The sequence below is a fragment of the Loxodonta africana genome, chromosome 2 (assembly GCF_030014295.1).
Source record: "Loxodonta africana isolate mLoxAfr1 chromosome 2, mLoxAfr1.hap2, whole genome shotgun sequence".
NCBI lineage: Eukaryota > Metazoa > Chordata > Mammalia > Proboscidea > Elephantidae > Loxodonta > Loxodonta africana.
The window spans coordinates 191,792,688-191,864,776 of record NC_087343.1 but is presented as its reverse complement, the minus strand read 5'-3'; the positions used below and the strand labels follow the sequence as shown (position 1 = coordinate 191,864,776).

The 72,089-nt window shown below is 45.3% G+C and overlaps 1 protein-coding gene and 1 long non-coding RNA gene across 2 annotated transcripts; one reads left to right on the top strand and one right to left on the bottom strand.

Annotated features, from left to right (window-relative positions):
• Positions 1–14,503: 14,503 nt before the first annotated feature.
• On the bottom strand, positions 14,504–48,555 carry LOC104846114 (uncharacterized). The gene is made up of 3 exons (XR_775788.3): positions 48,500–48,555; positions 16,334–16,396; positions 14,504–14,988 (listed from the first exon to the last, which is right to left on the bottom strand). It is a non-coding gene; the product is annotated as an uncharacterized LOC104846114 (long non-coding RNA).
• Positions 48,556–49,755: 1,200 nt separating this feature from the next.
• STC2 (stanniocalcin 2) lies at positions 49,756–66,745 on the top strand. Its single transcript, XM_003404665.3, has 4 exons — positions 49,756–50,236; positions 52,345–52,487; positions 55,204–55,415; positions 63,092–66,745. The coding sequence occupies exons 1-4, from the start codon at positions 50,086–50,088 to the stop codon at positions 63,492–63,494; spliced, it is 909 nt and encodes a 302-aa protein (XP_003404713.1). The 5' UTR covers positions 49,756–50,085; the 3' UTR covers positions 63,495–66,745.
• The last annotated feature ends 5,344 nt before the right edge of the window (positions 66,746–72,089 follow it).

Genomic DNA, 72,089 nt, shown 5'->3' with positions numbered 1-72,089 from the left:
AACTTTTTTTATATACTTTTTGTGTCTCGTTTAAGAATCCTTCCTTAGCCCAAGAGCAAAAAAGATATTCAGATATATTTTCTACAAAAGAGTTTTAAATTTTGTTGCTAACATTAAAGTCTTCAATCCATTCATATATGCTGTACGGCTGGATGAGATTTCATCTTTTTCCTAATAGTTTGCCATTTTTTCAGCTCCTTTTTTTTTTTACCAGTCCTCTTCTCCTTGCTAATCTGATATACCGCCCCTGTCCGCAGCAAAGTCTGATAATACCAAGAGCTGGAGAGAAAGTGTATCTACGAGATCTCTTAGACGTTGCTAGAGGGAGCAAGAACCGGCGCAACAGTTTGTGAAGGACAGGTGGCACTACCTCCTGAAGTTGAACACTCATATACCCTATGAGCCAGCAATTCCGCTCATGGGTAGAGACCCAAGAGAATTTCATGCATGCATACAACTGAAAATATGTATTCCAAAAAAAATGCTTTTAATCTTCATACAAAGGTATCAATCTCTATATAATCTTTGGAGATATACTTTAACGCTCACAGCAGCAAAAACCCAAAAAATAATCCCAATACTCACCAACAGGAGAATGGATAAACAGCAGGGATTATATTCACACCATGGAATCTTTTAATGTAGTCGGGATGGCTGAACTAGAGCAACATGCAACAATGGGGATGAATTTCGTTAGTATATAAGATTAAGCAGAAAAGTAAGGTATGTATAGCATGACAAACTTTTTTAATTCATAAAGCTAAAAGGAGCTACGATGAAAATGTATTCTTTTTTAGGAATACATAGAGGTGCAATAAAACTACATTGAAAAAAAAAAGGCAATGATGAACATTCAGGATTATAATTACCTCAGGCTCAGGGAGGCGGAGGATAGGATGGAAACACAGAGTTAAACCCAAACCCGTTGCTGTGGTGTGGACTTCAACTCACGGCGACCCCACATGTATCAGAGTAGAACTGTGCTCCACTGGGTTTTCAACAGCTGATGTTTTGGAAGTAGGTTGCAAGGCCTTTCTTCCAAAGCAAGTCTGGGTGGACTTGAACTTCTAACCTTTCAGTTTTCAGCTGAGAGTATTAACTGCTTGGGCCACCCAGGGATTCCAACATAGAGTTCAAATTCGGTTATTAGCAAAGTCCTAGCTTTTTTTGAGTTGTGGCTTCAAAGGTGCTTATTACATTACCAAAGTTATTTACTTATTTTATTTTAAAGCAGCCCTTGAGAGGACCAACAATGAGAGTGTGTCAAAAACAAAGGATTATGCATACCTATTTTTTCTTTATTGCCCAAAGGAAGCCCTTGGTGGTTCAGGGGTAAAATTCTCGCCTTCCATGGGGGAGACCCTGGTTCCTTTCCTGGCCACTAACGTCAGCACAGCCACCACCTGTCTGTCAGTGGAGGTTTGCACATTACTGTGATGCTGAACAGGTTTCAGCAGAGCTTACAGGCTAATGAACTAGGAGGAAAGGCCTGGCAATCTACTTCTGAAAATCAGCCAATGCAAACCCTAAACGGCCAAGCCCCAACTGATCAGCATTTTCTTCTATTGCACATGGGGTTGCCATGAGTTGCTGGCCAACTCTATGGCAGTTAACAACAGCCACAACAGTGTCCAAAGGCGGAAGAAAATACATGATTAAAGTAAATAATAAAAAGAAACTTTCTAAAAAAAAAAAACCTTTTTTATATTTCTGTTCAAAGCACTACTTAAGGCTTTTTGCTTCGTTTATTTGTTTGCATGTTTATTTTAGATTCAATAAGAAACTTTAGCCTCTATTTTAAGTGGCTTACTTTAAGGACTGCTGGGTTGTTTCCCAGTACCAATTATCTTTAGATAAGAAAGAACTTCCGTACTTCAAATCAAGCCTCTTTCCTTTGAGACAGTGCAAAATGCTAATAAATTTTTACTCTGAATTTTTTCTTTCAACATTCCTAATCAGTACCAGGAAATTACCAATATGTTTTCTTGGGGTGGATTAAGTCAGAAATACTTTCCAGGATTAGCATTTTCCTTACATTATATACCAAAAAAACCCTTGCTGTCAAGTCAATTCAGACTCATTCGGACTGTACAGAGTTTGTTGTAAAATCAATGCCTCCTGGCAACGATTTTTAAGAGTTACTTCAACTTCCTTGTTGAGAATTACAAAACATTCTAATTTCATCAGTATCACGCTTAAAAAACATCTACTCGGTACGCCATTTTCTAAGAAGACGTCTACAAGAAGATATTCTAGAAGTTTCCATTGTAGCAAATAAGTTGCTATCTTTATGAAAAATTATATAAGTGCATTGACTTTCATTTGCCATCAGGCACTCAAAAGAATTTTATTTCTCCATCTGGAAGAAAACAAAGTTAGACCTCTAACTCACATCATATAAAAAAATTAATTCCTGATGGAATAAAGATCTAAATGTAGACGTAAAACAAGAGGAAAATACAAGAGAACATTTTCGTAAGATCCACAGGAGACTTTTTTAATAAACAAGGTATGAAAGTCAGAAGCCCCTAAAGAAAGACTGAGCAAATCTAAAAATATAACATCTTTTATTGTTTGAGGGCATGAGCTTCTTTATCAGCCCAATTAAAAGTGATTAAACACTAAGCACATTTACCCACCACAGAGAAAAAAAAAAGAATCAGGCAAGATCCTGGATTGGTTAATTTTGGCTTCATTATGTCATTCAGGACCTTGGCTCTGCCTTTTCACTCTGCCATTCTCAAATGTGGCATTTCGCCTCAGGTTTGTCTCAAGAGGCCATAGCTCCTCCAAGCACTACCTCGTCCCTCAACAATGTTCAGAGGCCAAAAAAAAGGAAAGATCGCACCCCTGAAGTCCCTTTTTAAGAGTCTGAAACCATCCCATAGACCTGCCTTCTTAGAAACCTCTGGCAGACCCCCGTCACATCTTGTTAACCACAATTGTATCACAGATCGATACTTAAACCACAGAACTAGGAGGAGGTGTGGTGTTATCACTGTTGGCTTAAACTAATCAAGATTCAGCCTCTGGGGCTAGGAGAAGCCCATCCCTCATAACCCTAAAGCTCCTGTTAGCAAGGAAGAAAGGGGAATGGGTATTAGGTAAGCAAGGAGTAATATAAAACCTTTCCTTCAAAGAAAATAAAAATATTAATAATTACTGAGTTTAGAGTATGTGGCAAGCCTCACTTTAGGAGCTTACAGTCAATAGTTGACTAACTTTTTCTGTAAAAGTCCAGATAACAAATATTTTAGGTTTTGAAGGTCATTTGGTCTCCAGTACACTTTTCTGCTGTTTGGGTTTTTTGGGTATAGAGTGAAAGCAGCCATAGATAGATATAAACAAACAGCCATGACTGTGCTCCAAAAAAACTTTATTTACAAAAAAGGGTTGGATCCAAATAGGGGGGGAGAAAATTGTAGAACAAAACTCAAAATCTTAAAAAAAGGCCAGACTTACTGGACCAGCAGAGACCTGGGGAACCCCTGAGACTATCACCCTAAAATACTCTTTAAACTTTGACCTGAAACTACTCCCGGAGATCACCTTTCAACTAAATAAAAGATTGGCTCATAAAATGAACAATACCACTTGTGAGTACTATGTTTCTTCTATTAAAAAAAAATCACCTATTGAGACCAAGCAGTCAACATTTACCCTAAAGCAAAGACAAGAAGGTCAGGGGACGTCAGGGAATCAGAAGAAAGAATAATGTAAACGAAACAACCAGAACAAAAATAATGAGAATGTTGACACAATGTAGAAAGCATAACCAATGTCACTGAACAATATATGTAGGAATTGTTAAACGGGAACCGAATTTGCTGTGTAAACTTTCACCAAATCCCAATAAAATATATATATTTTTAAAGTTGGAGTTTGTGGACCCCTAGTCTAGTAGAAAGACAAGATGCGAACCAAGATCTAACACTGGCCTGCAGAAACGTTTTGTCTGGCAGACCCTGGGTTTAATAAAGTCATACATTGCCCGATCAACCACAGTCCCCACCATTCCCTACTGTCTTATTCCATGCCACTTCACATTTACTGCCATGATTTCTTCATAAGAGTAAAGGCTGTTTCACCCAGGGTATCAGGAACCATTCATTTGCTTATTTGTGGCATCTTTGTTGTTATTGTTAGCTCCTGTCGAGTCAGCCCCCAACTCTTGGCAACCCCATGCACAAGAAAATGAAATGCTGCACAGTCCTGCGCCATCCCCATGGTTGCTTGTGGCTCAGATTGTCCATCTTAGTCTGGTAGCTCCAGTGAAACCTATTCAGGGTAATGGCAACAAGCAAGCCTCCACTGACAGACGGGTGGTGGCTGTGCATGAGACGATTGGCTGGGAATTGAACTAGGGTCTCCTGCATGGAAGGCAAGAATTCTACCACTGAACCACCAATGCCTCCATGACATCTTTAGACACAAATATGTTTTGATACATAAATTCCATTAACAAATACCATGTCATGAAACTGTTCCACTGTGCTCCTTGTTATATTTTGGGGAGACACACACACTCACAATTTAACTAAAGGACACTGATTGCCTCTTCATCCAGTCCAGAGGAACCCTGTGCTAATCCCTTCTCAGGAGTGATCAACGGCGCTGAGCGGTCCCATAGCGGAGCTCCGTGGTAACCCAATCTCTGCATTCTGCTGACGAGCCACACTCCCGCGGTTTATGAGCTCAGTGGAATCCCTCAATGGAATTATACCCTTTTATTGAGTCCTGAACCATATATTATCATGAATACTAAACCAATTCAAATGGTCCATCCCCTCTGCCTTACCATTACACAAAGCCTTCAGCAATTACCCTCCTCTTCAAAGAATGTGTTTTCTTTGGCATTCAGCACCACTGAAACCTGACGGGTTTTGGGCAACTGCACTTCACCTCCAGGCTCCAAGTGCAGCTGCAGCTCACATCGGTGTCTGTGGTCCTTTGGACAGGGATCACAAGAGGTTAAATGTCTTCCTATCCATATAGAAAGGATTCAGCTACTAACTGAAAGATTGGCGGTTTGAATTCACCCAGAGGTGCCTCAGAAGAATGTCCTGGTGATCTGCTTCCAAAAGCTCCCAGACCTGAAAGCCCTATGGAGCTATTCTAATCCGACACACATAGGGTTTCCATGAGGTGTTTTTGGTTTTGTTTTTTACCTTACCTTATCTTGCAAGTTCCCGTCAAGTCAATTCTGACTCATGGCAACCCCATGTGTGTCAAAGTAGAACTGTGTTCCACAGGGTTTTCAGTGGCTGATTTTTCAAAATTAGATCACTGGGCCTTTCTTCTAAGGCATCTCTAAGTGGACTTGAACCCCCAACCTTTCAGTTAGCTGGTGAGGGCATTAGCTTTTTGCACCATCTAGGGAGTCCAAAGGATTAGCAAAGAACATTGAAACTGTGGGCTCACTTTCAGTGGGATGGGCAAGCTGTTTACAAAGAGTATCGCCCTTCAAGGGGAGTCAAGCACTTGAGAAGCACGAGCTCCCTGGCCAACAAGCCAAGGACCTACGGTGCTCCAGGAAGGTGATGCTTTACTAAACTGACTCTAAACAAGAAGACACGTGACAGACTTGGCAGTCATTCAACAAATACTTACCCAGCATCAGTTGCATGTCAGACACTGTGCTGGGCACCAAGGGGTGCCTGCCCCGGTGGGGCTGAGGGTGTGACACGGTGTTGAGGGTGGATTGGTTCAGACAACAAACAGGTCCAAAGTCAGTGGATGTAAGTCATTATAAGTGACATGAAGGAAAAAAACAGGATGTTGCACAGGCTAGCTTCCTGTGGCTACTGTAACAAATGGCCACAAATCTCATGGCTTAAAACAAGAGAAATTTATTCTTACAGTTCTGGAAGCCATAAGTTCAAAATCGAGGTGTCAGCAGGGATGCATTTCCTCCAAAGACTCTCTGGGAAAATCCTCTCTTGTCTTTTCCAGCTTCCAGTGGCTCCAGGCATTCTTGGCTTGTGACTACATCACTCCAATCTCTGCCCTTGAATTTACATGGACTTCTCCTGGTATGTCTTTTTATCTGTCTCTTATGAGGATACGTGTCATTGGGTTTAGGGACCAACCCAATAATCCAGGATGATCTCATCTTAAGATCCTTAACTTAATTACATCTGCAAAGACCCTTTTGCCAAATAAGGGCACAGTCACAGATTCCAGGACATGGATATATCTTTGGGGGGGGGAGCCACTAGGCCCACTACACTGTGAGAGATAATAATGGGGTAACTTACGTTAGAACAGGGTATCAGAGAAAACCTGTGAGAAGAAACATATCACGCGGCGTTGAAGAGAACTGACAATACTAAGAAAGAGGATTTCTGGCCAAGAGCACAGTCAATGCCAAGGCCCTGAAAGCAGCTGAGTTTATAGAGTGAAACCTGTGTCTGATGGATTTCAACGGGACTGTCTTGTTTTTCCAGGTCTCACAAATTTTCCACCTTTGACAGGGTGCAGCCTTACCACTTTTTTATCACTCATTTTACTGGTAAATATTTGAGTTTTCCTTTTCTGACAGGTTTCCTCCTTACACAGGTCCCGGCTTTCGCAGGTTTTACTGTAGTATTCTGAAAGCTGAAAGAAGGCCAGTGTAAGAACAGCAGAGTGAGTAAAATGGCCTGAGATGTGCTGGGAGGGGTGGTGGAGGCCTATCCTGCAGGCCTTGGAAGCCACAGGACAAAGCTGGAATTTTACTTGCGACCATTGAAGGGTTTTTTGTTTTTTTATTTTTTTGTTGTTGTTGAGAATATACACAGCAAAACATACACCAATTCAACAGTTTCCACATGTCCAATTCAGTGACACTAACTACATTTTTCAAGTTGTAACCCTTTTCTGAGCTGTTCCTCCCCCATTAACATAAAATCTCTGCCCCCTAAATTTCCTATCTAATCTTTCGAGTTGCTATTGTCAATTGGATCCCGTATAGATAAAACCAAAAACCCAATGCAGTCAAGTCGATTCCGACTCATAGCAACCCTATAGGACAGAGTAGAACTGTCCCACAGTTTCCAAGGAGCGCCTGGTGGATTCAAAATGACAGCCCTTTGGTTAGCAGCCATAGCACTTAACCACTACACCACCAGGGTTTCTGGTTCCCATATAGATAGATCTTAAAAAAGCATACTGATCAAGGCAGACATTTTTTACTAGTTAAGCTAAACCATTGTTTGGTTTTAAGGAGACTTCAGAGGATATTTTTAGTTTAAGGTTTAAAGACCTCAGGGCACCACTGAAGGGTTTAAAACATAAAAATAAGAAGATTACGTTCACATTTTATCTTGAAGATACTTTTAAATAGTGTAGCTGACCCCAGTTTAAACTAGGAGTTATTACTTGTCTTGTAGTTTTAGCAATAAGAAAGTATTACGGATTGTACTGTGTCCTCCCAAAATAATGTGTTAGAATTCTAACCCCTATACCTGTGGAGGTAATCTGGTTTGGAAATAGGGTTTTCTTTGTTATGTTAATGAGGCCAAATCAATGTAGGGTGTGTCCTAAATGTAATCACTTCTGGGTAACAGGAGGAGCAGATGAGATACAGACACATGCACACATGGGGGAAGACAGATGCCATGTGAGGATCTGTCTACATGGCAAGGAACCAAGGAACCAAGGGACACCCAGGACAACCTACAGGGATGGAAATCACACCACCCAGACTCGGATTTGGACTCTGAGCCTCCAGAACTGCGAGAAAATTAATTTCTATTCTTTAAAGCCAGCTACTTGAGGTATTTCTGTTACAGCAGCACTAAGTAACTAAGACACAAAGGTGTACGTTTGATCCTTTACCAAGCCCTGTTATACACATTAACTGATTTAATTTTTTTTTTTAATTACATATAACCCAAATGCAAGCCATGGCAACATGCAGTCCAGTGTTTGCTGTTATCCCATTGTAGGAAGTACTGTCTAGAGACCAAAAATAATTAAAGACAATGCCAATCTTTACCAGCACCTCTTTAGAACATCAAAGCATATCTATCTAATTCATAGCAACGCTTTATCAAGCTCTCTTTCCCCATCGCACTCATTCTTGGCATCTCTTCCAGCCCACAGCTTCCTCAGCAACTTCTTTTCCTCATGCCTCAAGCCTTGACCAACTCCCCATCAAAATTTCTTCCACAACCCTAGCTCAAGGCTCTTGACTCCTTCACCTCCCATATCCCCTTCCTGGATCTGCTCTGTTTTTCTCTCCAGTGATTCTTTATGCCCTGAGATTCTCTACATTGCCCCCTCCCAGTGATGACCCCATCAGCACAGTAGGACCCAAGAACCCAGCCAGCAGACCCAGAGAGAGAAGAGGTATAGTTTGCACACCAAGAGACAAAAGACAGAATCCAATCTCTCTCTCTCTCAGTGGGGAAGGGTGTTGGAGGCAGAAATGGGAACGCAAGTTTATGTTTTGCCTTATTTCCCTTCACATATTAAAAAAAATTTTTTTTTCATCATAACCTCCATGAGGATAGAAACCACATCTTGTACGTTTGTACAATAAATGTACATCAATGTCTCGTACATCTTGTACATTTATTGTAGATGGAGCCCTGGTGGCACAGTAGTTAAAGCGATTGACCGCTAACCGAAAGGTCGGCAGTTCGAAACCACCAGCGGCTCCATGGGAGAAAGATGTGGCAGTCTGCTTCCATAGAGATTTACAGCTTTGAAAACCCTACAGGGTCACTATGAGTCGGAATCTACTCAACTGCAGTGGTGGGTTTTTTTATTGTAGAGTGAAGGCCCAGGTGGTGAAAACAGTTAACGTGCTTGGCTGCTAACTAAAAAGTTGTAGGTTTAAATCCACCCTGAGGTGCCTTGGAAGAAAAGCCTGGTGATATACTTCCCAAAAAATCAGTCATTGAAAACTCTATGGAGCATAGTTCTGCTTTGACACACATGGGGTCACCATGAGTTGGAGTGACTCTACAGCCACCGGTTTCTTTTTTATATCGTACAGCAGACCTCTTCGAACAAAAGTGAGAAAAACTGATAACAGAAATTTGCCTGAGACTGGATCCTGACTCCATGATCAAGCATTTTTCCTACGTCATCTACAAAGCTGAGCCAAAATGGCCTGGTTTTAATTAAGCTTTGGCGACATCTGTCATGCATGATTGGCGACATTTTTCCATCCACTCGTCACTCCTAAAAACAGACTCGTTCCTATTAATATGGAATCACCAGACTAAGGCGGTCTGAAGCACAGGTGAGGGAGGATACCTAAGCCATCCAGGGGTATTGTTATATATATGGGGCAAAAATGACCTCTGCGTCTTGGCTACAAGTTGTTTATTTCTTCATAGCAAATTGAGACCCATTAGTCCCCCATGCCAAACTCAAGTTTGCACACATCCAATTATTCTAAAAATAGCCCAAATAAGCAGAGTTTTAACCACTTAGAGCCAGCCTGCTTTACATACTCCATGAAACTGCACCCAATACCTGCTAGTCCTAGATAAGATAAAATGTGTGGTAATAGAGACCAAAGCTGCCCCCATTCTTTGGAGCTCTCTGACCCAGCGACTGCCCACTTTTCTGCAGGAGGACATCAACTAGGAACATGTATGCCACCCTCCCTTTTCCTCTCCTGGGGACCCCCTTGCCCTCTTCACCTTCTGGTTGCTCCTTGCACCCCTTGCCACTGGAAGATCTCTTGTCGTGGGAGATCACCCCCTGGATTCAGCTGTCAGTGCATCGGCCCCAACAAATAACTTGTGCAGCGCTGCTATCTCATGGTCATATCTTTTCCCTCCATCAGCCCCAAATTCTTGAGCTCACTACAGGTATGCACAAAGCAAAGGGGAAGCAGCTGCCACACTGGGGATCCTGTACCCAGCTATAGCTAGTGTGAACAGCAAAATCCTCTTCTACCAAAAGCATGTTTTATCAGTTAGATATAGACCAAAAGGTGATGAATGAAAGCAGAGAGGGTCTCCAGGAGAAGCCTGGAAAGGCCAAGAGGCTGTGGACTTGACCACGGACTGTATGGTCCTCAGAGGAAGAAACTGTGTTTTATTCAACTGTATTTTTGCCTCGCCTCTGACCCCCTCTTCCAGGCTCCTAGCCTAGGACCTAGAACTCTGCAAACTTGGTTGGCTGGCTGGCCGGCTGGGTGGCTTGCTGGCTGGCTGGCTGGCTGGCTGGCTGGCTGACTGGCTGGCTGGCTGGCTGACTGGCTGGCTGGCTGGCCGGCTGGGTGGCTGGCCGGCTGGCCGGCTGGCTGGCTGGCTGGTTGAATGAACGAGCAATCAAAATGTCTAAGAAGAGTGCAATACTCCCCTCTTAAGTGTTATTCCTCAAGAGGTTGGCAAAGGCCATAAGGTCACATTGCCTCAGCTCCCTTAAGCCAACCCTCAACTTCCCAGTCCAAGAAAGGAGGTTAATGATTTCTTTGAATCCCAGAGTCCCCAGAGGTGGTCACGATGGCACAAGCTGTCAAGAGCACACATTTAAGCCATACATCAGAGATTCTTACTTGTTAAAGCTTTCTAATTGAAAGCCTGTGTAACCACCTTGGTTTTTTCCTTGCTAATGTTTTACAGACTTCACTTAATTGCCTCCTCAAGTACCAACATTTTTAAGTAGCACCTGTAAGTTGCAATAGGGCAGGTAGTCTTCAAACTTTTAAGCTTACATAGCCCCCTAAAATATTTATATATATTCTATGTAGCCCCTTGAGTGCTTTTAAGTTGACATCTAACAATTTTATCATATATTTAAATAGTCAAAGGATGCTATTCCCACTGTATTGTAAATATTGATATTTTGTAAATAACATTGTTACATCACTCTTTTAAATGTTTCCAACTGAATCTAAATACCATAGTAATTTGATACTCACCATCACCTGTTTAAAAAAACAAAAACAAATTCTTCTCTATAAGTCAGAAAACTTAATGTCTTTCTTTTTCCTCCTTGAAATTGTATTTCCATTTTACTTTCCTCCCAGAATTTTATTCTAATCTGATTTTACGCTAGAAAGCCTTTATTAACCACTATCATAATTCTATGCAAGAAAAAATGTATATAAATTGAAATTCTTTTTTTGTTTTGTTTTGTTTTAATTTCCTGTGATCCATTGGGCTCTGACTATTACAAAATTTTCCTCTGAGTTGAGCTATCATTGCAATTTATTATTCACACACATTTGATCAAAGTAAGACATTACAAATTTTGGTGTATAAATAATAAATAAACCAAACCAAACTTGTTGCCAGGGTAGAACTACTCCATAGGGTTTTTCTGGCTGTGACCTTTCAGAAGTAGATCTTCAGGCCTTTCTTCCAAGGTACCTCTGGGTAGATTCGAACCACCAACCTCTTAGTTGTCAAGAGCTTAACCATTTGCACCACCAAGCACTCCTAAATAATAAATATCACATATAATTTATTGGAAATATATGTCTTAATCTGATGGCTGAAGGTGGGATATGCAGGCTTCACAGACTCCAGTTTTTTGAGTGTTACTGTTTGGTACTTCAGAGTGAGACAGGGCTTAGTCTTTCTTTGTGAAAGTGAGAGAAAAGCACCTGGAAAGAGCAGGAAGAAAAGGAGAACCAGGCTCCACAGCAGGCATGTCCTCTGCCAGATGCATTTTAGGAAAGGACACATAAATGGATTCTTTTGAAACTACCTTGGCCCACATAGCCCTTGAAAATTTCTCCAAACCTCCAGGGGTAAGGGTAGTCTGGATTGGTAAATCGAGCCATGGGGAATTCGAATAAGTGCAAGACACAATTTCGGTCTTCCAAGAGTCTGCATCTGGGTAGAGAGATGGGATACAAGCACTTCACCTGAGATTAATAATGACCAAAGGTCTAAAGAAGAGTTCAAAACAATAAATATCGTTAGCAGAATAATGGCCCCCAAAGATGTCCATTTCCTAATTCCTTGAAACTGTAAATAGGTTACCTTACATGACAAAAGGAAATTAAAGTTGTAGATGGAATTAAGGTTGCTCATCAGTGGTCCTTAAGATAGGAAGATCATCCTGTATTGTAATCACAGTCATGCCTCAGTATTCTGTGGGGATTGGCTCCAAGAATACCGCCCCGCATACCAAAATCCGAGGGTGCTCAAATTCCTTATATAAAATGGCACTGTATTCGCCTATAACCTTGGCACAACCACCACAGACTTTAAATCATCTCTAGATTACTTATAATACCTAATACAATGTAAGTGCTACGTAAATACTTGTTCATGCTTACACTTAACACTTAACGGTTTCTCAGTCTTTGCAAGCACTTTATCATGAACCAGAGACCCTTTTTGTTGTTGCAGGGCCAACACTAACACTCCCATGAATTTCAGCTTCTTTCTCCTTTATTGTGCGAATGCTCCATTCCTTCTTACTGACCTTACAGCCCACTTCGCCAAGCAACATGCCACTTTTCAAAAGATCTACGATTTTTACCTTCTTGTCAAGAGATAGCACTATATGCTCCCTCTTAGCCTTCGAGAAATTGTTTTGACCACTTTGCTGCTTTTTAGGAGCCTTTTTTTTCTCAGAAACAAAAGGTGCTATACAAGTAGTGAACAAACGAGACGCAAAGGGAACAATGCTCTAACAAGGAGGGCTGGAGAGAGACTCAGGATCTGTGAAACAGTGGGAGGCTACAGCAGGGTGTGCCTGCACATCACTTCATTCGTGTGGGTTCAGCGTAGTGCTCGGTGCATGGCAAACTCAAGTTTTGCTTTTTGGAACTTTCTTTTTTTTCCAAATATTTTCAATCCATGATTGATTGAATCTGCAGACACAGAACCAGCAAATATGGAGGGCCCGCTGTACAAGGGTCCTTGCAAGTGGAAGGAGATAGAAGAGGAAGTCAGAGTGGTGTGATATAAGAAGGACCAACCCACAATGGCTGGCTTTGAAGATGGAGGATGGGTCTATGAGCCAAGAAATGTGGGCAGCCACTAAAAGCTGGAAAAGGCAAGAAACCAGAGTCTCCTCTAGAACCTCCAGAAGGAATGCAGCCCTGTGGACACCTTGACTTCAGCCAGTGAGGCTGATTTTGGGCTTCTGACCTCCAGAACCATTAGATGATAAATTTGTGTGTTTTTACATAAAGATATGCTCACAATCACTAGCCATCAGAGAAATGCAAATCAAAACTACATTGAGATACCATCTCAACCCAACAAGGTTAGCATTAATCCAAAAAACACAAAATAATAAATGTTGGAGAGGTTGTAGAGAGATTGGAACACTTATACACTGCTGGTGGGGATGTCAAATGGTACAATCCCTTTGTAAATCAATTTGGCACTTCCTTAAAAAGCTAGAAATAGAACTACCATACAATCCAGCAATCCCACTCCTTGGAATAGATCCTAGAGAAATAAAAGCCCTCACACGAATAAATATAATGCACATCCATGTTCACTGGAGCACTGTTCACAATAGCAAAAAGATGGAAATAGCTTAGGTGCCCATCAACAGAAAACTGGATAAATAAATTATGGTGTATTCACACAATGGAATACTACACAATGATAAAGAACAACAATTAATCTGCAAAACATCTCGTAAGATGGATGAATCTGGAAGGCATTACATTGAGTGAAATTAGTCAGTCAAAAAAGGACAAACATTCTATGAGATCACTATTATAAGAACTCAAGAAAAGGTTTAAACACAGAAGAAAACATTTTTTGATGGTTACAAGGGTGGGGAGGGAGGGAGAGGGGTATTCACTAACTAGATAGGAGGAAAAAAACATTTTAGGTGAAGGGAAGGACAACATACAATACAGGGGAAGTCAGCACGACTGAATTAAACCAAAAGCTAACAAGTGGCCTGAACACAACCAAACACTTCAAGGGACAGAACAGCAGGGGTGGAGGTCTGGGGACCATGGTTTCAGGGGACATCTAGCTCAATTGGGATTAAAAAAAAGTTTATTAAGAAAATGTTCTGCATCCCACTTTGATGAGTGACATCTGGGGTCTTAAGAGCTAGCAAGTAGCCATCTAAGATGCATCAATTGGTCCCAACCCACCTGGAGCAAAGAAGAATGAAGAACAACAAAGACACAAGGAAAATATGAGCCCAAGAGACAGAAAGGGCCACATAAACCAGAGATTCCATCAGCCTGAGATGAGAAGAACTAGATGGTGTCCAGCTATCACCGATGACCTCCCAGACAGGGAACACACCAGAGAGTCCCTGCTGGGGCAGGAGAAAAGTGGGGTGCAGAACTGAAATTCTAGTAAAAATACCAGACTTATTGGTCTGACTGATACTGGAGGAACCCCATAAGACATGGCCCTGATTCTCTGTTAACCCAGAACTAAAACCATTCCCGAAGCCAGCTCTTCAGACAAAGATTAGACTGGACCATAAGACATAAAATGATACTCATGAAGAGAGTGCTTCTTAGTTCAAGTAGATACATGAGACTAAATCGGCAGCTCCTATCCAGAGGTAAGATGAGAAGGCAGAAAGGGACAGGAGCAGGTTGAATGGACACAGGAAATACAGGATGGAAAGGAAGAACGTGCTGTCACATTATAGGGAGAACAACTAGGGTTACATAACAATGTGTGTATAAGTTTTTGTATGAGAAACTGACTTGAACTGTAAACTTTCACTTAAAGCACAATAAAAAGAAAAAAAACAATTTGTATGTTTTAAGCCCTAAGTTTATGGCCATTTGTTACAGCAGCAACAGAAAACTAATACAATAGAGAAACCGTTCCCCATGCAAAAACACAGCAGCCCTGTGAGCTCAGAAAAAAGGCATCCACTCCTGCTGGGGGCTTAAGGATGTTGGGGTCAAACACTGGCCAACTAGAGGCAGCTTACACGTAGGTTCAAATCCCCACCCTCCCAGCTCAGCCAGTCTGAGAACACAGGTGTGAGGCCCACTCAGTTACCTGCCACCAGTGTTGCCTTGTCTCCCTGTCTGCTGTGTGGCCCACACCTCTCATGCTGTCTTCATTTCTTCATGTCTTCTTCCTGTCAGGCACAGGGTAGGTCTGAATCAAGGCCTAACACTTTTATATAATACCTCCAATCCCCACAACAACATGGTAAGTTGTTGTTGTTAGGTGCTGTTGAGTCGATTCCAACTCATAGCAACCCTACAGGACAGGTAGAACTAGCCCATAGGGTTTCCAAGGAGCAGATGATGAATTTGAACTGCCAAACTCTCGGTTAGCAACCGAGCTCTTAACTACCATGCCAACATTGCAAGGAGGGTACCCATTTTACAGCTGAGGAAACTGAGGCTCAGAGAGGCAAACTAGCAATGGCTGCCCCAACCACTATAATGGGAGCTCTTCGAAATCTAGATTCCTGGGCCCCATTGCAGACTCACGGAATAAGAATCTCCAGGAATCAACCCAAGAATCTTTCCTTTTTTCTAGGCTCCTCAGGTGGCCCCAGCACTCCAGCAGGTTTAGGGAGCACTGCACAGTGTAGCTGTGGGCTGCCAGGGTAGATCCTCATTTCTCCATAGATAACTCCCAGGTGACTATTACCTGTCTTCAAAGGCTGGGCTAAGGAACTAAGCTCCCCATCTATTATCTAGAAATAGTTCTCGACCTTGGCTGCATATTAGAATCGCCTAGCAGGGTGGGGGGACTTTAAAAAATACTGCTGCCTGTCCCCCCTCCTCCAGAGGTACTGGTTCAGTTGGTCTGGGTTGGGGCCCAGCCACCAGTATCTTTTTAAACTCTCCCAGGTAATTCTAATGTGCAGCCAATGGTTGACAATCACTGCCCTAAAACAATAATAACTGCAATTAAAGCTCACGTAATACTCATTATCATCCAGACACTGTTCCAAGGGTTTTATATGTGCATATTCATGTACTCCACACCTACATTATGAGACTGACACAATTAGAATCTCCATTTTGTAGATGAGGAAACTGAGGCAGAGAGAAAGAATAAGCAACTTGTCTGGCATCACAAAGCTAACAAGCAGCAGTAGTGGGATTTGAACCCAGATCATTTAGCTTCAGTGTCTGTGTGCTTAACTACCACTGGCCTCTCCGACAGGCAGACCTCTCATCCCCTGCCCCATGCCCAGGTCCCAACTAATCCACGTGTCTCTGTAACTGGCCTGGGGTCTGGGAATGCCAGTAGCAGCAGGCTGTCCATCCATCCCTCTGTGCCCAGGCCTAAAGCCATCTCTGGTTACAAGAGAAAAATCAGGTTGGGGAGATGATTTTCCCACCCACATTCCAACTGCATCCTCCCTACTCCCTTCTCCAGCTGGGGCTTGGGCTCCAAGCGCCCACAGGTGTGCCCTTCTGGGCTGCCCCTTCACCCAGGTGCCAGCCAGCCCAGCTCCTTACCATTCATGTCCTCATTGTCTCCACTGGGACGGTATACACCTTGAGCCAGGTGTTGTGTCTTTCCTGGAGAAGCCACATATTACCTGATTAGAAACTTAGATTCTTCTAAAAAATATTTTATCACTTCATGCACAGATAGACATTGTGAAATGGAGAAAAAGCTATTTACAAAATGAACGGGTAGTACAATTCCAATTTTGTATCAAATATACACATATTTGTATTTTAAAAACTGGAAGAATATACCCCAAAATGCTTAGAGAGGGGTGATTTTCTAGTCTTCTTTCTGATCATCTGTGTATTCTATATACTTTACGATAAATCTGTAATACTTTTGAAATGGGGGAGAGATCAAAGTAATTATGTTTTAAAGCTATAGTCTATAATAAATTAAGATATTTGAAATTCTAACCAAAAGTATTTTTGTACCTAATTCTAGATTAATGAGGGTTGCTAAGGAACCATGTGATGCAAATTAGGAATAATCCCAATTATAGCTCAAAAGGGTGAAAACTGAGGCAGAGAGTCAGGTAGATGGAAGCCTTTGGATTACAGAAAGGAGCCATGGGACTGGTGTGTAATCTTGCTGGCTCCCCCTTCTCCAGCGCCACATGGAATAGAAAGATGGTTTCTTCCTCAAGCACGAAGGCCAGTAGTTGAATACAAGAAGATGAAAGCTGAGACAGCTAAAAGATTCTCTCCAGAGAATAGTCAGGGCCAGGGGTGAACTAATAATCATTAGTATTTATCAGGTGGTAAAAAAAAGTGTTGTTTTTTTTTTTTTTTTTTTTTTTTTTTTACTATATACCAGGAACTGGGCTCAGCATTTATTTAGCTCTCACAACACCTTGAAAAGGTGGGGCTATTATTACCTCCATTTTACAGACAAGGAAACAGAAGCACAAAGAGATCGGTGACTTGCCCCAGGCCACGCAGCTGACAAGTGTCAGAGTAGGGCTATGAACCCAGATAGCCTGATTCCAGATGCCACATGTTGACCATTAAACTACACTGCCTCCCAGAGAAGGCAGACTGAGAGAGCCTTCGTTGCCCTCAGACAGCCAGGTGGAAGACTCAACGGGCTATGTTTTCCTCATCAACCTGGCCTAATTGCCAGCAACATTCCTCAGAGAAAATAAACAGCCTCCAGGGCAGGAGCGGCCCTCAAACCCGGGCTCGAAGTGAAGGCGGCTGTCTCCTCCTCTGTCTCCTCGTGCACCCAAAGAGCCCAGCAGACAGAAGGGCTCAGTCCCAAGTGTTGACAAACGGACAGCAAGCAGACCTGTGGCCAGGCCAGTGGCGAAATGGCCAGAAGAGCAGTTAGTGGTCATTCTTGTCTGGTCTGACGACTCGCCTTTCCCACATACCTCAAAGACTTGAAAGGATAAAGAAGCCTGCTTTTTCCCCACTCCCTTTGCAGGTGCTCAGACTGTCCACAACTGCTGTCTAACAGCAGGGGCCGAATGCGAGGTGGGACTGTGGCAGAGCCCCGTCCCCTGGGCACCAAGAGGGAGGCTAGGCCACCTCTCAAACTCTAACTTCAAAGGTGGGCCTCCTCCTTCTGATTGGGTACACAATTTAACCCACACACTTCTGAGCTGGAAACTCTGGTGGCATGGTGGCTAAGTGTTACGGCTGCTAACCAAAGGGTAGGCAATTCAGATTCACCAGGCGCTCCTTGGAAACTCTGTGGGGCAGTTCTACTCTGTCCTATAGGGTCGCTATGAGTCGGAATCGACTCGACTCAACGGCACTGGGTTTGGTTTTTGTTTTCGTTTTTTTTACTCCTGAGCTGGATCTCCCTGCCATGACAATAGCCACACTCTCTCTCAAGTCTGTCCCTCAAGATAGTATCTATCATTCATGACCCGCAAGAGGGAGCCTCTCTTTTTGAGCTTTTCTTAGAACCAGACAAACAGCAGAACAGCCAGACTCCTTGGGAACCTTGCAACACACAGATACCTTCTGTGCCTAATTCTAATGTCGATAGCCATGGAACACATGGCAAGTACTAAAGAAAATAGCTTTTGCAGCCTGACCTCAAAAAAAGGCAACTTGGGCAGCTTGCGGGACTCTCCGCCTCAGTGTAAAAGTGGGAATCACATGGAAAGCAAGTCCAAAGGGAAAGAGCTAGAAAGAGTAGCCTCTCCACAGATCTGGGGGCCAGGGGATGGCTGCATTGGAGTTACGCCCCTCCAGGGAGATCCTGGTCCAATCTTTAAAGCCAGAAAACTCTGGGATCACTTCCAACACAATGGAGCCAAGTGTAAGGAGCAGAGAGCAAATTGCAGGAACAGAGCCTATGTGGCACTTGCGTTTTGTTTTTTTTTTTTTCAAATTGTGGTAAAAATCTGTATAACAAGCCATTTACCAATTCAACCACTTTTACAGGTGCAATTGAGTGACACTGATTATTGTTATCATGTGCAACCATCACCACTATCTTCCAAACTACTCCACCATCATTAACAGAAAGTCAGTGCCCCCCCCCCACCACTCCCAGGCAGTGCCCACCGCTTCCCACTTTGGTCTCTACGCGTTTGCCTACTTCATATAAGTGGGATCATACAATATTTGTTCTTTTATATCTGGCTTATTTCACTCAGCATAATGTTTTCAAGGTTCATCCATGTATCAGAACTTCATCTCTCTTTATGGCTAAGAAATATTCCATTGCATGTATATCATTGTTATTTTTCGGTGCCATGATGTCAATTTTCAACTCACAGCAACCCCATGTGACAGAGTAGAACTGCCCCATAGGATTTTCTTGGATGTAATCTTTATGGAAGTACAAACCTTTTGGTTAGTAGCCAAGAGCAAACCCTTCGCGCCACTCTTTGGTCTCTATACATTTGCCTATTTCATATAAGTGGGATCAGACAATATTTGTCCTTTGGTAACCGACTTAGTTCACTGAGTTGTTTTTTAAAGCATCCAGAAGAAAGGTGTTGATTCCCCCAAAAGAGTTAAATTGCAGAGTAAGAACAGGGCCATGGAGAGCTAACACAAGGCATGATGGGAGATGGTGGGAGGGAATCTCCACCTCTGGGTGGAACACTTTCCTGCAGTTCACAGAGAGCCCAGAGGGGTTTTCTGGGTTGAGCATGGGGGCAAGGGGAAGGCATGGGGATGATTATTAGAACCAGAGGAAAGAAAGCAAGGTTCACAGGTGTATGTCTGTCAAACACGACACTGAGAGCCAGAATCGTCTACTTATTCCACAGACACCTAATTGGCATCTGCTTTGGGCCAGGCAGAGGCCTCTGGAGGGCACAAGAGATTTGTTCTCTGCTACTAAGGGAAAAGTTGGTGGTTGAACCCATGCAGTAGCACTGAGGGAGAAACAGCCAAGAAAACCCTATGGGGCACTTCTACTCTAACACGTAGGGTCACTATGAGTTGGAAGTGACTTGATGGCAATGGGTTAGGTTTTTGGTTTGGGGCTAAGCACTAGACTGCACGTTTTCTGGACTCCAGCAGGTGACAGGAGCTGGTTAGCTCACCAACCAAACGCAGGGAATAAACAGCCCTTTCCGCCTCCTCTCTCTAACAATCTCGTCCACCCTTCTAGGGAAGCCAGCACTCTTCAGCCTCCTCCCGGACCTCATCCACTCCCCAGTTCCATCACTGGCTTGTGCCTGGAAGGACACCTTCACCTGCACCCAGCAGGCAAGCCCACCCATACCCCTCCCTTCCAAGACTTCTCTAGAGAGCTGCTTAAGATATTCTCCTGCCTGGAAGTATCGCCTTTCAGGGGCAACTGCAAGAATTTCCAACTCATGGGCTTTCCAGGCTAGAAAGGCCCACAGAGACCAACGTGGCCCAGAATTCTCCTTTGAAGATGAAAGACTCAGAAGGGTCAGGCCCCAAACAAACAAGAGACAGCCAGGACTAGAACCCAGGTCTCCTACAGCCCTATTAGTTGGTAGTTTCATTTCACATCACCAACCCCAGCAAGTATTTAGAAGCAGGGAACATTGCCTGGCACCTGGGGCCCCTCAAATTGAGCACAATACGGCAGACCCCACGAAGCACTCAATCATAAGTGGGGTGGCACCCAGCACTAGAGCTGACTTCACTTCTCATCTGTAAAATGGGCATGATTCCTGGATCCCTTACACCTCAGGCACCACATATTCAGAGATCTCATGCACTTCTTGAGGCCCTGAGGTGTGACGGATTAATTGCCTTAGATGCCATGCTAAAGAGCCCAGGCCGCATCTGTAGAGACGGTATATGGGGCAGGGGGTGGGGAATATGTGGAATGCGTCTAAAGGACTAACGGAGATCAGATTTGCATTTTAGAAGGACCGGCCTAGAAAGAGAGCCACATCTGGATTAGCATAAAGCAGAAAGACCAGTCCACGGGCCACTGTAATAGTCCAGGTGAGAGAAGATGAAGGCCAGACTGAGGCCATGGACAGCCAGCCATGGACTTGAGAGATATTTTTATATTAAAAATAAATTCTCGGAGCAGAGCTATGGAAACTTCTTAAACATATCCAAACACCTCATGGGGCTGAAGTTACTGGGCTTGAAGGCTGAAAACCATAGTCTCAGGGGACATCTAGGTCAATTGTCATAATAGAGTTCATAAAGATAATGTTCTACAACCTTGTGTGGCACATAGTGTCTGGGGTCTTAAAAGCTTGTGAGTGACTAAGATATAACTATTGTTCTCTTCCTATCTGGAGCAAAGGAGAGTGAAGGAAACCAAAGACACAAAGAAGAAATTAGTTCAAAAGACTAATGGCCCGCATGAAGCACAGCCTTCTTTAGCCCTGAGACCTGAAGAGCTAGATGGTGCCCAGCTAACACTACCAGCCGCTCTGACCAGGGATGCAATATAGAAGTCCTGGTTGGAATGGGAGAAAAATGTAGAAAAAGCTCAAATCCATAAAAAAAGACCAGACTTAACTGTACTGATAGAGGCTGGAGGAACCCTCAAGACTATTCACCCTAAGACAGACGCCCTTTTAACCTGAAACTGAAGCCATTCCCTGAGGTCACCTTTCAGCCAAATAACTGATTGGCCTATAAAATAATAACACCCATGAGGAATGTGCTCCTTAGAACAATCAGCTATACGAGACCAAATGGGCAAAGTCTGCCGAAAACCAAAGATGAGAAGGCAAGGAGGGGTAAGGAAACCGGGGAGATGGAAATAGGAAGGCAGGGTGGAAATGGGGAGAGTGCAGACACTGACAACCAGTGCCATGGAACAATTTGTGTGTGAATTGTTGAATGGGAAACTAATTTGCTGTGTAAACGTTCACCTGAAGCACAATAAAAAGTTAAAAAATAAATTCTCAGCAATCACACTTCTAGGCATCTACCCAAATGGGTTGAAAAATTATGTCCACACAAAAACCTGCACACACCTGATGGAGCAGGAGAACAGTGGGATGCAGACCTCAAATTCTCATAAAAAGACCAGACTTAATGGTCTGACTGAGACTAGAAGGGCCCTGGAGGTCATGTTCCTCAGACCTTCTGTTAGCCCAAGGCTGAAACCATTCCCAAAGCCAACTATTCAGACAGGGTTTGGACTGGACTATAAGACAGAAAATGATACTGGTGAGGAGTGAGCTTCTTGGCTCAAGTAGACACATGAGGCTATGCGGGCAGGCCTGTCTGGAGGCGAGATGAGAAGGCAGAGGGGGACAGAAGCTGGCTGAACGGACACAGGAAATACAGGGTGGAGGGGAGGAGTGGGCTGTCTCATTAGGGGGAGAGCAGCTAGGAGAACATAGCAAGGTGTGCATGAGTTTTTGCATGAGACTGACTTGATTTGTAAACTTTCACTTAAAGCACAATTAAAAGAAAAACCTGTACATAAATGTTTAAAGCAGCTTTCTTCATAACTGCCCCAAACTGGAAACAACCCAGATGGCCTTCAGTAGTGAATGGATGGTACATACAATGAAATATTACTCAGCAATAAAAAGAAATGAGTTATCAAACTACACAAAGACATGGAGAAACTATAAATGCATAGAGCTAAGTGAAAGAAACCAGACTGAAAGGCTACATACTGTATGATTCCAACTATATGATATCCTAGGAAAGGTAAAACTACAGGGGGTAGGAAGAGAGGGTTGGAGCACTGGGCATATTAAGGGCAGTGAAACTATTCCGCATGATGCTGTAATGGTGGACACACGACATTACGAATTTGTCAAAACCTGTAACACTATATAACACAAAGAGTGAACCCTAATGTAAGCTATGGCTTTGGTTAATAATAGTGTATCAATGCCGAATCATCAATTATAACAAGTGTACCACCTTAACACAAGATGTTAATAACAGGGTGTCTTAGTTACCTAGTGCTGCTATCACAGAAATACCACAACTGGGTGGCTTTAACAAACAGAAGTTTATTTTCTCACAGTTTAGGAGGCCAGAAGTCCAAATTCAGGGTGCTAGCTCTAGCAGAAGGTGTTCTCTTGTCAGCTCTGGAGGAAGGTCCTTGTCTTTTCTGAGCTAACGCTCCTGGGCAATCTTCACGTGGCTTGGTATCTCTGCTTCCTTAATCTGCTCCTTTTGTGTCTTATAAGGATTCACTCAAGACACACCCTACATTACTCCTATCTCATTAACATAACAAAGACAGCCCATTTCCAAACGGGATTATAACCACAGGCATTAAAAAAAAAAAAAAATCTCTGTCTAGCTGATTCAGACTCATAGCGACCCTATATGACAGAGTAGAACTGCCCCATCAGGTTTCCAAGGAGTGCCTGGTGGATTCGAACTGTGGACCTTTTGGCTAGCAGCCAAATGCTTAAGCACTGCACCACCAGGGCTACAAAACAGAGGTTAGGATTTACAGCACATATTTTGGGGGGCCAAAATTCAATCCATGACAAGGAGAAACTGTGCAGGGAGGGGATGAAATATACAGGAACTCTGTACTTTCCATGTAATTTCTCTGTAAGCCTAAAACTAGTCTAAAAAATAAAGGGTATAAAAAATAAACCACCACCCATCTGTCTGGTGGTTGTATTGTGGTGGCTTGCTGGAAGCTAAGCCACCAGTACTTCAGATATCAGCAGGGTCACCCATGGTGGACAGGTTTCAGTGGAGCTTCCATGCTAAGACAGACTAGGAAGAAAGGCCTGGAGATCTACTTCTGAAAATTAGTGAAAACCCTATGGATCACAACAGAATACGGACTGATATACTGCTGAAAGATGAGCTCCTTAGGTTAGAAGGCACTCAAAACACACAGTGGCTGCAAAAATGGACTGAGGCATATCGATGATCGTGAAGATGGTAGAGGACCAGGCAACTGACAGTAACAACAAATAAAAAATAAAAAATTTTCTCCCTCCCCAAGTAACACTTCCCATTTGCCAAAGAACAAAAGGTAGAAATTTAGTGTCCGCTCTCCCCTAGGTCTTAAAAAACTTAAATAATATTAATCACAAAATGAGTAACATTTGAGAGCACTTTGTTTTCACATATTGTACTAAGTGCTACACTCATATTAACTTATTTAACCCTCACAACAACTCTACAAGGTAGATGTTGTTATTAAACTCATTTTACAGATGAGAAGGCTAAGCATGGAGAACTTAAGTAACTACGCCCAACATCACATTGCTAGTATGTGGTCAAGCTAGGATTTGAACCCAGGCAGTACTGACTTCAGAGCCTGCATCCTTACCCACTACACTAGATTGCCTCTCTCTAGTTAAACCAGAAAAAAAAAAAAAAACCAAACTCACTGCTGTCGAGTAGATTACAATTCATAATGCTGAAAATCGAAAATAAGAACAGAAAAATGTCTACTGACCAGCTCATTGCACTATTCAATTATTTAGCTTTATAGAGAACAGAACTCCAGAGCTGACTAAATTTTTTTTTTTCCACTTTCATCCAGATGTTTGGCATCACATAAACTACATGATGCGCCCACGATTGGGAACCACTTAGGAATTAGAATTCTGTCACCAGTAGAGACACTGTCTTAATACAACGTTGTCATTCCATGAATTAACGTTCTACCCAACGTTTTTTGTTGTTGTTTGTTTGTTTACCTTCCTGGGGCATTGTACATTTGGAGGCTCCATTTGGTTAACCCAGCACGCGTTGGAGCCGGAGTTAACAAACCTCCTGCCCATGTCTACTTCTCCATTCTGCATTAGCTGAAGTCACTCGGATTTTTTTTTTTTTTTTTTGCATCAGAAATAACAAAAATCATGCATATTTTAACTCCATCTCTGAGATTAAAGTAAATACATAATTTTGGCAAATTACTCGGAATTACGGGCTAGCAGCATCTGGTTCAGATATTCTCGAGTAAATTATTGGCATGGTGTCTGCCACATTTTTAATTTTAACCAAAGTGTTCTCAGAAACATGTGTTTTCTGTCCAGTTTGCATGTAATCGGTTCGAGTGGGCCTCGGAGTTTGAAACAGGGATTTTAGAAATTTGTTGAGATACCTGGACACTGCCCACAGACCTGGGAGGGGTGCCCTGCCAGTGCTAGGGGAGGCGACTGGGTCGGGCCAGCAGCCTGTTCCGTTCCTGCCTCCAGCAATTCAGAAGGACAGAGCTCCGCAGGTACTGTGTGTCCGTGTTCCTCTCTCTCCGTTCTGTTCCCAAATTACATACCTCGCTTTTATGTCAAGTCCAATATAGCTTCCTTAGCAGCTTTTTTTTTCCTCCTTATTCCACATCAAGAGTGCCCAATTACTTTTATAAATACTTGTTTTAAAAATATCACAGTGGTTTCCTGCTGCTTTGAATTCTGAAGGGCTATGCAGGATTTTAGACGTTTATAAATCTTTCAAACAGTTCATATTTTATCAACAAAGTGTGCTTTTTTGTAAACCCTGAGTCTCACTCCTCGTTGAAGACATTTTTTCAATTATTTGACCTTTCTATAAAAATGACAAATAAAAGGCATTTTTGCCATTTCCAAAGTCATTTGCAATGCCCTCCTTGTGTCTATTAATTCCGCCTCGCTCACAACAAGGGCGGCGTTTTTTGGTTAAAAGAGAAAGCATGAAGAGTTGTTAATTCCAAACCATCCCAGCAGAGGTAAAGCAGGGTTATGTATTGGGGCTTTAAAAGAAAATTCCAGGAAGGCCTTGGCTCTTGTTAAAACTGAAAACTTCCCTAGCTCAAGACAGGGCCCTCTCGTGCAAATTTTAACTGGTTGCCTGGCCAAGTGGTGAAATATTGCTGGGGACACAGAAGGAGTCAGCCCTGGGTGCCTCGGTTCTCTGGTTGCCACTGCTCTGCACTGGCCTTCTCAGCTACCTGGATTTACATGGCGTGTCTGTGGCTTTCCACTGGAGCTTCTCAGAGATGCCCGAGGGATGGCCACTTAGGAGACAAATCCCAGAATGTTACTCAGCCACCAGCAAGACACAGTTCTCAGCAAGACAGCAGTCAAGCTGCTTCTACCAATGAAATGAATGTCCGGAAGCCTGGGAGTATGATGTCCTAGTCTTCTCTGATATGTCCGAACTTTCTTTAAAAAAAACTTCCGGAAACCACACTGGTCAGGGAAGCAGGGAGAAGGAGAACAAGGGCAACGAAATGTAGGTATATCTTAGAGCTTAGGCCTCAAACACAGAAAGAACAAACCAACTTTCTAAGTTAGTTGACTCTGAGGTATGGCCTCGCGTATGCTTGATTCTCCCTCTGAAAATCACAGGAAGTGTTTCTAATCAGATAAGAGTCACCACCACCAACTCACCACCCAGTCCTGCCAGATGCATTCACTCAGCAAATATTTGATGACCATCTACTACGCACTGAGCTGAGGAAGATCTAAAGAAGTACGAAATGGGTACCTTTCTTCAAGAACCAGATTGGGGGTGGGAGGGAGGGAGAAAGAGGGGCTCATTGCTTCAGGGGCACTGAGCTTCCATTAAGGGTGATGGAAAAATCTGGAACCGGATATTGGTGATGTTTGCACAACACAGTGAATGTGATTAACGTCACGGAGTTGTACATGTAAAAAATCTTGAAATGGCAAATGTTTTGTTTTTAGTTGTTATTTGTTGTTGTTAGTTGCCACCAAGTCAATTGTGATTCATGGAAACCCCATGTGTATCACAGTAGAACTGCTCCATACGGTTTTCAATGGCTGAATTTTTGGAAGCAGATCACCACACTTTTCTGACGCACCTCTTAGTGGGTTTGAACCACCAACCTTTCTGCTAGTAGACAAGCACTTAACCATTTGCACCACTCAGGGTGCAAACAGGATAATGTATATATATGTGTGTGTGTGTGTATATATATATATATATGAGCCCTGCTGTGCAGTGGTTAAGAGCTATGGCTGCTAACCAAAAGGTTGGCAGTTTGAATCTACCAGTTGCTCCTTGGAAAACCTAGGGGGCAGTTCTACTCTGTCCTATAGGGTTGCTATGAGTCAGAATCAACTCGATGTCAACAGGTTTGGTTGATTATATATATGAGTGTGTGTGTGTGTATGTGTGTGTGTGCGTGTACATAAAACACAAAATTTTTTTCTAAAAACAACAAATCAATCCAGCACAACTAGATGGTGCCCAGATACCACCACTGACTACTCTGACAGGGATCACAACAGAGGGTCCCAGACAGAGCTGGAGAAAAATGTAGAACAAAATTCTAACTCACAAAAAAAGACCAGACTTACTGGCCTGACAGACACTGGAGAAACCCTGAGAGTATGGTCCCCAGACACCCTCTTAGCTCAGTAATGAGGCCACTCCTGAGGTTCACCCTTTAGCCAGAGATTAGACAGGCTCGTAAAACAAAATGAAACTGAAGGGGCACACCAGCCCAGGGGCAAGGACTAGAAGACAGGAGGAGACAGGAAAGCTGGTAATGGGGAACCCAAGGTCAAGAAGGGGAGAGTATTGACACGTCGTGGGGTTGGTAACCAATGTCACAAAACAATATGTGTACTAATTGTTTAATGAGAAGCTAGTTTGTTCTGTAAACCTCCACCTAAAGTACAATAAAAAGGGAAAAAAAAAAGATTGGGTGCATGACCTCCAAGCTACGTAATCCCACCGGGCACCGTATGAGCAGTGTCCTAAGGAGGGAATCAGTGCAGTAGGAATGGGCTGGAAGGTACAACTCCTGGAGGCTGGATACTTGGAGAAGCCTTCAAGAGAGTGAGAGTCGGGCCAGGCCTCGAAACAGGGTGGGGATTTGGACAGGCACAAAGGAGAGAGGAGGTATCCAGATGAGGAGTAAGAAGGGGCATGCTACACACGGTGGGGTAGGTGGGCCTAGGAGAAAATGGTAGGACGGGGCACAGCAGGCAGTGACAGGATAATAGAGGCCACCAGGCAGGCGAGAAACACTGTCTGGGAATCAGTGTGGATGAACTGGAACCCTGCTAAGGAGTTTGTGGTCCATGTTAAGTTTAAGGTTTCCCATGATACAGTCAATACCACAATCCACCAAAAGTATGAGAATGGACTGAAAAGAAAGTCCACTCTGAAATGTGCAGTCATAACCTGAGGAAAGAACCACAACCCAGGCTGGGTGGAGAGAAGGGCTTGAAGAGGCAGGCTGGCTGGAGAGGGGCAGGGAGAAGGCAGGGATGGTTCTGAGGGACCGAACTGGGGAAGGACAATCCCCAAGGGCAGAGACGGGAAGATCAGGAGGAGGGCCTGACTTTGAGGGCAGGGTGCAGAAGCTGACATTCAAGGTTCTGAGGGTACAATGATTGCAGACCACTGGGGACACATGGCCAGACGCAGAGCAGAGGTGAGGGCCAAGGAGGATATCTGGCAATCAGTGACATAGAGATAATCACTGATGCTGTAGTAATGGGTGGATTTTCCAAGAAACTGAAAAGGGAAACAGCCAAGGGTTGAGGTTTGGACAGTAGCTTAAAGAGGGCAAGAAACCAGCCATGGGGACAAAGAATGAACGGTAAATGGATCGATCATCCACAGACGCCAGCCAGGCCACAGAGGGAAATAAAAGATCATTTATGATTTACCTACGGCTCCTTGGTTGGCACAAACAGTTAAGTGCTCAGCTATTAACTGAAAGGTTGGTGGTTCGAACCCACCCAGAGGTGCTCAGAAGAAAGGCCTGGCAATGTCCTTCCAAAATCACAGTCCTTGAAAACCCTATGGAGCACAGTTCTACTCTGACACACATGGGGTCACCATGAGTCAGAATCAACTCCGTGGCAACCAGTTTGGGTTTTTTGTTCGTTTGTTTGTTTTTTAATGATTAAGAACCAGGGTACAACAAAAGGGCTGGCCTTCAAAATAGGAGGGGGGATTGGGAGTGGCCCCGGGAATAAATAGGAGATGGCTGCTCCAGGCTTCTCCCAGGTCTAAGAGAACATGAGAGAAGAGTTCACAGCCAAGGGCATGAGGGGATGTGGCTGTTTAGAGGGGCTGAGGCAGAGGCACAGCCAGGGAGAGCTTCTCCGCCTGCAGCCAGCCCCTCTGGAGCCCTGGGGGAGCGATTGGAAGGCCCCAGGGAGGAAATGGGTGGATTTGAATCAGATTTACAGGGAAGTCCCTGGACACTTTGTAGGGTTTTGGGGGATTTTACTGAAAGCCAAGGAGTGAATAACAGGGATGAAGACGACAGTAAATTGGTAAAAAAAAAGGGTGATGTACACAATCATGGTGGAGTCCCCAGGTGGTGCAAATCATTAATGCACTTGGCTGCTAACTGAAAAGTTAGAGGTCTGAGCCCACTCAGAGGCACCTCAGGAGAAAGGCCTGGCAATCTACTTCCAAAATATCAGCCACCGAAAACTCTATGGAGCACGATTCTACTTTGACACACATGGGGTCACCATGAGTTGGAGTTGACTTGACAGCAACTGTTTTTTGTTTTTTTTTTTAAACATGATGATGGGGTTGGGGGAAGGGGCAGGCCTTATGGAGTGCGAGGCAGAGCCTTGTTACGTGAGGGAGTTAAAGGGGAACTTAGGTGGGGTAGATGTGAATTAGATACATAACACACACACACACACGACCTGGATACAGAAGACCCAGGCCCAAACTAAGAATGGAGGGTCAGTGCAGCAGTACTATCAGCAGGAAGGGTAGCGGGAGGGACGGAGCGAGGAGGAGTGAGGGGAGGGCTGGAGGGAGGCTACTGCTGACAGAGCTCTGGACTTTACAGACTTGCATAGTGCAAAAGGGTGGTGGGGACAGCAGCCTGCAAACAAAGTCGGTAGGTCTCACTTGTACGTAGTGCTTACTACCCACCAGACACTGCTCTGAGGGCCCTACGCACTAGCATAGGTTAAGTCTCTTACTCATCACAACAACCCTAAGATACCATAGTTTTCAATCCTTTTACAAACAAAGACACTGAGGAACAGAGAGGTTAATAACTTGCTTAAGGTCACACAGCTAGGATGTGGCAGGGCTGGGATTCAAACTAGGCAGTCAGCTTAGGTGTGAGAGGGTAAGTGATTTGTCTAAAGTCATAAGGCAAAAAAGCAGAGAAATTCGGGACTCAGGCCGAGGCCCCAGGCATATTGTAGATGGTCTACCTACCTAGAAGCAAACCAGCCAGGGTCGCCCTGTGAACAAGCTGATCTGGTGGCAGAAGGAAAGAGGCCCACCAGGAGATGGCAAATGCCTTCTCCAGGTCCTCATCCAGACACATTGTTTCCAGCACCCTTTGCAAAGACTTGGCCCAAACCAGGAGATGTCTGCACAGAAGCCCGAGCCTGCAGTCCAGAAGGCCAGGGCTGTAGCATCAGGTATAAGCAACCTGAACATGCCACAGGTGCCCTGAGAAGCTAGGGGTCACCTGCCAGGAGGACCCTCCACCAGGGTTGTGTTCAGATTCCGGGGATGCGGATATGTTGAAAGTGTCAGTGGAGAACAGTTCGACCAAGGGGCTTTGCAGATGTTTCACACCAAAGCCCCTGGTAGCGCTGAGTCTCTGCATATTCATTAAGGCATGACACAAGAGATTTGGAATTCGGAGGTTTATTGATGATCCACTATGTCATTTGATCTTTTAATGTGCTGAAATCCAAACCGGTAATTAAGCCAAGTCCAAACAATGTAAGCCAACAGAGAGTCTTTACCTTAATAACAACCATGTTGCTTTTACATTTGCACCTTGCCTTTTACTCTTAAGTTCTTTCATCGTACAGAATGTTATCCTTTGCAATCTAAGAACCAACTGTGCTTTGTCCTCGTCCATCCAGTCAGCACCTTGTGGCTCAACAGACAAATACACAGTTGTTTGTCTTCTCATTCTCGGCCAAAACCATATTCTTTGCTGCAAGGTCAACCCTCAGCACCTCTCAGTGCACCCCCACCCGCTCCTCACTATTCAGTTCCTCATCCTGTTCTCTGAGCTCCAAGACACCTGCTCAGCCTTTGTTTCTCTTCCGGTTCCACTTGGCCTCCTCCTCCTCAGCGGTTCCCAGGATGGGCAGCTAAAGGGGGAAGAAGACTGAGTTGTACTCTCAACAGGAGGAGTCTGGAGCAGGGCAGGAGGGTAAGGAGTGGGGAATCCCGAAGATGAGAGCATGGGACCAGATTGCTTGGGCTTGATTACCAAACACTAGTTTTCCTCTGTCCCTGGGTGGTGCAAATGATTAACATTATTGGCTGCTAACCAAACCCACTCAGATGCACCTCAGAAGAAAGGTCTGGCAATCTGCTTTCAAAAGGTCACACAGTCTTAAAAGCCCTGTGGAGTACAGTTCTACTGTGACACACACGGTGTCTCCATGAGATGGAGTGGAATGAACGGCAACTAGTTACAGGTGGTTTTCTTTTGGCCCTCTCACTGGTCACTCCCGCTGCCCCCTTAGTGCAGCCCACGGGTGTGACAGCCCTGGCTACCATGTCACAGTTCACAGAATAGGAAGTGGCCCAGGATCCAGAAGCTTGTCTAGGGATGGATGCCATTTTACTAAGCACATCTTCGCCCATGATATAAACCAGGGTTCCCCGAAGTGTGATGTGCATATTATTGAGCCCTCAAGATGCTCCAGTACTTTCTATTTGTCGTTGTTGTTAGGTACTGTTGAGTCGGTTCCAGCTCACAGCGACCCTATGTACAACAGAAGGAAACACTGCCCAGTCCTGCGCCATCCTCACAATCGTTGCTATGCTTGAGCCCATTGTTGCACCCACTGTGTCACCATCTCATTGAAGGTCTCGCTCTTCTTCACGGACCCTTCACTATGCCAAGCATGATGTCCTTCTCCAGGGACTGGACACCCCTGATAACATGTCCAAAGTATGTGAGACAAAGTCTTGCCATCCTGGCTTATAAGGAGCAGCTGGCTGTATTTATTCCAAGGCAGATTTGTTCAGTCTTCTGGCAGTCCCTGGTATATTCAATATTCTTCACCAACACCATAGTTCAAAGGCATCAATTCTTCTTCGGTCTTCTTTATTCATTGTTCAGCTTTTGCACTCAATGAGGCGATTGAAAACAGGGCTTGAGCCAGGTATACCTTAGTCCTCAAAGTGACTTCCTTGCTTTCTATTTAATAGGGCTTTTTTAAATTATTATTGTGATAAAGTATGTATAACATAAAATTTATCATTTTAACCATCTTTGAGGGTACGATTCAGTGGTGTTAAGTACATTTACAAAGTTGTATAGCCATCACTACTATCTATTTCCATATCTTTTTTAACAGAAACTCTATACCCATAAGACAATATCTATTTAATGGTTTTGTATCTATTTTTACAAGCACCTCCTATTTACAGGAGTACTGGTTTTCACGAGCTGTTATGGTATAAAGTATCCTGTTTAAAATAGATTTTCTAAGTGAAAAAAGTGATACAATTTAAAGAAAAGCAGAGAGTAAGTAACGGCTCAGGTAGAATGCAGGTTTGGCAAAAACCACAAAGGGGATAAGCAAATGGCTGTTGTTTGGGTGAGTCAGACATAAATCCATAAACACAGACCCATCACAGAGACCTACCTTGGTCCTTTCTTAAGGAGAACAGGTAAAATCACAAGCCAGTAATTCAATGGACAAATATCGCCAAGAGCTCTTTCTCCTGTGAGGGAACAGAAGCAAGCATACAGGACGGCGTTTTCCTCTCGATCTTGAGAGTTGCCACCTTTAGGCACCCAGCTTACAATGAGGTCCCTTCTTAGGGAATTTCTCTCCCCACCCTACCCCCAGGGCTCCAGAGGTGGGCACTAGCTGCCAAGTTTACATCACATGGCCCTGCTCCCCTGACCACAAGAGACTCTGAGCCAGTGCTATTCTCCCTCTGAATTAGCAACTATTAGTGGAAATGGTTAATGCACTTGACTGCTAACCAAAAGCTTGGTGGTTTGAATCCACCCAAAGGTGTCTCAGAAGACAGACCTGATGATCACAAGCCTGGTAATCTACTTCTGAAAACAATCAGCCACCGAAAACTCTATGGAGCACAGTTCTACTCTGACACACATGGGATCACTATGAGTTGGAATCTACGCGACATCAACTGGTCGGTTAGTTGGTTGTTTTTAGGAATTTGCATTAGAACTAAGAGTCTCTAGCTAATGCTGAGCTGGTCTCCTGTACAGTGGAAGCACAAAAGTCCAGTTAAAAACCAAACCAAACCCATTGCCATCGAGTCGGTTCTGACTCATAGCAACCCTATAAGGACAGAGTAGAACTGTCCCATAGGGTTTCCAAGGAGCAGCTGGTAGATTTGAACTTCTGACCTTTTGGTTAGCAGCTGTAGCTCTTAACCACTATGCTACCAGGGCTTAAACTCTAGTTACCCATTGCCGTCGAGTCGATTCCAACTCCTAGAGACCCTACAGGACAGAGCAGAACTGCCCCATAGAGTTTCCAAGGAGTGCCTGGTGGATTTGAATTGCCGACCTTTTGGTTAGCAGCTGTAGCACTTAACCACTACATCACCAGGGTTTAGGGGAGGTCATTTTCTGCCACATGGCCTGAGACACACAAAGAGGATCTGTAGGTAGAAAGATGGATGTGAGACAAAGGGAAATAAGCACTACCCAACCCATGTTAACCCATGTTCTACAAACCACGCTATCGGTCAGTCTTTGACCAAGCTGTTCAATCTGCCTAGCATACTGTTCTGCCCTTCCTCTCCAAGATGACTCCTGTGAGACCCATGGGTTCCCATCACTTTTAACAATGAAGTCTGTGCTCCTCACCATGGCCATTTCTAAAATTATTCATCTCTTGCCACTCCACATCACTGACTTTCAACCAACTTTCAGTTCCTTGATCAAGCCAAGCTTATTCCAACCTGAGGGCCTTTGCACATGGCTGATTCTTTGTGTCATTCAGGGGTCTGCGGAAATGGCCCCTGTTCAGAGTGGCCTCCCCTAACCATCCTAAATAGGATAGGTGCTACCTTGCTCTCTATTTTCTCTTTCTTTATTTGCTGCATGAGACCAGCTACCTTGTCCATCTTATCCACCATCATATCCCCCAAAGTCCAGCACAGAGCCTGCTATATCCAAGATGCTCATCAAATATTGCTGAATTAATGGCTGAGATATGAGGGCCCTGCCCACACTAGTCCAGACAGAGCCAAGCTGTCGAAGGTAAAGGGGATGGGGTGACACACGGCAGAGATACCGTCATTAGCTTGACCTGTGTCTAGAAGTTTCCCAGTCAAGCAAGTCCTCTAAGGAAATGCAAGTCAGTGAAGAACTTGGCAAATGGAGCCCGAGGCTGGTCAAAAGACGGTCACGCTCTGAAATATGCATGACCAGATTTTGTGCACTGTGCAAGTTTTATCTTTGACCGTACTTACGGAAACATTATTCAAGAACACTGCGAGCGCACAAAAATAAATCTTTAAAAATACCATTTGGAAGGCATACACATACAAGTGAAAATTTTTCTCTTTCTACTAGAGCAGTCCATTAAGGCATATTTTAAAAGCAAATATGCTAAGTTACTGCACACAGTAACCTGCGAATAAAAACGTACCCAGTGACTGCCCACACAGCTTCCTCACGAATGAAACCCACACTGATTTCACCATTGAGACAAAGCCACCAGATCAGGGTGGGAGCGAGGGAGGGGGCAGCTTGCTAACTCTGCTTCCTGCCTTCTGAGGACCTGAGGGTACCCAGAGCAGAAGGTCACGGTTCTCACTCAGGCCTGAATGCTGGTCAGAGTGGCCACAACCACCACCAGCACTGAGCAAAGCAATTCTCATTTAATCCTACTACGACCCTATGAAGCAGGTAGTATTAACCCTGGGCTTGCGTTGAGCAGACTGAAGCTCAGAGGCTAAGTCACCTGGCCTTGGAATCACAGCTAATCAGTGTCAAGGCTGAAATTTGAACCCCACGTGTCCAGATTCTAAGCCTCTACCCTCCCCATCCACCCAGAAGCTGTCCCCACCTGTACGCTCCCTAGATTCTCTCTCTTTACCCTCAAAGTTTCCCCTGTGTGGCTGCCTGCTTAAGCCCTGCTGTCAGCAAACTGCAATCAATGGTACACAACTTTCTGTTTTCTGTCTCCCCTAGTCACCTATCACAGGTTGCCTAGGTGGTGCAAATAGTTAACACTCAGCTGCTAACCAAAATGTTGGTAATTCGAGTCTACCCAAAGGTGCCTCAGAAGAAAAGCCTGGTGATTACTTCCAAAAAATCATCCTCTGAAAATCCTACGGAGCACATTTCTACTCTGACACACATGGGGTCGCCATGAGTTGGAGTCAACTTGATGGCAACTGGTCTTTTTTTTTAAAAACACCCACCACATGCTGGACCTGCAGTAAACATCATATGGATGACGGCTTGCCCTTGGTGCTCCCTGGTTAGCGCCTCTGGCCAGCCTCTCCTTTCCTCTGCCATCCCTTGGTGGCTGCTCTCTTCTTTTTTTTCTCACCAGTTATTAGCTTTCTTGTTTAAGTTTTATGTGCCTAATTTGTCTTGTTACCCACTTCTTTTCATTGGTAGGCTTGTGAAAAAAACAAGAAGAATCTAGAAATATTCTTTGGCTTTCTTTTAGATTATAATCTTACCATTGCTTGTTTCCATTTCTTTCTTCTGGAAGGCTTCTTTTAGTTTTTTTTTTTTTTTTTTTTCCTCTCTCTCTCTCTAGTTCTTTTGCCTTTCTCAAGTTTTTAGGAAAAAAAAAAAACATACAGATAGATATTTCCACCACCAGTCTGTCAGTTTGTCATATTGTGATAGCTCACATGTTGCTACAGTGCTGGAAGCTATGCCACTGGTATTTCAAATACTCGCAGTGTTGCCATGGTAGACAGGTTTCAGCAAAGCTTCCAGACTAGGAAGAAAGGCCTGTTGATCTACTTCCAAAAATTACTCAATGAAAACCCTACTGAACAGAATACTGTTCAATGTACTGCTGGAAGACGAACTCTCCAGGTTGGAAGGCACTCAAAATACATCGTGGCTGCAGTAATGGACTCAGACATACCAATGATCATGAAGATGGCACAGGACCAGGCAACATTTTGTTCTGTTGTACACGGGGTCTCCATGAGCTGGAGCTGGCTCAATGGCAGCTAACAACACAACATATATAGATATATATACACATATATACATACATGTCGTTCTAACTAAGCATCAAAAAGAGTTTTGCAACAGTTAACTGGTAGAGATGGAAGAGTAAGTTCTGATTTCTAGAACCATGATAGAATACAAAGAGGTAGGAATTTGAATATTCAGGTTCAAATCTGGACTTAGATCCTTCCAGCTGCATGAAACTCAGACAAGAATATCTGAGACTGAGGTTTTCATCTGTAAAATGGGGATAATGATTTTATTCCCTCCCAAGGTCATAGAGATCTAAAGGGACATTTTCTAAAAGAAAGCACTTTCGACCTATACATAATATCAGTGTAAAGTACATATGGGGTCGCCATGTTGGTGCAAATGGTTAATAAGCTCAGCTGCTAACCAACAGTTTCAAGGTTTGAGTCTACCCAGGGGTGCTTCAAAGGAAACTCCTGGTGATCTACTTCCAAAAAATCAGCCATTAAAAACCCTATGGAGCACAGTTCTACTCTGATACACATGGAGTCACCATGAGCTGGAGCTATCTTGGTGGCAACTGACAGTGGAAACTAGTATGTGATCCGGGCCTTGAGTGAACTATGAGTGTCGTAAGAGTTGGAAGGATTCCAATTAATTGCCCATTGGAATCCCATTAACACTTTACATCCATCCCCTCCCCCAAGGGGGACTTCCTCTGTGTAAGTCCCAGTTCTGCTAATAGAACTAGTAGTCATTTTGTCATTCAACACACAGATATGCACAGTCAATTCTCATTATTCATGGTAGTTATGTTCTATAACATCACTGTGAACACCGAATTAGTGAATACTGAATCACTCTTCCAGGGGAAATACAGGCTTAGGTTCCTGCAAGCCTCTGGTCACAACATTTTCATGAGTCGACTAATACATAACCTTATTTTATGTGTGCTTCTGTTTAAAGCGACCTTATTTAATACATATTTCCTACAAATAATTATTTAAAGTATCTCTTTATAATAAAAACACTAGCCAAGAAGAGTATAACATTTTCCTGACCCTGGGTAACCTATGAATTTATTTGGCTTTCATCCTCATAACATTGCTGTCCACAAGACATTTTTTTTTAACAGTCGTCATCTCACGAAGCTACAAATTTAACCACTTTTCCATCACTTCATCATGCACTATAGGTGTTACTTTAGCATTTTCCATAGCGGTCTCACATACAGTTCAGTAAATTTCCTCTTCCTTTTTCCAAATGCACCTTATTGTTGATTCATTAACATTGAACTCACTACCAGTATTACTACAACTCACATCTGAACAAAGCTTATCTAATACACATGTTTTTCTCCATAAGGTGCATCACAGCCTTCTCACACTTAGCAACACTAGACAGCACTATGCTTGAAGACCTTTTTAAACAGCAAAATCACCAAGAAAAAGCACAAAAACGCAAAAAAATATGGCCCTCAGAAACCATGAAAAGAACACTTGTTTGCAGGATGGGAACTAAAATGAGAAGGCTGAGCATCACCTTGTTCGACCTCAGACAGGAAGACGCACGTCAGGCAACTCATATTTTTCACCATCCGCACATGCCCACGAATGACCACAAAAGCCTGGGACTATTGATTTTGGGGTTACAAATAAATTTTTGCAAGTAGGTGAATTCGCAGGTACGGAATCTGCAAATATGAGGACCCACCATATGTATTTAACCTGCTGCGTGCCAGGGACTATATTGGGTGCTGGGAATTGAACAGTGAGCAGGGTGAGCAATATCCTTGCCTCTAGAGAGCATATAATTCATTCTGGGCTGAGAGAAAGGAGAAACAGACAACAACCAAAACAAATAAAGAAACAAGAAAATAACTGAGCAAGATTCCTGATTTTCATCAAGGCCTAAGGCGGGAAAGAGCTTGGCCTTTTTGCAGCACTGAAAGAAGGCACTAGAATCAGTGAGGGGGAGAGCAGTTCCCATGAGGTCTGTGAAACAGGTAGGGCCAGATCTTGCAGGGCCTTGTGAACTGTGGTCAGGACTGTGGGTTTTATTCTAAAGAGGCCTCTGCAGGTTTTAAACAACTGAGTTTTTGTTTTTTTATTGGTTTGGTTTAGTCTGGTTTTTCGTTTGCTTTTGTTTTTTATCAATCTGGCTACAGTGCAGAGAATTTGGATTGGGGGAGAATCTTGGTGAGCAAACATGGAAGCTGGAGACCAACTGGTCAATTCTGCAAAAGTCCAAGACTGAGGCAGCTGGGGTTTGGAGGGTGGCCATGGAAATGGAGAGAGGTGAAGAACTGACACAGATCTTAGAGTCAGAAACAACAAGAATTGGTGATGGGTTTCTCACAAAAGAGTGAAAGGAAAATATCAAAGACAACTTTCAGGTTCTGCTGGAGCCACCAGAGGAGCAGTGATAACATTTGTGGAGATTAGGGGGTATGGGCGAGCAGGGGAGGAACCGGGGCAGCTAAAGGCAGGGTGGGTAAAAGAGAGGTTTAAACTTGGGTCATTTTTCTACCTACCTCACATGCAAAAGTTGGTCATCTCACCAGTTTGTCTCCCACAGTCTTCTCAAAATCCCCTCTTCCTTTCCATCTCCACGTTGCCACCCAACTTCTCCACGTGTCTCTGCCTCAAGGTCTCCCCCTCAAATCCCTCTGCTGTACCCCCACTAGAAAAACATACTCAGAACTTCCTAGAAGAGGGGAATAAAGCATTTTCCTTTATTGTTCAAGCCACTTTTGCACTGGATTCTCTGTTACTTGCGGATGAATTCAGACAAACCAAGCCCATAAGGTCTAACCCCAGCCAACGCTCCAACCACCAGCCCTCCCCTCCCTAATCCCCTTCATTCCCAGCCACACAGAACCATCCAGCTTTTCCAATCAGCCCGCTCTCTCGCTCCTCTGCATATGAGGGCTCAGTGCTTGGGATGGTCTATCTTCTCTTCCTCTCTCTAAATGCCTCCCAACCATCCTTCAAGATCCAATTTCTATTTTTTAAAAAATTCACCTAAAAACTAAAATTTTTCATCTTCGACACCTTACAAGTCCTCTCATCGTTCTCCTGACTCCCAAGGAAATCTGTCCTTATCTATATCATAATCCCTACCACACGATGCTTCCTGCCGTCTAGATTGCTACCTCTATAGGGCAGAGATGTGTCCGTCCCTTCCTTTTTGCCCAGTATGCAATATTGGGTCGTAATATATAGGCATGCATAAGAATTTGTTGAATGAATAATTGAATGAATGAATGTCAGGGTAGGTTAGGTTGTAAAATCTTTATGTAAAGTAAAAATCATGAATGGTCAGAATTAATCTTAAAAATTTCATCACCCATTAAAAATACAGTATTCATGTTATCCACCACCCATCTGTCAGTCTGTCGTACTGTCATGGCTTATGTGTTACTATGATGCTGGAAACTATGGTACCAGTATTTCAAATACCAGCAAGATCATCCATGGTGGACAGGGTTCAACAGACCTTCCAGACTAAGACAGACTAGGAAGAAAGGCCTGGTGATCTACTTCTGAAACAGCCAAAGAAAATCTTACAGATCACAAAAGAATATTGCCCACACAAAATAATAAATGTTGGAGAGGCTGCAGAGAGATTGGAACTCTTATACACTGCTGGTGGGAATGTAAAATGGTACAACCACTTTGGAAATCTATCTGGCGTTTTCTTAAACAGTTAGAAATAGAACTACCATACAATCCAGAAATCCCACTCCTCGGAATATACCCTAGAGAAACAAGAGCCTTCACACAAACAGATACATGCACACCCGTGTTTATTGCAGCTCTGTTTACAATAGCAAAAAGCTGGAAGCAACCAAGGTGTCCATCAATGGATGAATGGGTAAATAAATTGTGGTATATTCACACAATGGAATACTACGCATCGATAAAGAACAGTGACGAATCTGTGAAACATTTCATAACATGGAGGAACCTGGAAGGCATTATGCTGAGCGAAATTAGTCAGAGGCAAAAGGACAAATATTGTATAAGACCACTATTATAAGATCTTGAGAAATAGTATAAACTGAGAAGAACACATACTTTTGTGGTTACGAGGGTGGGAGGGAGGGAGGGTGGGAGAGGGTTTTTTACTGATTAATTAGTAGCTAAGAACTGCTTTATTTATTTATTTTTTTTTAAGAACTGCTTTAGGTGAAGGGAAGGACAATACTCAATACATGGAAGGTCAGCTCAACTGGACTGGACCAAAAGCAAAGAAGTTTCCGGGATAAACTGAATGCTTCAAAGGTCAGCGGAGCAAGGGCAGGGGTTTGGAGACCATGGTTTAAGGGGACTTCTAAGTCAATTGGCAAAATAATTCCATTATGAAAACATTCTGCATCCCACTTTGAAATGTGGCGTCTGGGGTCTTAAATGCTAACAAGCAGTCATCTAAGATGCATCAATTGGTCTCAACCCACCTGGAGCAAAGGAGAATGAAGAACACCAAGGTCACATGATAACTAAGAGCCCAAGAGACAGAAAGGGCCACATGAACCAGAGACCTACATCATCCTGAGACCAGAAGAACTAGTTGGTGCCCAGCCACAATCGATGACTGCCCTGACAGGGAGCACAACAGAGAACCCCTGAGGGAGCAGGAGATCAGTGGATGCAGACCCCAAATTCTCATAAAAAGACCATACTTAATGGTCTGACTGAGACTAGAAGAATCCCGGCAGTCATGGTCCCCAAACCCTCTGTTGGCCCAGGACAGGAACCATTCCCGAAGACAACTCATCAGACATGAAAGGGACTGGACAGTGGGTAGGAGAGAGATGCTGATGAAGAGTGAGCTAATTATATCAGGTGGACACTTGAGACTGTTGGCATCTCCTGTCTGGAGGGGGGATGGGAGGATAGAGAGAGTTGGAAGCTGGCAAAATTGTCACGAAAGGAGAGACTGGAAGGGCTGTCTCATTAGGGGGATAGCAAGTGGGAGTATGGAGTAAGGTGTATATAAACTTATATGTGACAGTCTGACTTGATTTGTTAACGTTCACTTGAAGCTCAATAAAAGTTAATAAAAAAAAAAAAAAAAAGAATATTGTCCAATACAATGCTAGCAGATGAACTTCCTAGGTTGGAAGGCTCTCAAAATACACAGTGGCTGCAACAATGGACTGGAGCCTACCAATGATGGTGATGATGGGGGACACAACAACATTTCATTCTGTTGTACATGGGTTCGCCATGAGTTAGAACCAACTCTACAGTAGCAACAACAATCCATGTTACGGGTATACAGCCCTGTAATTTTTATCCTCACTGGAGATTGAGAAGCACTGAGTTACACTAAAGGGGGGAATAATCAAGAGAAGTTACATGAAAATGTCTCTCATTCAAACCACCCAGTTTTAACATAATCACCAATGTTTAAATGGTACGCGTGTGTGAGAATGAGGTGTGGGGAAAGGGCAGAGATTGGACCCAGAATTCTACAGTGACTCCCACTTCCCTGAGGCATTCACTTCATTTTTAACATTTTGTCTCTATAACCTTAACCCCCAGTAAACCAGAAAAAAAGTTGTCATCATCATTTATCATCGTGATCCAATGGATCTTTTTTATTCTTAAGAATAATTTTCAGAAGTAAGAATAAAGGGATAGTTTTTTTTTAACACTTTGTTAGAAGATTTAATAAGTATTTAAACATAAACCCACTGCCATCAAGTTGATTCCGACTAATAGCAACCCTATAGGACAGAGTAGAACTGCCCCTTAGGGTTTCCAAGGAGCAGCTGGTGGATTCAAACTGCTAACCTTTTGGTTAGCAGGCAAACGCTTAATCGCTGCACCACCAGTGCTCCATAATTTAAACATAGCAAACGTAAATTTTCATCCCATATTTTACTGGTTTTGAAAGTATATAAAGCCCAAATGGGCAACATCCTTTGAATGCAACTAACTGCTCATTAATTCAAAAATGGTTACAGGAGTACATCGACAAGGAACTGCCATAAATTCAAGCCAGATCCAGAAGAGGACATGGAACAAGAGATATCTTTTCTGATGTCACATGGATCTTGGCTGAAAGTAGAGAATACCAGAAAGATGTTTACCTGTGTTTTATTGACTATGCAAAGGCATTCGACTGTGTGGATCATAACAAATTATGGATAACGAGGTGAAGAATGGGAATTCCAGAACACTTAACCGTGTTCATGCAGAACCTGTATATGCACCAAGAGGCAGTCATTCAAAATGAACAAGGGAATACTGCGTGGTTTAAAATCCGAAAAGGTATGCATCAGGGTTGTATCCTTTCAGCATACTTGTTCAATGTGTATGCAGAGCAAATAATCCAAGAAGGCAGACTATATGAAGAACTCAGCAACAGGACTGAAGCAGGACTCATTAACAGCCTGTTATATGCCGATGACATAACCTTGCTTGCTAAAAGCAAGGAGGAAGAGGACTTGAAGCACTTACTGATGAAGATCAAAGACTACATGCAGCTTTCAGTATGGATACACCTCAACATAAAGAAAACAAAAATCCTCACAACTGGGCCAATAAGCAACACCATGATAAAGAAATTGTCAAGGATTTCATTTTACTTGGATCCACAATCAACACCCATGCACGCAGCAGTAATCAAATGACACATTGCATTGGACAAATATGCTGCAAAAGACCTCTTTAAAGTGTTCAAAAGCAAAGATGTCATTTTGAGGACTAAGGTGCGCCTGACCCAAGCCAATCGTCTTATATGCATGAGAAAGCTGGCCAATGAATAAGGAAGACTGAAGAAGAATTGATGACTTTGAATTATGGTGTTGGCAAAAAATATGGAATATAATATGGACTACTACAAGAACAAACCAATCTGTGTTGGAAAAAGTACAACTAGAATGTTCCTTAGAAGTGAGGATGGCAAGATTTCATCTCACGTACTTTGGACATGTTATCAGGAAGAACCAGTCCCTGGAAAAGGACATCATGTTTGGTAAAGCAGGGGGTCATCCTTCCAATTACCTCTGTAAACACACCTGACTTCATCATTTGTGCCCTTCAAACTGTATCAAGTAAATTTTGGTAAACAAACATCATGGAAGGTAAAAGAATATTGGCTCTCAGATTCTTGCTGCAAAATACTGTGTGATGAAGTCATTCCTGTTGTATGATTGTTATCCTTAGAAACACATTGTTCACTCATCAATTCTTGAGTTGGGCGAAATTCATCCAGAATATTATCAGGCAAGATTCTTACTTGGAGACTTTGCCTGTACAGTCAGTTAAGGGCCTACAGAGCTGCTGCTGCTGTCTCTTTGCGTTCACCTTCTGACTTGTCTGATAATTGTAAAATGTTTTTCTCTGTCAGTTTTCTTCTCTTTGCCATATGTGCAGAGAATGAAAAACTCAGTATTTTCAACTGTATTCAATGAAAGCCCCCCCCCAAAAAATGCTAAGACTAAGACTACAAAGACGGTGTTCTCTTTCTTCTTTTATACTTTCTTGAAAGAGGATGTAATACTTTGAGCAATGTAATAAGAAACCTGAAGGATGACGCAATAGTGATGAATTATTTCACTGTTGCATCACCCTTGTAGGTAATTCCATCAAGTCCTTACTATTTTAGTCGCTTTTTTTTTTGGCCCATTTGGGCAATAATTCATAATTAATGAAGAAATAATTCCTAAGAGGAGAAAATGAGTGTTTCAAGATATAAGAAAAATAAGATCTCATGATGTTATCTTAGACCTTTCAAAGCTTCCTATAGCCCTATATGGTAACTTCAAGATTAAAGCAAACCAAACCAAACCCAGTGCCGTCGAGTCGATTCCGACTCATAGTGGCCCTATACGACAGAGTAGAACTGCCCCATAGAGTTTCCAAGGAGCACCTGGAGGATTCAAACTGCTGACCCTTTGGTTAGCAGCTGTAGCACTTAACCACTACACCACCAGGATTTCCAACTTCAAGATAGAATGAGTTTAATTTTTTTTTTAAGGTAAGTATTTTTCCGATCTTTGGAAGACTGCTAAGAAAGAACAAAAGTCATGAAATAGCAATCCTTACAAAGAGAACTGCTCAGAAAAGAAACTCAAAAATTTAAATTGGGTCCCATGGACTCCGATGGTATGTTGTTAGCTGCTATCGTGTCAGCTCGAGTCACGATGAACCCATGTGCAATGGAATCGGACTGTTGTGATCCACAAGGTTTTCACTGGCTGATTTTCAGAAGTAGATTGCCAGGCCTTTCTTCCTAGTCCATCTTCGTCTGCCTCCACTGAAACCTGTTCAGCATCACGGCACCGCACAAGCCTCCACTGAAAGATGGGTGATGGCTGAGCACGAGGCACATCAGCCAGAAATCAAACCTGGGTCTCTCAGATGGTATACTGAGGGGTAAATCCATTAATAGATTTGGTCTTTTGGTGAAGACTTTCAAAATCTGGTTCTCTGGAAAACTTTCCCACAAAAGGACTCTTCCTTCACCTAGATAAAATCCCAAAGTTCTCAGACCAAGGGAGCACTATAACATTCCAACACCAAAATGCTCACTTCCAGGGACTCAGCCAGCACTCACCTTGGAAACAAGGCAGCCCTTTGCCCAGAGTTTTACCTCCCACAGTTTGTCTCATCATACAATGAGGAAGCAAAAATTATGGCCCAAGGAAAACAGAAAGGGCTTCTGGGAGACCACTCAGGCTTCAGAGCAAGGCACTAACAAAATTCAGACCACAATCAGACCTCGATGTTTATTGCTTTGTATTCTTTCCAGGAAATGATTTATTGTAAGGGATACAGTGTTCCTATTCTCTGTGGGGTTTTTTAAATTATTTTTTATCTTTTTTGTTTCCAGTCAATCCATGAGCACGGTTTGACTATTGATCTATGACATGGAGGAAATGCCCAATTCATGAAAGCACTGGATTCCAAAACTTTGGGAGTTGGTTGTTTTGGGAACCCAAAATATATTTTCCTCCTATGAACAATATTATAAACGATGGCTAGGTTTCCAGGCCAGTTCACAAAAAACCCTATTTAACTCATAGCATTATCAAAACACTGTACTTATGTGCTGAAAACTACTAGAAAGTAATTTTGTTGAATGTTAATAAGCAAACCCAACTCCTGAAGACACATTCTCCTTTATTCTGAATTCAGGCTTAATGAAAGAAGATAAGGGGAAAGAAAAGATTTTTTATGGAAAGACCTCCGTTTTCAGCAATTTCGGACACTAATGGTTCTTTATTTTATTTGTCCAATTTCACTTCTGCTTTCTTTTTCCTTCATATAAGCATGACACAAAAAAGCCACAGTTAGGGGAGGTTTGGGGCTCACAAAGTAAGACAAGTGAAAGATGGGTGAGGAAGGGGGAAAGTAAAAAGTTTGAAAGAGGTGTTCTTGATCGTTGTGAGAATGCCAAAAGCAGCATTCATTGATTTGCTATGGAAAAGGTTGGGAAATTGGGTAGAAGGCAGGCGACCCAGTATTGGCCCTTGAGTCAGGTAAGGCAGTTGCTTTCCAGTCGATTTACTCTGCTCCACAGGGTTTTCAATGTTTGATTTTTCAGAAGTAGATCGGCAGGTCTTTCTTCCAATGCATCTTTGGGTGGACTTGAACCTTCAACCTTTCAGTTAGCACAGTTTGCACCACCCCAGATCTCTCACTTGAGTCAGGTAGCAATGAGGAGAGTCAAGGCTACTTGGTCAAACAGTTCCCTCTCGGACCATAAGGTGGTGCTATCAGCCCAGACAGTCTGCCCCAAGGGGGCCCCATTGTGCAGTAGGCGGAGCTGTCCATGTGTAAGCCATGTTCTCTCTGGCTCTGGAGTTCACATAAAGCCTGGACTAGGCAATATGTATCAACCTCCACTGTCATTGCGTCCTCACTCAGGGACTGGTCCCAACCTCTAAGGTCCCAACTGCTCACACCTGACCAAAAAACACTTTCTCCTTTCCCGAGCACCACAATCCCCATCAAGATACCAAACAATTATTTCTCTCATCTTTATGTTCCTCTACAAAGACAGCACTGGTCCCCTAATCTTTTCCCAATTCCAGAACATAGAGTCTCATCCTTAAATACCAGCAGGATGAGGCAGCAAGATCTTCTATGGTGAGCATGGACTTGTCACAGTGGTCCCAACCTTGACAACAGAGCGCCCACAGACCTTGACAGCTTGATCTTCTATTTTAACACCAAAGTGGGCAGTGCCTACTCCCTACACAAATCTCGCTGTATCTCCTCCCTGCAATGCCCTCTCTTACTGTCCTTACCTCCACTTATGAAAATCCTCCTTCATCCGTTCAAGGTCTAAACCAGTTACCCCTCCATGAAACCTGCTACGCGTTGACTGCATTTAACTGATGAAATGGGTTTAGAGAGAAGAATGGGGGCTCTGTGCATCAACCACAGAAGTCCCTGGATGTCACCAGGCAGGCCCACCACATCATCTCCACAGCTGGTTGTCTTACTGGGAAGGAGAGCCCATCCACCCGGACTTCAAAGGGGTGCTGGACCTCAAGGCAGCACCAGCTGGTCTGTCACTGCCCCTCCCAGGAGATGGTTCCATAAAGTCTCATGCCCCATCTAGGGTGGACTCAGGTCTGCAGGGACACCAAAGCCTTGAGCACAGTGTGCTACACAATGTCAGTTCTCAATTCACATTGTTGTTAGCTGTTGTTGGGTTGAACCACAACTCACGGTGACCCCATGCACAACAGGATCAGACCGTTGTGAACCACAGGGTTTTCAGAGGCTGATTTTCAGAAGTAGGTCACCAGGCCTTTCTTCCTAGTCCATCTTAAGTCAAGAAGCTCCGCTGAAACCTGCTCCACATCATAGCAACACGAAAGCCTTCGGCGACAGATGGCTGGTGCCCGCACATGAGGTGCACCGGCCGGGGAATCAAAGCCAGGTCTCCCAAATGGAAGGCGGGAATTCTACCACGGAACCACCAGTGCCTCCAATTCATGTTACTTTTATAATACTAAACCATTAAAAATCAAACCCATCACCATCAAGTTGATTCTGACTCATAGTGCCCCTATAAGACAGAGTAGAACTGTCCCATAGGATTTCCAAGGAGCAGCTGGTGGATTCAAACTGCCGACCTGTTGGTTAGCAGTTGAGCTTAAAAGCTTAAAACCACTTCACCACCAGGGCTCCTTGTAATAATAATTACTATTATTATTACTGTCCCCTTCCCAAGGCCCACCCTGCCAAATTAGGCCTGAGTTACAGAGCTAAAGAAATAAGCATAGAGGAGGAAGATCATGGGCAACAAAGTCACCAGTCTGCGCCTCACTTCTTCCCACCCCCTCTCACCCCACCACAAGCCTGCAGCCTACACTGAGTGTTCCATGCAAATTATCTACTGTTTCTGCAAAAGAATTTTCACAGCCCTGGTGAAACTGACCAGAATGGGCTTGTGTGTCTGGATTTGTTTGCCCTGGCTAGGGCATTTAGAGACAAAAACCTTTAAGAATCAATACCTGTGCGTGCAAAACCTCAAATTCTAGCTACTAAATTTTCTTTTAGTTCCAAAACGGCTGTTGGCTCAGGTAGGAGCCACAAATGTCCCCTGTGAGGCTCTGGAGCAAATACCCTCAAGATGAATTTTTAATTAGGCAAGTCCTCCAAGGGCTGTCCCCAGAGCCTCATGGTGGCAAAAGACAGGGCCTGGCAAAAGCAGTGGAAAGTGGAAAGGCAGGAGCCCCAGGACCCCAGGGGTCAGTCCCTCCATCTGCCTGGCCTCTGCTCCAGGTGGCCTCAGAGACTTTGGAGCCTTCAACCTGGAGAGAAGGCTGCATCTGGCAAAGGTGGCCTTGCCCCCTCCCCCTGCATCTCTCTTATTTCTGTTGCTCAAAGAACCAGGTGACCAGATGCCTTTTTAATTCCAAAGTTGCTCATGTTCTAACCTTCAAAAGAGGTTACGGGAAGAAAGCCTGTCCAGCTATACGTACAAAGCAGAAGTAAAACCAAATGGCCATCTGGCCCCGGGAAATTCATGGGCTTAAGGAGTTAGTGAGAAGCCAGGATACTGATGCTTTTTTTTTTTTTTTTTTTTAAAGATCTGCAGGAGGTAGTTTTTCATAAACTAATAAAGGAAGCTAAGTTAACTATGCAAACAAATGTGGGGTGGGAAATGAGAACCACCCATTTTAATGTACTTGCACCCCCACCTTCTTTCACAAAAGATCTGAGGCTTCAGGAAGTAATTGCTATTAGAATCATGGGCATGAGTGGTCAGTTTCTTGCCACCGCTGCAGACTCGGACCTTCAAAGTGACGGTTTATTAGGACTCTGAAAGTCAGGCGGGGACAGTCGACACCCGCTCTCAGGGGCACTAGCCCACTCCGACAACGCACTCCCCACCCCCTCTTCTCCCTTCTCCTGCCCCAGGGCAGCGGGAAGCGCCGGACAAGCTGCAGCCAGCGGCGGCCACCCTGCCCCCCGCCTCTGCTTTACCCACGCCCGCCCAAGTGCCGCGGGGACCCAGAGAGAGAAGCTTCGGAAGCCGAGAAGTGGCCCAAGGATGACCTGCCCAACGCGGCTCCGCACCCCCTCCCCCAGCCTTGTCACATGGCGGCCCCAACGAGGAAGGCAGTGCGCCCCGCAGCGGAGACCTGGGACCGCGTCGCCGCTGGTGGTGGGTGATGAAATCTTTCAGGCGCATTACTGCAGAGCGCGAAAGCGGGGAGCAAGACGAGAATGTAGGGAGAGGATGGTACCCCGGCTCACCTGTCTCCAGGAAGAGAGTGAGGGCGTGGGGGAGGGGTGACGGCGCGCAAAGCTGGGGGGAGTGCCTAGGGGCGCTCTGGCGCCACGGCCGCATCCCCGCCCTCCATCAGCTTGCTAGCCCCGGAGCTGCGCCGTCGGGCTGACGATGCCGGGAACAGTTCCTATCCCCGGCCCCGGCGCCTGAGAGACGTGAGCGTGCACACGTACACACACAGCAGGGGAAGAGCGCTCCGAGTGGCGCCCAACTTTCTCCAAGCTTCCGCCGCCCGGGGAGCAAGCTGTCCAGCCTGGCTTGGGGATGGGGCTCAAACAAGGAGGGAGGAAAAGTGGGGAGAAATTCTCCGGGCTCTTTATTTGTTTGTTTTTTGGGTTGTTGTTGTTTTAAAACCATATTCATCCGATGCCTGGAGAGTAAGAGGGACCCGAAACGGGGCTGGTGAGTAGCGCTTTGGGAAAATGGAAGAGCGTGTTTGGAGACGCGTAAAGTTGCCTTTCAAGCTACGGCCTCCGGAGCACGCGATGCTGCGCAGCCGGCTGACTCAGGGTTTCCCGGGCATCCCTGTCACCTGCCTGGACATGATGCAAGTTCGGACTGTCACCTGGATCTCCGCAGCCCGGCCCGAAATCCGTCTGGATTGGGGGGAGGGGCGAGAAACTGACGCCTCGTGTTGCACGGCCCCGCGGAGACTCTGCCCACCAAAGTGGTGCAATAAAAAAGGGAAGAGGGCAGTTGCTCCGGCCGAGTCCTATATCTAGTGCTTCTGCTCCTACCTTCAACAGTTACTATTGTTGGATTTTTTTTTTTTTTAATTCAAAATGTCACGACGCCAGGAGTTCCCACATGTGGTCAGTTTGCCCCCCATCATCGTTGTGTTCAGGATACTCCTTCAGTCTGCCAAGGCTTTGGGACTGAGAATCTCTGAATTTCAAACGGCGGAAAAAGGAAACTTTCCCAGCCTGGTGCGAGTGTGATGTGAGCCAGAGGCCCGGGGGACGCAGTCCCAGCACAGATCGTCGCCTCTCGCCTTTCTTGAGCTGCAGCTGTAGCTGGGAATAGCTTTTATTTGTGTCAGTCCGTTCGGCCATTGCCCTGGAGCTCCCGCACACGCGCAAGCATCCCCGGCCGCGCTCACACACACACACGCACGCAAACGCGTGGCCGCCGCCAGGTCGACAACTTTGTGGGGCGCTCCAAGCCGTGCTCCGCTTCCTCCTGTAGTAGTTGGGCGCAGGCCCCGCCTCCCAGCCGTGTTGTCAAACGGGCCGGGGTCTCGGATTGGTCCAGCCGCCAGGACAACACCTGCTCGACTCCTTCATTCAAGTGACACCAGAGCTTCCAGGGATATTTGAGGCACCATCCCTGCATTGCCAGGCACTCGCGGCGCTGCTAACGGCCTGGTCACATGCTCTCCGGAGAGCTACGGGAGGGCGCTGGGTAACCTCTATCCGAGCCGCGGCCGCGAGGAGGAGGGAAAAGGCGAGCAAGGAAGAAGAGTGGGAGGAGGAGGGGAAGCGGAGAAGGAGGAGGAAAAGGAGGGGAGCACAAAGAATCCAGGTCTCCCGGCGAGAGGTTTATACCAAGAACCATGTGTGCCGAGCGGCTGGGCCAGCTCGTGACCCTGGCTTTGGTGTTGGCCACCTTCGACCCGGCGCAGGGAACCGACGCTACCAACCCGCCCGAGGGTCTCCAAGACAGGGGCTCCCAGCAGAAAGGCCGCCTGTCCCTGCAGAACACAGGTAAGTGCGTGCGCCCCTGTGGCCGGTAGCTGCTAGGAAAGGACATCGTGCGCCCACGCAGCGCGCCCGGGTGCTTCGCCAGGAGCCGGGCGCCCACCCAGGGCCGCGCAAACTCTTGGGGTGGCGCGGGACTTGCAAAAGGGGAGCGCAAGACTAAGTCCGCGCCGGGCTCCGCGAGCCGGGAATCTGCACGTGCTGGCAGGGCGATGAAATGGCTGGGGTAGGACTTGTTGCTGTCCTCCTCAGGGTTGAGGGGAAGTGAGGCAGCGACCTACGCTGCCAGCTCCGGGCCCCGGTCCGGTGTCCCGTGCATAGCGCGCTGTTGCATCCTGGTCGGCGCGTAGGAGGGACAGAGGGTCTACAGAGCCGGGCCGCGCCCTGCACCCAGAAAACTTCTCTTCCTAGCCAGTAGGCTTCGGCAGGACCGCGTCTCCCCCTCCTTCAAAGATGCTAGACATCGGAAAACTTTGCCGGCCGGCGAGACAAATTGCATGGCGAACTTTCCCCCTGGGGACATTGCTTTCGGAAGGGGGAGTAAGCGCAAAGCGTACCTCCTCTGCTCTGCCGCCACTCCCCGCTCCTGGACAGGTCAGCAAGCCGAGAAGTGGTCACACGACCCCAACCGCGCGCCGCCGCTGCTTGGCCAGCTCTCCTGTCCCTTGCAAGCTGCGGAACAGAGCCAGGCGTGCAGGACTCGGGACTGGACCTTCTCCCAGCTCCAGAGAGAGAAAGCAAATCTGCCCACAGCGCTTTGGCTCTGCGCCCCCCTCCTCACGGTTTTTTTTTTTTTTTTGAGGGGGGGACCGGCGTGCAAACACTACGGCAGCGTGCGCTCCCCCGCACGAGCAGGAATGCACGAGTGCCCATTAGGGACGCCCCAAGTGAGAGACTCGCTGGCCTGCACTGTCCTGTCCGGCGCACTGGGGCCGAGCGTAGGGTCATCCGGAAGCCTCCCACCTCCACGTGCTGGTGCCAGCACCCAGGGCCGGCGCTCCCCACAAATAAGCACCCCCTCCGCCCTTCCCCCTCGCCAGCGCTTTCTCAGGGAACTGATCAGATTCTCTGTAGTTGGTGACCCTCCACAAATACATACACGCACCTCATTCTCTCGCTAGATTTCATTTGAATAGGGACTATCTACTCCGACACCGCCCTTCTTCCAAAATATACTTTTCTGATGTAATTTTGTGGTTGGTTTAAATCAGGGAATTGGGTAGGGGAGAAGGGAGAGAAGGGAGGCTTTGTACATGGCACCCTGGCAGTTAACTTCACCGGCTTGCCCTTTCCGAGAGAGGAATTAGGGCCACATCCTGGGAAGGAGGGCATAAAGCTCCGTGGGCCACTGGGCTTCTGGGGAAATAAGTGCCATCTCACACTGGATCGCTAATTAAAAGGCGCTGCTGGCCGCGTTGGTGGCGTTTCTGAAGGCTGCCCCCCATCTGAGCTGCTCGCAAACCGCAGCTTCACTATCGTGGTATTTTTAATGCGGATGGTTTGGAGGCGTTGCCTTAATAGGAATTTTGTTTTGATTTTTAGGTGTTGAATCATAAAGCTGAATTGAAACTGCTTTTTGGACTCTCTCATTTGGGGGTCAGGAAGGAAATGGCTGTGATTTAATAGCGGCAGCGCCTGCAGAACCAAGTAGAGAAGGGTATTTCACTGACTGATGAAGGACAGAAGGGAGAGAGCAAGCTGAGAGTTCCAAATCTTATTTTTGTCTTGTGTGTTTAAAAAACTGAAATTTTTGTCTTGTGTGTTTAAAAAACTGAAATGTCTTCTGCTCTCTTGCTAAGTATGCCCCAAAATACTTTAATAAAATGAGAAGGATGAAGAATGGAAAACTGAACCCCAACTTCCAATTATGATATTTGTGATGGATGTTTGGCTAATTTTTTATATATATATACAAATACTAATATCTCTCATGAGTAGAAGAAATGAAGAAAATTTGCTTCCTCATCTTTTTTAATCCTAAAATAGTCATCACTAACTTTTATTTCAGTCTACCTCTCTGCGTTGCCCAATGCAGATAATGTATATATGTATTTTCTTATATGTACATACACACACATACATACATACATATTTCTATGTCATTCTCATTTTAGCGGAAATCCAGCACTGTTTGGTCAATGCCGGAGATGTGGGATGCGGCGTGTTTGAGTGTTTTGAGAACAATTCTTGTGAGATCCGGGGCTTACATGGAATTTGCATGACTTTCCTGCACAACGCTGGAAAATTTGATGCCCAGGTAAAAACCGTAAATAGCTTGATGGATGTTTTGGGTTGACATAGCATGATTGAAATGTTTATTGGGAAAGACTTATTAACAGATTTCCTTAGCTGTTCTTTGTGGTATCTTTTAGCACTTGCAAAAGACATTCTTGGTGTATAGCAGAAGGCCAGTGTCCCCCCATTGCACTCATGCTCTGCTCCCTGGAGCTGCCATATAGGATAAATCTTTCTACACTCTTAAGCTGTGTCTGCTTAAAGAGGAATGGAGAACAAGTTGAACAGTTATCTGGGAATTTAAGCAGAGAAGACAAAAGTCATGATAAATGATAAACACCTTCTATAGCCACCCAGAACCCAGTTCCCAAGTCCCATCGCCTTGGGAATAGCAGATTGGGGGGAGGGGGCAGAGACTCTAATTATACAGTCCAAAAGTTATTGGTCAATTAAGTGAGACACAAATTTTCTAGATATTCATCATCTCCTAGGGCTTGTATGGACGGGCAACCTGGATGAATTCGGCCCTCCAGAAAAGCAGGTTTATATTCCTTCTAAGTAGCAGACCCTCCTCTCCCAACCTGAAAATTCAAAACCCTGAATGAGTCCCTCAATCTGCACTTTTCTTTTGCTCTATGTAACAAATATAGTCAGGACCTGACCCACTTCACTTATCCCAGGATCCCAAGGGTCAAGCTGAGTTGCAGCTCGGGGCATGGTAGGAACACAACAAACAACCTTATGGCTCCATGCTGATGATCCAAATGTACTTGTCAATGGCATGTGGCATTAGGCCCACCTTCTTCATTATCTCCCTGGCCCTTATATACACTGTTGAAGCCACCACAACCATCACAAGTTGCCACTGAGTCAACTCCAACTCATGGTGATCCCATGCATGTCAGAGTAAAACTGTTCCATAAGGTTTTCAATAACTGATTTTTTGGAAATACTGCCAGGCCTGTCTTCTGAGACACCTCTGGGTGGACTCTAACCTCCAACCTTTTGGTTAGCAGCCTAGCACATTAACTGTTCGCACCACCCAGGAACTCCACTGTTGACGCACCCTGTTACTACAGCTCATTAACTTCGTCTCCCATGTCATTGGAGAGCGATGACAATGTGTGGATGAGGCCAACAGTTTAGGTATGATTTATGAAAGCCACCAGCCAGCAACTCCTGACATCCTGTAGAGAGCCTGAAAAAGCAATACCTGAGAACCAGAAGGGGATGCAACAGGGCTGGCAGCCTAAACAGCAGAGGATGTGGGGTGGCGGGAGGGGAGACTGAAACCTGGGAAGGAAAGAGGTAGGACATTTGAACTCCTCGAGGCTCCTTCCAGCTCTGTTACCCTAATAAAGCATCACTTCTATATTAACTGGAATTAGGAAGCGTAACAGGAAATCCGGAGGCAAAAGGTGTTGTTTGAGGGCAATCCCACAGGATGTCAGGGAAGAATACCGAAAGCAGGTAGCCTCAGCCTGACATGCACGCATCTCCCTTTTTTTTAATTTTTTCTCAACCAGCAGGAATATGTTCTCAAGTTAGAGTTATCCCTTTCAAGTTGACTCTCAGCACATAACTGCTTAATAAACGGACATACTCTGCCCTCCATCCTATTTCATAGCCTCTGGGAAGTTAGAGGGAAGGGGGCCATGGGGAGCTGGGTGGGCCCCGTGGTTTTTCTGTGATCAGACGCTATCTTGATTCCTTCTAACAGGAAAACCAAAATAAATGTGCTGAGTAGGTTCCCACTTTCAATCTAAACCCGTTTACTTTCTCAGCTCAGTTACTTCTAGCCTGTCTAAAAAACGGAGAGACGACCCCTCCAACAACAGTTCGTTTCTATAGTAATGGAGGGTGAGAGGACTCCCGGGTCGGTATCCCACAATGCTCTCTGCCAGGCGAGGTTGATAAGGAAGCTAACGGCCCGACTCGCCTCCACACCCCCAACAGCTGTCTCCTTTCTAGGATAAGAACAATCTCATGGGGTTGCCAGGAAAGAGCACTGTAGGCCAGATGTATGCCTGGCCGCCTTTGCCACTCAGAGGCAGAGAGCGGGGGAGGGGGCCGGGCAGCCCAGGCTCCAGATGCTGCCAGGCGGTGTGCCAGGGGAGCCTTTTAGAGACAATAATCCTAACCGTTTAAAGGAGTCGAATCGTTTTTAAAAAGGAAAAGAATGTTCCTATTTAAAAGGCAGGCGGAAATGGGAGTGTGGGTTTGGGGAGGTGGGAGGCACTGAGGCAGGAAGGAGAAGCACTGCTGAGCACCCCATCTTGAAATCGCTATGGAATGAAAGGAAAAAGCCAATGTGTGAGATTTGGACAAACCAGCACCTTCTACTTGGGAAAAACCATTGCTGGGAACCAAGAAGTTGTGGGTTTGGCCAGATGCTCCTTGCTGTTCCGTAAAAGCTGCCACCCAACAGTGCCAACTGGGCTGCCTTGTGAACAGACAGCCAGGGGAGCCCCAGGACCCGGGGACCAGAGGGCACAGCTGGGGAGGAGGAGGCAGAGTTATTAGTCTACAGGAATGACAAGCTTTTTGGCCAAATGCCGGAGGTATGTCGCTCTGGACATAGCTGTTACCTGGAAGAACAACAGTCTGAGAGATGGGGCCTCAGGGTTCAGCTGTCAAAAAAAATCTCGTGTAAACCCAAGAAGGGTAAATATCCACGCATATAACAAGGGCTCCTCTCTTCTGCTTCTCTCTCCCTTCTTCACCGTCTCTCTTCTCAGGGCAAGTCGTTCATCAAAGATGCCTTGAAGTGTAAGGCCCATGCTCTGCGGCACAGGTTTGGCTGCATAAGCCGAAAGTGCCCCGCCATCAAGGAAATGGTGTTCCAGTTGCAGCGAGAATGCTACCTCAAGCACGACCTGTGCTCTGCCGCCCAGGAGAACACCCAGGTGATGGTTGAGATGATCCACTTCAAGGACTTACTGCAACAGGAGTGAGTACTGTCCTGCCGGGAAGGCGGGGGAAGCAGGGCCTGGTCAAGGTTAGAGGAAGGGGACAGTGCGCTGGGGGCCCGAGGAGCGTTTGATTCAGTTTGAGGGGCTTGAACTCTCCTGTAAAACGGGGAAGGTTGCAGTTTACCTCAGAAAGCTGCCCTGACTCTGTGCGACCCCATTCCTGTCAGCTTTCAGGAAAAGTGAAAAAGGTCTCCACCATCAGCTTCAAACAGGAAATTTTTTAGTAAGCGTGAAATGTGTTGCATTCCGAAAGACTCTTCCTCTTCCTCTCAGTCAAGAACACAACGGTTTTCAGAGTACCCCAAGTAGCCCTATAGATGTCCTTGGAGCCAGCCGATCGCTGATAGCATGCACTGAGAATTTACTAAGTGCCAGGCACTGTGCCAAGGGCTTTATCTGGAATTTTCACTTGATTCTCAAAACAGTCCTGTAAGATAGGTACCATTAACATCTCCATTTTACAGATGAGTAAACTGAGACTTATCTAGGTGAAGGTCACACAGCTAGTGAGAGGCAAAGCCAGAGGCAGTTTGGCTCCATAACCTACACTTTTAAATAACAAAAGCTAAGAGCCATAGTTTTTTACTGCCTCCACAAGCTGTTCTTTCCTTAAAAAAGCAGTTGCCACTGAGTCGACTATAACTCCTGGCGACCCTATGTATGTCAGAGTAGAACCGTGCCCCGCAGGGTTTTCAGTGACTGATTTTTTGGAGGCAGTAGCTAGGCCTTTCTTCTAAAGCGCCTCTGAGTGGATTCAGTCCTCCAACCTTTCGATTTGCAGCTGCGCATGTGAACCATTTGCACCACTCGGGGACTTCCTTCTTTCTTTAGAAGGTTCAACTCACCTTCTCTAGGACACAGATGCCTTCCCAGAGAAAATGCAAAACCAATGTTAAAACCTTAACTAATCATTTAAATACCTTTATGCCAAAGTGAGGAAATATGATCTTACTTATTTGGAAACTTGCCATTCAATGATATTGGACACCTCATTCCCTAAAATTCTTTTAAAAAATGTTCCATCTATAAAAAAATATATAAACCAAACCAGTTGCCAAGGAGTCGACTGCAACTCATGGCGACCCTATGTGTGCAGTAGAACTGCACTCTGTAGAGTTTTCAACGCTGAGACCTATTGGAAGTAGTTCTCCAGGCCTTTATTCCAAGGCATGTCTAGGTGGGTTTGAACCACCAACCTTTTGGTTAGTAGTTGAGCACCTAACTCGTTGCGCCAATTCTAAATATTGGTAAAGCATGTTGGTACCCAGTTACTCCTAACACAGCATGGCCAATAGCCCTTAAAGATTATGATGACTCCATCCTTGGAGACGCAGGCAGAAAGAAAATTTACTAAGCAGTCCCTTGCAAATCATTGCCAGTTTGATGGCACCACTTGCCTTTCCATGGTGATGCATTGAGCCACATCAGTACAAATTTATTAATTCCTGCTCTTCATTTTGTGCCATGACCTCCCAGCCATATCACTAAATAGGTGACATTCCACCCCACCACCACCACTCAGATCATGGAAGACAACAGCCATCTCCTGTCACTTTCCACCTGGTTACACCATTCTGGGTATCTTGCCACACCCCTGGTGCAGTGCTAGAACTATAAGATGCACTGGGAAACTTTGTAGGCAGCTCTTGCCAAAAGCATAATAATGCTACCTTTTCCTTGAGGTCCACTAATGCCTTATAAAATATTACTTCTTCTTCCAACCACCTATGAAGGAATGATAGCAGCAAACAGCATCAGGAGCAACAATAGCTACCATTTTTTTAGTAGGCCCTTGGACACAGGCTTTATGTGAATTAGCTCATAATCCTTCCCAAAAATGTTACAAGGTAGAAATCACTAGCTGCATTTAACAGATGAGGAAACTGATGCTAAGAAGTTGAAAACCTTGCTCTGAGATTTGAGTCCTACTTTTTTCAACTCGGGAATTGGTGCCATATATAACTGAAGCCAGTTGTCAAGGAAGACACCTCAAACCTCCCTGCCCTGGGCTGTCCTCTTGACCAGGCCTGCTGAAGGACCACTGGTCCCCAAGCGTGGTGCTTTTTTTTTTAACTCAAACATATCTCCGTTACACAAGGAGCACCAGTACTAGTTGCCATTGAGTCGACTCTGATTCATGGCACCCCCACGTGTGTCGGAGCACAACTATGCTCCTTGGGTTTTCAATGACTGATTTTGCAGAAGTAAATCACCAGGCCTTTCTTCCAAAGTGCCTCTGGGTGGACTCGATCCTCCAACCTTTCAGTTGGCAGTCGAGCCAACTGAATCATTTATACCACTCAGGGACCCCTGTACAGGGAGAGCACTGTGAAATTCCTTTCCTTCAAGGTGCCCCCTAGAAATGAAGGATTGTTTTACAAAGCCTATCAGTAAGACTAGAGGCAAAAGCCCCAGGGCTGAGAAACTTCATGAAGTTCGGACTCCCTGACCTGCTGTCATTCATTAAAGATATTTTGAAGGCTTCAAGAGTGGAGGATGAGGCACTAGTTTATAAGCCTGTAATACATTCCTGGAGCACGAGAAAACTCTGTCTCTTTGGAGATAAATCTTCTTTGGAAAAACAGAAGGTTTTACGGTTTTTTGGTCCCTCTAGAACGTAAGAAGGGAGTAGACCACTGTGGCTTTCTAGTGTCCTCACGAAAATGTGGCCTGTGGGGTCATGGGACCCTTACTTCCAAAGGGCTCTTCTCATCATTCAGAATGCACCTAGATGCCCCCTCCCCAGTCTGCTCTGAGAATGAAGGTGGCCCACTCTGACAAGAAACCTGGGCCTCCTTTAAGAACACGCCTTGTGACCTCATGCAAATTCTCTGGCTTTCTACTAAGCCAGCACTTCCAGGCAGTAGATCTCCCCTTACTCCAACCAATAAACCAGTTGCCATGGAGTCAAGTCTGACTCATGACAACCCTATGCGTGTCAGAGTAGAACTGTACTCTGTAAGGTTTTCAATGGCAGATATTTCAGAAGTAGATCACCAGGCCTTTCATCCTAGGTGCCTCTGGGTAGACTCAAACCACCATCCTTCCAGTCAGCAGGCTAACGCATTAACCATTTCCTCCACCCAGCGACTCTTGTCTAACTCCAGCTCCCCACAAACCCCCCTTACCTTCCCTTCTGAAGCTATGACTGTATAGTGCATCAACCTGACCTTCAAACTGAATTGCCTGAACTTTTTGGTTTTTGAACCGTCTTGACTGATTGTGACACGAAGAATCCTAACAATGCCCAGATACCAAGAAGACCACTTAGGAATGTGTGACATTGGTCACAGACAAAAAAATGAGAACCAAATTTGTTTCTCACTTTAGAGAGGAGGACATCACACCAAAAAAAAAAAAAAAAATACCCATTGCCGTCCAGTGGATTCCGACTCAGCAACTCTATAGGACTGAGTAGAACTCCCCCACAGGGTTTCCAAGGAGCACCTGGTGGATTTGAACTGACAACCTTTTGGCTAGCACCTGAGCTTGTAACCACTGTACCCCCAGGGCTCCGAGGACAGCACAGTCACCCCCAAATCCACACCATCCCCATCCCTCATCCCAGTCCCCGCCCACCCCAAAACACAGTCAGTTAAAGTGGTTTTTTTCAAACTCTCCGTTCCCCTTTGCTCCCCACACCCCTTCCCACCCTGCTTTCTCCGTATCACCTGCTCCCCCAGCTGCAGCTAGCCCTGCTTGGCCACCGCACACATTGTCACTGTGTGCTGGCAGCCATCGGATCATCTGAGCCTCCAGGCACATCCCCCTCCAAGTATTTTTAAAATTCTTTAGCCTGCTGACACCCAGTTGAGAGAGCTGGGCTTTGTCATTAGACACGGGCTGAGCTTGCAGCCTGAGAAGGCACCAGGCCAGCCCAAAGCACGGCTTAGATTAGTTAGGTTCGGCACACACACCCTCCCGACAGTACACAGCTTTCTCCTCAGGAGAGAGGGCCAAGGGCAGAGGAGAGTGTGGGCTCGCCAGCCTTCTCAGATCGGCCTTGGGGTTCGGAGAGCTCACTGGGTGGATGAAAGCCCTAGCACAGGAGGCCAAGAGGCAGTCCATATGTTCCCAGGAGAGCCCTCCCCTCACTCTGGGGAAAGAACCTTGAAAGCAGAGCATCACAGACTCAGTCCCTGCAATTTTCTCATCCAGCCCCAGAAGTGGAAGCTACAAACAGTTAGGTGCTAAAATCCTGTTGCTACTTCAGTGGCCACGGAGTCAACTTGAACCCATGGCAACCCCGTATGTGTCAGACTAGAGAACTGTGCTCCATAGGGTTTTCAATGGCTGATGTTTTGGAAGGAAACAGCCACGTCTTTCTTCCAACGCACCTCTGGGTGAACTGGAACCTCCAATCTTTGAGCAAGCAGCTGAGCACGTTAACCTTTTGCATCCCCCAGGGACTCTGCTTCAGCAGATGCTTGCGCTCCTTGAGGCCCGTTGCAAGTTTTCAAAAACTGGAAGGAAAGTAGCATGCCTTGTGTGTTTCCCTCACATTACTCTCCTCATGGCACCCCAAGGAGACAAGTGTTGTCACTTTCGTTGTCGCAGTTATGGATAAGGAAACTCTCTGCCTTCTGAGAATTTAAGCAACTTGCCCACGAGACATACCCAGAATCTCAGATTCCAGAGCCATTAAGTGGACCTTAAAAGGCAGCTTGATCTCTATCAGCCAACATTCCTACTCTCTGCTCTCGGCCCAGCCCTGGGCCTTCCCAGCCCCAGACACTTCCAAAAGCCACATTTTTTCCTCTTGTCTTGGTTTTTACATCCATGAAATGAGGACAGTTCACCCAACTACCACTTGAGAACTAATAATGAAAAAGGGCAGTCAACTTCTTTCCAGCCTTAAAACCTAACCTACGCTTTCTGCATGGCCAGCAGAGAAAAGATGAAATGGCTAGAATGTAGCCATCCATGTGGTCCAGGCTTATGGAGGAAAAAAGTTGGCTCCTTCTAAGTATTCCCACACCCCAGAGTGGTTGCCTTGCCCCAGGTGATGGCCCAGAGCTGCAATACCCATAGTCAGTGTATCCAGAAGCTCTGTTAGGCAAGGACTACTTAAGAATCTGGTGAGTCACTTGAAACATTCCATACCCTCTCTGGGGATCTTAAAAGTCCAGTGAGCGGTAAGAAAGACACAGTGAGTGGGCCACTGGAGCCCGTTGCCGGAAACATTCCGTACTAAATGGGCCAAAAAATATAAAAGGCAGGCAGCTGCTCCTGCCCTCCCCACGTCCCCACCCCAGGAGGACAAGGATGGTTTGCAAGATGTGGTCGCTCCTCCAGTGATTCTCTTTAAGCACACCCGTGGCAGCCAGAAGGACCTGGGCAGCTCGCTCACCCCTCCAGACCCTCCAGAGTGTATTTCATGTTTCACAGAGACCCGGCTCTCATTCCAAGCACATAGGCCCCTCACTGCCAGCTGTCACTGCCAGCCCTCACCTCCAGTTTGGGGGAAGCCCAGATAAATAAAGTTTAGCCAGCCACTCCTACTCCTCAGCCTCCCTAACTAAGAAAGGGAAAGGATTCCTGGGAAATGGCATCCCAAGAAGGATTCCTGGGAAATGGCATCCCAAGAAGGTGCTCCCCGCCCTTCTCCACAGCTTCTAGGTGCCTCCAGATGCAGAGGGAAAGATGAGAGGGCAGTGCATCTAGAAATTTCCATGAGCTATGACTTTCCCATTAGTCTGGACTGGTGGCAAACCCGGATATGAGGGATGGTTTCTTTTGCTTGGGGGCATGGCGCATCACGCAAAGAAAGCTGGCCTCACTGAAGCCACATGTAAGAGAATAATGTGGGGTTTACAGAGGCCATTCCAGAGCCCCTTCCTGAGCCCCAGATCTTCTATGGCCCCTCTTTGCCTATCAAAAGGACTCCACCGTTTGGTATGGAAGGCCCTCCGCCATTTGCCTAAGTAGTATTCCATGCAGGGGAGGATAAACCAGTAAGCAAGGTACCCACAGGCTTAACTGTGTCTGCCTCCCAATCCGTAGTGCGCAAGTTCACATGAGTTTCACCACATCTTTGTCCTAGCCCAAGTTCTCACCCTCTGGTTCTCCACATTCCCCAAGGCCCTTTGTTGTAGTGTTGGGGCCCTAGCCCTTTACCATATGCGTCTGTTAAGTGTTCATGTGGTGGGCTCTATCTCTACAGTTATCCAGAGAGTGGGAGCCAGTGGCGTCATTAGGGTTGGTCTCACCTAGTGCGGTAGCTCATGGTGTCACCTCCCTCCATGGACCACCTCCTGTACCAGGCCATACAGAATCCTTAGTAATGTTTTTTTGTACTAATGTTACTCGTAAATTGTAATTCTTGTGTATCACTCCTTTTCCTTTAATTACTACTTCATTCTCAAAAAAACTATTGATAAAGGTTCACAAATGCTAATTACCACAATATTGTAGCTAAAACACCAGAAAATTTGACAAACTCAGCGACTATAAAACCACCGGCAGAAATGAAACAACAGCGTGTCCAGACAATACCACTTGATTCAAAACGTCATTGTAACTGGGTAATAATGACAGCTCTGACGAAAGGGCATTGTTGTTAGGCGCCATCGAGGGCATTTCGACTCATGGTGACACCATGTGAGAGTAGGACAGGGCTCTTTAGGCTGTAATCTTTATGGGAGCAGATCACTTGGTCTTTCTCCCATGGAGCCACTGGGTGGGTTCAAACTGCCAACATGTGGTTAGCAGCCGAGTGCTTAACTCTTGTGCCACCAGACCTCCTTCCACAGGGCATCGGAAGGTTCAAAAAGTAAATGAGCATAGAGTTTTAGCATTGTAGGCGTATTGATACATGTAAGCTGGGCTTATGAAAAATGTTTTTGTTGTTACAACTAACTCAAAACCCAAAAAACCAAACCTGTTGCCAGAGTCGATTCTGACTCATAGCAGCCCTGTAGGACAGAGTACACCTTCCCCATAGAGTTTCCAAGGAGCAGCTGGTATATTCGAACTGCCAGCCTTTTGATTAGCAGCCAAGCTCTTAACCACTATGCCACCAGGGCTCCTATAACTGACTGCCGGGATGTTTTTATAAAAAATAATAAATTTCTGCTGAAACACTGCACAAAAATTTTATAGACAGTCATTTTGGTGTCACCTCCTCTGACAGCATCACTTGGTACAGTCCATATCCCCTGCACCCTCCTAGTGATGCCTCTGGTAGGAGCCTCCCTGTGCCACTCTAACAGCCTCCAATGCCTGGCTTGGAGCCTGGGGCATGATCACCACTCAGTAAATGCTGGGGGAGACCAGTACTCCCTAGAATATGGGTAAAAACCCACTGTTGTTGAGTCAGTTCTGACCGATAGCCTCCCTCTAGGATGGGGTAGAACTACCCCATAGGGTTTCTAAGGCTATAAATCTTTACAGAAGCAGATTGCCACATCTTTCTCCCACAGAGCAGCTGATGGATTAAGACCCCTGGCCTTTTGGTTAGCAGCCAAGCGCTTAACCACTGTGCCATGAGGGCTCCCTAGAATATGGGTAGAGTCTTGAATTCCAGAAAGGTCTTTCACAAAAACCAAGCCAACAAGTGGTCCTGTCTCTCTTTATTAAAGTTGTTACTGCCCTTGATGACCCAGTGGGGACTTGCTCCGTTCTCAGTATCTCTCTCTTTGCTCTCCGTCTCTAGGCCCTACGTGGACCTGGTGAACCTGCTGCTGACCTGTGGAGAGGAGGTGAAGGAGGCTATCACCCACAGTGTGCAGGCTCAGTGTGAACAGAACTGGGGGAGCCTGTGCTCCATCTTGAGCTTCTGCACCTCGGCCATCCAGAGGCCCCCCACGGCATCCCCTGAGCGCCAGCTCCAGGTGGACAGAGTCAAGCTTGCCAGGTCCCACCATGGAGAAGTGGGCCACCACCTCGCAGAGCCCAGCAGTAGGGAGACTGGCAGAGGGGCCAAGGGCGAGCGAGGCAGCAGGAGCTACCCAAATGCCCACGCCCGGGGCAGAGCTGGGAGCCACGGGGCCCAGGGATCTTCTGGAAGCAACGAGTGGGAGGATGAACAATCTGAATATTCTGATATCCGGAGGTGAAATGAGAGGCCTGACCATGAAATCTTGCCTCCACGCCGTCCATTTTCTTATCTATGGACATTCCAAAACATTTACCATTAAAGAGGGGGGATGTCACACGCAGGATTTTGTGGGAATTGTGGACTTCATGAAGGTGTATGTTAGCGGAATGAACAGGTGAGATGGAGCTCCTTAGGCAGCGAGGTCTCGGTTGTACCTGGTGAATTCTGCACTTACACATAGTCAAGTGAGTGCGTCGTCCTTGTTGTAACTTTGTCTTCTTTCAAGCCCCTGGAACCAGTGGGAGGCTGTCTGCTGATTACTCTGTTGTGGGGGAGGTGAGCTGGGGAGGGGCAGGGTTAAGGGCGCCCACCTGGGCAGGACCACATACCTGGTGCTGGGTTTCCGCCCCATGGCTTCTAGTGCCATCTTCCAGGAGGAGGGCGGCTGGATTCCGCAGGTCAGGAGTGAATGTAAAGATATCCCTGAGGGGACAGGCAGAGAGGAGGCAGGGGCCACGCGGGTGCTTGGTGCCAAACCGAAATTCAGTTTTTTGCATGGGACCTTGAGGTTTAGAGCTGCTTGGGAGCAGGGGAGGGTTCTAAGTGTCATTTCTGAGCCATCGTTCTGTCTGCGGGGACCCTGTCTGAGGGAGTGGCCCCCGTGTGTTTGTATCTTAACCACTGCTTCCAACCTTGATTTCACTTTTTTATTTATCCAGTTACGTCTACATATCTGTCGTCTAAATAAATGGCTTTCAAACAAAGCAACTGGGTCATTAAAACCAGCTCAAAGGGGGAGAAAAGCCTAGGCCATCCTTTGGAGCTGATTTATTTTCTTAAGTGCTATTTAAAAAGGAATCAAACAGAGCAATGTATCTGCATCTAACCGCCTGACGTGGGCTCATACCCACTCGGGGCCAGCCTTTACGCAGGGAGGAAACACGCACCGGAGGACATCGGACAGATTTCGCTGAGAATTTTGTCAGCTCACCTTGACCCTCAGCCAAGGTTGATAAAGTGCTCTACCGTCAGTTCAGAGAAGCCAAATGGGAAAAGGGAGAAGAGAATGAATGAAGGCTGCTTATTCATTTCCAGCAAGGAACGCAGACCTTTCACATAAATGGACGAGACTGTCGAAAACCTCCAAGGAACAAGATTTTCCAGACCCTAATTGGAAACTTAGCAATGAGGAGAAAAGTGAACGTGGACAAAGGAAAAGCAGAGAGGAGAGAGAGAACTAAAAATAAGAGGGAGGGAGGGAGAGGGTTATAATAGAAAGTGTCAGCAGTGGGTTTCTTGCTGTTATTTAAAACATCTCATGGGCAGGCCTCTTAATAGGCTAGCAAATTAAAGCTTATTCTTTCTTGCAGCCAGTGCTCAGACAGGAGCCCAGCAAGGATGGAGAGCGTGTTCTGGACCAGGTCCTTCTAGAACAGGGGTTGGCGAATTTCTTCTGGAAAGGGCCTGAGAGTAATTACAGTATTTTCTGTCACAACTATTTAACTGCCCTTGTAGAGCAAAAGCATCCGTTAAAAGAATCCATAAATAAATAAGCTTGGCTGCGTTCCAACAAAACATTATTTAACTTGTGCCCAGCTAGATTTGGCCCTTGGGCCGTAGTTTACCAATCCCTGCTGGAGTGAATGGGCAAAAGATATGCATCCTCCTTTGTATATCAACCCATGAGCTCTCCCTCAAAACAGTCTGAGGCCAGAGGCAAGGAAGAAGCTAAATTTATCTACTCTGATTTATTCTAGGGAATAAATCCATTACCGTCGAGCCAATGCTGACTCACGGCAACCCCACATGTGTCAGAGTAGAACTGTGCTGCATAGAGTTTTCAATGGCTGATCTTTCGGAAGTAGGTCGCCAGGCCTTTCTTCCGAAGCACTCTGGGCAGGCTCGAGTTGCCAGTCTTTCAGTTAGCTGTTAACTGCTTGCATCACCCAGGGATTCCATTCCAGGGAACGCTCACACCTAAAACGCAACTGGTATCGATATACCCAAAATCCCGTCTCCTTGCCGCCAGGACATGGTGCTGGGGGTCACCTCCTGGCTTTTTGATGATAACTGTTGAAAATCGCTTTGGGTGTTGGGGAATGGGTATAACATGCAGGGAGAAGCACCAGGTGGGGGAGGGGAGAACAGAGGAGTCTGGTACACTTAGTGGTGCTGTGCGCTGGGGGTGAAGGGAGGATGTCCGGAGTGTCAGGCCCTGCCGTGGGAACGTAAACCAGGACTGTCTCACGCTGGTGGCGCTTCAGCACATTGACCGTTTTACTCATGTCACTCAAAAGCTAAAGCAGTAACATTCTCCAGCGTTGCTCGGTCTGCTGCTTGTTAGCCAGCTCCTCGCCTGGGTGTGTGAGAGGCGCCACTTCTATGCGTTCCTCAGTCTAAATGTTGTATGTGTTCACCCACTGACGTCCCATCGGTTGCTTCTACTGTAAATACACGTTGTTTGTATTTATTATTTCTATGTTTCCCCCTCATGGCATACCATCACTTACTATGTTCATCTGAACCCCTTTACTGAGCTCTGTTGTGTACTTTCCATGCCACTGGTTTGTGTTTTCTCAAAAGTCAGGTCAATATCATTTCATTCTGCTTCCTGATGTTATTGAAAGCATGCCATCGTATTTATTGCTAAGGTTCTTTTGCTCAAAACTGAGGGAAGCCCAAATGCTTATAAGCGTTTATCAAGGCGCTTGTACCATCTGAAATGTAAGCAAAAGAGTCATTAAAAATAGAGCCTCTCGTTGGTCTTCATGCTTCATACAAATTTACTCATGAGCCTTCCTTTGAGGAAGGATGTTGATCTCTAAATACAGATATGGTGTTTATTTTGAGCATCTCGTCTTAATAAGATCATCTAAACACCTCTCCTTTGTATTAATGAACAGCTCTGTTATTCTGAAATGGGAGGACTGACTATAGGGAAATGCTAACACCCAAAATGAAGTAAACAGAAACCACCAGCCCACAGTAGTAGTCACACTTTGACACACACACACACAAAGAGAAATGTAAACTCAAACCAAGTAAAAGGCTTTGCTACAACAACTTGGAAAAACAATGCTTCCAGTGGCCATTTCCTAGGGAAGAACAACCTCGTCTGATCTCGGAATTAGCACCACGTGGGCTTGCTAAGTCACAATATCTGTTTCTGTTATGGGTTTAGGCCACAGGACCTGTATCTTGTCACAGTGCATCCTTTTTCTGCAAGCATTAATAAAGCTTTTAAATTACCACCTTCCACTTGTGCACCATTATTGTCTGAGAGGCATTTGATAGCCAGTGCAGAGGGGACAGCTGTGAGTCAGTTGGCTTTGGAGTCTGTGCATCTGCTGAATATTTAGCCTTCCAGGGGTGAAGGAGACACCCCTGGGCTTCTCCTGGTCAGTTCCAAGTCCTGGCTTGAGTCACACCTCAAGAGGAAAGGGAACTCCGTGCAGCTAGTCAGGAAAATCACCCCCATTCCCCACTAGGGAGGTTCTAGCAGCTCCCTCTGGTCATCTGGTCTTTCCTGTAGCCTGACCACACTTTTCAGACTGAGCCTGTGGCAGAAGCCACCAGCTTAAAGCCCAGTGGCCTAGCACAGGAAGGAAGCTCACCACCTCCTCCCCAACTCTTCCTGCCACAGCTAAACAGAGTTGGAGTCACTGATTTACTATTATTTACACCACCACTCTACCTACTGTGTCTAGGACACTGCACAGGCATTTTGTAAATTTTATCTCCTCATGATTGTGTTCCACAAGTAGGAGGTATTATTCCCATTTTACAGGTAAAGAAACAGAGGTATAGAAAGACTTGTCCCAAATTGAGTAGCTAGTGACTGGGGGAGTCTGGGCTCAAACCCAGATCTAGGACTCTTGGTGCAGTGGTTAAGCACTTGGCTGCTAACCAAAGAGTCTGTGGTTCGAACCCACCAGCTGCTCTGAGGAAGAAAAATGTGGCAATCTGCTTCCATAAGGATTACAGCCTTGGAAACCCTGTGGGGCAGTTCTACTCTCTCCTATAAGCTCTCCACGAGTTGGAATCGAGTCAACAGCAAAGGGTTTGGTTTTAGACTCCAATCCACACACTTTTCTCCACTTCAGACCTAGGATCTCCACGTTCGATTTATTTTTAATTTAAACCAATCAGTATTATTCCTATTTTACACAAGGCTTAGAGAAAGAATAATTACACTCTTATATTTATAGCACCAGGCCTCTGAGGAGCTCTGCTTTAGAAGGGAAAGGAAAATTGATGCTCTCACCTTTCCTCTCTGCAAAGGCTCAGATTTGGGTTCAGATAAGGGGTGCAGGAGAATCAGGGAGTCTCCTCTCCTTGCTTTCCAAGTGGATAATTTTTTTTAATGTTCTTTTCATGTGCCGTGAGGAAAGCATTTTGGAAAAAGCTGGTTTTTGTGGACACAGAGCTAGAGCTTTATCCTCTAAGCCAGTCCAATTACCAGTCCTCATCACGATATCGCCATTTCTGGGGAATCTATTATGTCCCAGGTACTTTGGTTGGTGTTTTACAGATATGATTTCTGAATCCCATTTTACAGATAAAAAACTGAGGCTCAAAGAGATCTTATCCACCTAGGGCCGTTGACAAGGCTAGTGAGCTAGTCTAGCTCATGTGCAAACCCAACCCCTAGGCTCTTTCTGCTCTGTCTCATTTACCAGCCTTTGGAGCTCAAGTGCCCTCTCTCATCCAGGTGTGAAAATATAGGTTGAATGCACCCCAGTTCAGAAATGCAGTCACTTCCACCCAACCATCAGGTCTGCTCCAATCCAAAGGTTCAGGAATTATTAGGCTGTAGGAGGAAGAAGGCAGAAGGGCTTCCAACTATGCCGGTATTTAAGCAGTTTCCAAAGTAAGCTGGAGTCATGTGCCCCAAAATCTGGAGACATAAATGAATTTGTTTTAAAGTCAACAAAAAAAGAAAGCCCCCTGCTGAGGAGGGGACAAGCCTTGGCCAGAGAATAGGTTTTATGTGAATTATTTTTTCTGGGTGAAAAAGAGAAGAAAAGAGCAATAGAAGTCTTGGGCAAGGAGTCATGGCTTGCTGTTTGCATAAGCAGTTTGGTTAGTATCATTCCCCAAAAAGAATGGAAAAAAAAAAGTCACTCCCCACAGAGAACAAAACAAAAATAAATACAAATTCATAAAGCTCACCTAAATTTTTGCATGAAATGTACCCCACCCAGATGAATCCTGCCATTTTCCAGAATCCAAGCCTCATTTTGCTTTAGGGTATGCAGCTTCCAAGGCATTGTTTAAAATCAGGGCTGCCCTGGACTAGCTAACCCTTGGGTAAAACAAGAAAAGCTTCTCCAAGGAATTCTCGGAGGCAGGGCAATTGTTCACAAGGTGCTGAGGAGACTCATTTGGTGCTATTTTCACTAGACGGTTTCCCAGGTTTTTAATGGTTCTTAAATTTAAGGAGGAATATCCATGTCAAAAGAAGTGGCATCCTAAACAGGATGGGGACCATCTGCCTGCCCTGCCATCCCTCCAAGGTTTTGAAATAAAACTCAGCAGAAGATTGAGAGTACCAAGGAGGACTTTATGCAAGAAGAATGATGACGCTCTAGAATTCTATCCCAGTTGTTTGTTGCTGTGTAACAAACCACCCCAAACTTTAGTGGATTAAAACAGCCATTTTATTTTGCTCACAAATTTGTGGGCCAGAAATTGGGAAAGGCTCAGCTGGGTGGTTCATATCTTCTCCATAAGGCTTCAGTTGAGACAGTTGTAGCTGGAGGATCCATTTCCAAGATGGTTTCTTCAGGATGGCACCACGGTGCTCCCTGGCTTCTCTCTCTATCCCTCCACACAGCACCCCACCCCTGAAACCTCTCACAGCATGCCCATTTCAAGGTAGTCTCACTTCTTCCATGGTGACCGGCTTTCTAAATAGAGGTCGTAGGATTTTGTAACATATTCTTTAAAGCTAAGCTATGGTTTGATTTCACACTTAGTACAGTTAACAACCCCAGGGCCTAAATTCCATGAGACCAGAGGTGAGTCATGTTTTGCAGTTTCATCCCACCTGCGCACTCCAACTGTGCCATCGAACAGTGTGTGATGAATGAATAAACCTAGGCATCTCCTCTTACCCAAAAAGCTGCCAAAATGCCAAATCAGGTTAGTTTCATTCACTTTAACCTCTAAAGCATATATCATTGTGTTCTTGTAAGGGGCAGGGGAATGCCATAGAATTGGTGAAAGGGTGTCAGAATTTAAAAATCACTGGGAAGCCAGTAATTTTGGAGTCAGAAGACATAGAGATGAGTACTGACCAAGCCACTTACAAGTCTTGCACCAGGTAAACCAGTTTTGGAATAAAAAGTTATTGTAAATAATAATTGAGGCATTGATGGTCCAGCAATAAAATTTGTTGAATTAGGGACCATAGTCTTGGGGACATTTAGGTCAATTGGTATAACATAGCTCATAATGAAAATGTTCTACATCCCACTTTGGTGAGTAGCATCTGGGGTCTTACAAGCTTTCGAGTGGCCATCTATTGGTCCCATCACGTCCAGAGGAAAGGAGAATGAAGAAAACCAAAGACACAAAGAAAATATTCATCCAGAGGACTAACGAACAACATGAACCACAGCCTCCACCAGCCTGAGCCCAGAAGAACTAGATGGTGCCCGGCTACCACCACCAACTTCTCTGACATAGATACAACAGAAAGTCCAGGACAGAACGGGAGAAAAATCTAGGACAAAATTCAAATTCACAAAAAAAGACCAGACTTACTAGTCTGACAGAGATTGGAAGAACCCCTGAGACTATGGCCCCTGGACACTCTGCTAACTCAGAACTGGAACCACTCCCAAAGCTCACTTTTCAGACAAAGATTAGACAAGCCTATAAAACAAACAATAACATGTGAGGAACGTGCTTCTTAGTTCAATTAAATATACGAGACCATATGGGCAACACCCAAGACGATAAAGCAGGAAGAGACAGGAACTGGACGAATGGGCACACGGAACCCAGGGTGGAAAAGGGGAGCATGCTGGCACATTGGGGGGATTGCAACCAATGTCACAAAACAATATGTATATAATTTTTTTTAACAAAAAACTTCCTTGAGCTGTAAATTTTCTTAAAGCACAATAAAATTTTTAAAAGGAAATTATTGAGTTAATGAATAATCATTTCTAATCTTATTATTAGGAGGAACACTGGTGGTTCAGTGGTAGAATTCCCTCACCTGCCATGCAGGAGACCTGGGTTAGATTCCCAGCCAATACACCTCGTGCGAGGTCACCAGCCACCACCTCTCTATCAGTGGAAGCTTTCCTGATGCTATGATGCTGAACAGGTTTCATCTGAGTTTCCAGACTAAGATGGTCTAGGAAGAAAGGCCTGGCCATCCACATCTGAAAATTAGCCAGTGAAAACCCTATGAATCACGATGGTTTGATCCGAAGCTGATCATGGAGATGGCTCAGGACTGGGCAGCATTTCATTCCTTTGTGCCTGGGGTCGCCATGAGACAGAGGGAAACTTGATGGCAGCTAACAACAACACAGATAATGACTAGGAAAACAAATAAGGACTGGGCTTGAGACCTTGGCCAATCAGTTAAATTTTCCAAGCCTATTTCCTCAGCTACAAAATAAGGAAGCTAACAGCGACTCTGTTTCCCCCACAGGGGAATTGTGAGGATAAAAAGACAATCTATACACCGTGTCATAATACATAGTAAATGCTTTGAAGGTGGTGACATCCCATGTAAGTGATGGTTACTGTTTCTCCTGGGCCATTCTGGAAGGCTTTGGCCTAAAGCCAACGGCCCTGAGAGGATGAGCCGGCCCCATCCCTTCCACTTTGTTCTGGTGATTCTCTAGACAGGTAAAAGTCTGCGGTTGACAGGACAGGGGTCAGCCCTGCCCGGTGGGATTTTGCCAGAAAGAGGAATGAGGGGTTAGAGGTATTTATCCTGGCTTGAACAGTAACCAGATGGGGACCCTGTGCAAGCCCAGCCCCTACCCTACAGAGAGAGAGGGGACCCTGAGAAGCTTCCTGGGGCTGCGGCTCCCTCAAGGCAGGAGTCCAGTCAGGCAGCACTGAGGCCACACAAGGAGGGAGGGCCTTTCCTGCCAGGCTGTCTCTGAAAACCTCAAGGCAAGGTACCCACAGAGAGGCCGATTAATAAACCTCTTAATAAGAAAAGAAAGCAGAAACTGACAAAGACAAGGGAGGAAAAGCATCTGTGGCCAGAGCCCACTCTACTCTGTGCCAAGGTTCCTAAGAGTTTGACATTTGGAAAAGATTTGGCATGTAGGAGCCAAGGATTTGGGACACGGCTCCTTCCGGCTCCCGGGAGTGTCAAGAGGAGGAGGAGGAGGAGGAAAATGACTCAGCTGAAATGAGGAGAAATGGATTTTTAAAAAGCAGAATGATGAAAAACACAAAGGAACGCAATGGAACCCCAGGACAGGGTCCAAAAGCCTTCTCCGAGGAAGTGGGGCAAGTTTTCAAAAAGCTAGAGAGCTCACTAGGGTTTCTAAACCAAGAATATCACCACGAAAATGAAGACGAGCTTCTAGGCTTGCGAGACCCAAGTCCCTGGAGACCCTCCCCAGTCCATGGT

Excerpts from the sequence above, each read along its gene's own strand:
- STC2 (XM_003404665.3), top strand. The coding sequence starts at position 50,086 with ATGTGTGCCGAGCGGCTGGGCCAGCTCGTGACCCTGGCTTTGGTGTTG. Across the intron at positions 52,488-55,203 it reads CTGGAAAATTTGATGCCCAG|GGCAAGTCGTTCATCAAAGA; the intron begins GTAAAAACCGTA and ends CTCTCTTCTCAG. Across the intron at positions 55,416-63,091 it reads AAGGACTTACTGCAACAGGA|GCCCTACGTGGACCTGGTGA; the intron begins GTGAGTACTGTC and ends CTCCGTCTCTAG.